The sequence below is a fragment of the Lissotriton helveticus genome, chromosome 9, assembly GCF_964261635.1.
Source record: "Lissotriton helveticus chromosome 9, aLisHel1.1, whole genome shotgun sequence".
Classification (NCBI taxonomy): Eukaryota; Metazoa; Chordata; class Amphibia; order Caudata; family Salamandridae; genus Lissotriton; species Lissotriton helveticus.
The window spans coordinates 1,109,587,323-1,109,659,411 of NC_136070.1; positions in this window are offsets into that span (position 1 = coordinate 1,109,587,323).

Below are 72,089 nucleotides of genomic sequence, written 5' to 3' on the forward strand. Positions count from 1 at the left end.
TCAACAATAATCTGTACGTTTATCCACTTTTCTGAAGTCCACCGGAGCCACGCGCTGGGTCCTGGTGGTGGGCTGGGGCCTCAATTTCTGAGCCACCGGCCTTTGGAACGGTTGTGACGCTACCAGTGATTGCAGAGAGTGGTTTCCCCCCTCCTAGACATCTTTGAGACCTGTGGGGGATGGCCCGGTAGCGGCGACCTAATGGGTATAAAGTCTGTGGCGATTTAAACAGATAAATCGCCCCCCTTTGTACCCTCACATTTGAGCCTACGCATAATACAATACGGACCCCTGACATACCTCCATGACAATCTGCCCTGCAAGGGACCAACAGGTCGGCTGAGCTGAGGCCTCAGAGACTTATACGTATTAGGGGCACGAGACACGGTCGCGCAGGGCCCTCTTTCTACACTAGAATTGGAACCACCATTAACAGCCGGGTCAGTCGCGACCCGAGGAGAACAACAGAAGACACAAAAGCGGTGATATATGTAGACCGAACACACAGGCAGGAGGAGGTGCAGCGGAATTAGCAATGTGGCGGGCCCCACCACGGTTGATCCTAATCAATTGGAGCTTAGAGGGAAAAGCGTGGGATCCAGGTTGCCCTCCACTCACAGTGTACTCAACAAAAATAACCTGGTCCTAATCATAATAGGCAATAGTTTTATCATCAACTGTGTTAGTCACTAGTGGAGATAAGCTTAAATCCAATAGTGATATTCTTTCTATCAACAGAGTGTGCCTTCTTCATATCTTCTAAAACCCACTATGTGTCAATGCGCGCCTGCTTGACTATCATTCAGGCAATCTACTAGGTGTAGAAAAAATGTGTGTGAGGAAGGAAGGAACCTCGCGGGAGCAACCACCAGGAAACTACTGACTGGTACTCGTCAGTCTTTTCCTCTTATCACCATTGGCTCCTTCCAACCATAAATGAGAAAAATTGCAAAGAATGATGTAAAAGGAAAATAATAATAAACAACTCAAACGGTGATGATACCTAGTTACATACATGTGCACCTCAACCCCCAAGGGTGTAAGAGCCGCTAGCCGCCGCTCTACAAATGCTAAAAACTGGGTTAGATATCCCTAGCTATGTGATACTATTTATTCTGTGCTGGGTATCTACTCCTATTAAAACCAACACTCTACAGTTGTGCTTCGTTTTAATATATGGGAAGCCAACATGTTTCGTTGCCTATCAATCGTGGTCGGCAACTTCATCACGGTTGAACCAGACTCTCTTGACACGGTTTGAAACAAAGTGAGGCCTAATGTTCTCAACGCAGCCGGGGACTGGATTTTCGAGGTCCCGGCTACCGGAGCTGCTCCTACGACACTGAGATTCTGCACAGCGCTGCCCACAGGCTCCTACACCTAAGCACAGTCAGGCAATACCCTGTGATACCCCACAACGGGAAGGGATAACTCGTTGAATCAGATGATTTGGGGACCTGCATATAATTGGACCACAGGACACGGCCACATGTGCACAACTTCTACTGGCCCTGGCAATAACCGTGACGGGCAGACCCCCACGGGCGCAGGCCGCCCAGGCCAGGCTCTGGACAAGACTTTCCACCACTTCCTGAAAGCAAGAACCCTCCTGGGAAACCTGCTAATGGCAATGGCACAAAAAAGTGACTTTAGACGATATACTGGCGGCCCTCACGCAAGTACAAGCTACAGTAGGCACTATATCCACGGATGTCTCATTATTGCGAGCCGACTTTCAGAAAATGACAGCCAGAGTTGCAGACGTCGAACAGGTCACCAAAACAAGTGGCGGATACAGCAGCACTACAGAAGGCAGTGTCAAGGCTCAAAACCGAAAATAAATCACTGATAGACAAGCTGGAGGACCAGGAAGGACACTCCCGAAGAAACAACGTCCGCATTCTCGGAATTCCGGAGAGCGAGGGTGCGTCAGCCATGGATCTGTACATGGAAGAACTTGTACAGACCAGGCTACAACCAAAAGGCTTTTCCAATTTTTTCTCCGTAGAGCGAGCGCACAGAGTCCCGGGAGGGAGGCCGAAGGCAGAGGCACCTCTTAGACCGGTGCTGGCGCGTCTGTTCAACTTCAGAAATCGGGATGCAATACTACAGGCTGCCAGGGTATCTCCCCCGATACGCATCCAGAACTCAACAATCTCCTTCTTTCCTGATTACACGGTGGCTGTCTCACAGAAACGCCGAACTTTCCTGGATGTTAAAAAAGAACTGAGGAACATAGGTTTGCCCTATTCAATGCTATTTCCGGCGAAGCTCTGAGTTGTGGCAAGCGGAAAAACATGGTTTTTCGACTCTCCAGATGAGGCCCGTGACTGGCTCGACGGTTGGAGGAAAACAGAAGGAACGCGACGGGGGCGCAGGGGTCGTGAACATCACAACGGCAGTGGATCCGAAAGTGGCCGAGAGCATCCGCGCGATGAGGGAGAAGATGATCGACGACCTGAAACAGAAGACCCTGGGCCATTCTGAAACTAAGATTCAGGGACGCTGGCTCATAGTATGCTTCACCTCGACAATGGCTGGGGCGGCGGCTTCGGCCTGGGACGCTGGGCCACAGCAGGCTCTGGATAGAGAGGGGGTCTACCTTCCTCTTTGGACTTCATACCCCCTGCACGCAAGTACCATGGTTGGGAAGGGTTTCAAGCACTCTGCTAAGTTGGGGTGGTGGGCAGTTCGGAGTCCGTCAGGCAGGGAGGCAGGGTGGGTGGAGGGGAGGGGAAGTTGGGTTTTTTGGATATTGCATTGTTTAGCTTTCATTTGTAATAGCAGTAGAGGCACGATAGGCAGCACTCTCATTGACAGCCCCGCATACAACACAACCAAACTGTGGCACACTCCCGTTACGTACCTCGACACCGAAGACACACACCATGACAGACTCTACCCGTGGTGTAGCCCCTGAGGCCACTGTGACCCCTCTCACACTGCTCACCTGGAATGTACATGGCCTAGGCGACAAAATTAAGAGAGGGTTGGTGTTACGGGCGTTGAAACGTCAGGCACCCACGGTGGCACTTCTGCAGGAAACACATCGCGTGTAAAGCTTTAGACAGATGGGGATACAAGATGGTGGTCCACTCTGAGTTTTCGACGGGCTCCAGAGGAACGGGAATCCTGCTGCGTAAAAACTCCTTCTTTATTGTGCTTCAGAGTCGTACAAATGATCAGGTAAGATTCGCAGCACTGTAGGGGCAGTGGGAAGGTAAACTTATCAATGTGGTATCGGTGTACATTCAACCGGCACTTCACATGGTGGCACTCCCAGCACTGGGGGAATTTTTGCTTCGACTGCCGGAGGGAGATCTCATACTGGGGGCAGACTTTAATGCCACAATGGACGCCACTATAGACAGACATCCAGTGAGGGGACAGACGACGGGGGTCTCTCGCTTGCGCGGTTTTGCAGAAGCGCTGGGCCTGGTAGATGTCTGGAGACACTTTCACAGTGTAGATAGGCGATATACGTTTCATTCCAGCGTACATAACAGTCTCTCACGCATAGACTACTTCATGCCGCCAGAATCTAACCTCCAAAACATCACTGAGGTAGCCATCAAGCCAAGGGGCATATCGGACCACTCACCCGTTTTAATAACCTTCTCCTGCAATCAAAGGTCCCATAAAAGGATCTACCCAATATACCCCGGTTATTTGCAAGTCCCAGCAATTCGGAAAAACATCCACAAGGCCACTAAAAACTTTTTTGAAGAAAACATGGCATCAGTAGACTCCCCAACAACCCTATGGGAGGCTTATGAGGCAGTAATTAGGGGTCAAGCTATACACTCCATCATGGGACACAAACGAGAGACTCAGAGGGAACTTGCAGAGTTGGAATTTGAAGTGCACTCGGCAGAACTCAAACACTCTGACGACCCCACCCTTGCTTCGGCACATACATTACACCTTAAACAGCAAACATATAGGGACTTTTTGACACAGGAGGCGATGTTCCACATTACAGCGACTAGGGAAAAATATATGACGTTGGGGATAAACCAGGACGGCTTCTGGCATGGCTAGATAGATGAGAGAGGGGCACTAGAGGAATAGTACAGCTGAAAACGGCAGATGGACTACTAACGACAGACCCACAGGCCACAGTACATGAGCTGGCGGGCTATTTCCGAAAGGTCTACACAGCGGAAGTAGATACCTCAGCAGCAGAGATTGCGGCCTCTCTACATGACACAGACATGCCCAAACTCACACAGGAGGCAGCATTAGAACTAGAGGCAGATATAACAGTGGAAGAGATACGAACAGCGATTTGTTCGCTGCGTCCTGGCAAGGCGTTGGGGCCCAACGGAATCCCGATAGAATTGTACAAACTAATGGCGGACACTGTAAGTCCGCATCTTCTGAGAATGTTCACAGATAGCCTGGAGAGAGGTGAACTCCCTCCTGATCAGCGCCTGGCCACAATAGTGGCAATCCCAAAACCCGGTAAGCCTCCGTCTGACTGTACCTCATACCGCCCTATCTCCCTCCTTAACGCCGAGACGAAGATTCTCGCCAAGGCTCTGCTAACCCGATTATTGACACACCTACCGCAATTGATCCATCTAGACCAGTCGGGCTTCATGCCCCATAGGAACACCGCTTTAAATCTCTGACGACTGCACGGCGCAGTAGCAAGGGCATCAACACTGTCTGAACCAGCGGTGGTCCTCTCTTGAGACGCAAGGATGGCCTTCGATATGGTGGACTGGAATGACTTATTTGCGGTTTGGGCCAAAATTTTGCTCCTGGATACGTCTCCTCTACACGGGACCGATGGCGCGTATAACTGCAAATGGCCATATCTCTGAGATGATTCCACTGGAGAGAGGAACGAGACAGGGATGCCCCCTGTCCCCGCTTCTATTCGCACTAGCCCTAGAACCCCTCGCAGCGCGCATAAGAAGGCATCCATTGCTCCATGGAATTCAATGGGCAGAGGGCTGGGAAGACCGAGTTTCCCTATATGCCGATGATATTTTGGTGTATATGACGAAACCGGACATATCAATTCCAACACTACTTGAGGTGTGCAATCACTTTGGTTCACTGTCGGGTTATACGATCAACTGGAATAAGTCTATGTTGTATGTCCTACAAGGTCCTCCACCACGCATCCCAGAGACCTGCCCACTAGTCGTTGCGCAGGACTCCTTTAAATACCTTGGGATCCACGTCACGACTGATCCAGTAGCATTTTTCTCTAAAAATCTGGTACCCCCCTAGAACGATTGAAGAGGGATTCGATGCATTGGGAATCACTTCCTCTTACACTTTTGGGTAAAGCTGCCTTATACACAATGATGGCTTTGCCGCGCTTTTTATATGTCCTGGAGAATACTCCATTCACTGTGCCGCCTAAATATTCCAAACAAATAGCGGCCCAAGTATCTACATTACTGTGGGGAGGGAAGACGGCTCGAATAGCGCAGGCAAAATTAAACCGTGGATGGTACGATGGAGGCATTGCGCTCATAACATACACATGTACTACTGGGCTGCACATCTGAAGGTTATTAACGAGTGGATACATGCTTCTCAGGAGGACCCAGTCTATGCAGCTACAGCTCGGAACGGGTAATATATTGGCAGCACTATACAACAGAGGACAGACCATGAAACTATTCGGCCCAACGAAACATACAGTCCTCATTTGGCACTCGGCACATACACGATTGGGTTGGAGAGGTGTGATAACTAAAATGACCCTACTCTGGGACACAAAGCGATTAGGACACTTAAGGACTAGCAGGGGCTTTGATCGGTGGGACGCGATAGGCATTTCGACGGTTGGGGATTTGTGGGACACAGGGACCGTCATACCGTTTACACAATTACAGCAACAATATGAACTGGCCCCCACAGAGACCTTTCACTACATTCAAATACGACACGCTCTACTGACGATTCTACCGCCAGACTCGGAAGTGCCCGAGGCATCCCCGCTAGAAGACCGCATACTGACGGATTATATGCCAAAACGTGCCACGTCCCTCACCTACCGCAAACTTATAAATAACCTTCCAGACCCTCTGGGCGCACTGAAAGACAAATGGGTGACTGAAGTGGGTGACATGGACGATACTGAGTGGCAGGAGGCCCTGGCATCGCCAAGGGAGATAGGCATACCGTCAAGAATCCGGCTAGTACAAGTCAAAATCCTTCACGGCACATATTACACTAGACTAGTATTGTTCACAATCGGCAGAGCGCAACACCCGTATTGCCTTAGAGGATGCGGAGAAGAGGGATCCTTTTTTCATACACTGTGGGATTGTAGCAAGATAGCTGATTATTGGCGTAAGGTAATGCGCACTTTATCGCAAGCAATGCATGTATCGCTCACGCCAGAACCGCGCAAATGCCTCCTGAATGTGTGGGAGCCGAATGACCTCACGAGACATGGACAGACATGGGTCACATTGGGACTAATAGTGGCGAAACGTAACATTGCACAACCTTGGGGGGTGGTGGAGGTGCCGTCACTTTCAAAATGGTGTAAAGATATGGACCTCATCATGTCCACAGAAAGAACAGTATATATACACCGAAAATGCCCCCACAAATGGACTAAGATATGGACTGCGTGGAACGCATATAGAGGGGACATTTGTGAGCCGATACCGGAGGTTGAGGATGATAGCACAGATGATGACTCTGAGGGTTACTAAGGGAGTGGTGCTGTGGGAAGTAGGTAGTGTGCAAATTAGCGATGACAATGTTAAAGTGCGCCTTACACATAACTTGTTCCTACGATTCTTTACTTTGTTGCTGTTATGTACGTATATGTATTCCGAGAAATACACTGTTATATGGCTGAAAAACAATAAAACAGATTTAAAAAAAAAGAACTAGCACCCGAAAGGAGCGACCACCCATTCTGCTGAGTTTAAACCGAGGGCAGATCGCCAGATGCAGAGCCTCTGATCTTAAGGATCTCAGAGGTATGTATGGAGTGAGTAGATTAACAAGAGCCGGCGGTGAGGAAAGTTTCAAGATTTTAAAAGCCAGACAGAGTGCTTTAAACTTAATCCTCTGTCTGACCGGCAGCCAATGGAGAGCAAAAATAGTGCCGGAGACAGAGCAATGTCTGGGAAGACCAACAATGGCACCCTCTGCAAAAATTTCGTAACTGGGTTAAAACACGCCCGTAGGTGAATTTTCCAGGCAGGTGCTGCTAAGCAATACAAATGAGAGCGAAAAGGAAAAGAAACAATCTCAGTTCTCATATCTTACAAAGCTACAAAGTCCAAGGCCACTGCAGGTGGGCCCATCTTCAGACTAGTAGGTGAAGGCCCATAACTTATGAGAAAGTTATGCGCTAATAAGAACTGCACATTCATTAGTGCAGCTGAACTCAACTCAGAAGAAGCATAACTCAGAGACGGTCGTTTCTCAGAAGTAGCAAAAGATATTTTTTGATTATGATACAAAATGACAGCCAGACACAAAATTGTGCTGCAAATGCTAACTTACACAAAGCAATGTGAATATATGATTTTTAGTTCAACAGCAGACAGAGTCCAGGTGCTGTTTGCATGTTGAAGAGAAAAGTATTTGATATCCCTGAGAATTAAGAAAACAGTAGGCAAGTCAACAAACCCTTGGAGATACTTAGGTTCTTGGATGTAGAGATGCAAGTCCAGTCTTTCTCACTCCCAAACACGAGGGCAGCAGACCAACACAACAAAGCCAATTAGCAGAGTGGCTTACCTTCCTTCAGCACTCCAGTCCTTTTTCCTGGTAGATTGTCTTCAGTTCCATAAGTGTTCTGAGTTGGTGGTGTCAGAGGTCCAGTACTTATACCCAGTGGTAGAGACATCAAAGATATACCTTTGAAGTGCAGAGTGAGGCTGCTCCTGGTGGGGCTCTCTGTGCAACATTTTGCATGAATAAAGAAACATGAAGATACTACCTGGAATGGACATTACTTTATTAAACAGATGTGGCTCGCCCATCAGTCACCTCTATTCTCCCTTGGTATATGACTGTCAAGTGGGAGAAGCCAACGGCCACCCACCCCAGACGTGTATTCAGAGAAATGCAGAAGGCCCCAAATGGTGACAGAAAGAAAATGCAGGCTTTCTAAGAGTGGCATCTTCAAAATTTAAATTTCAAATGCAACTTTACCACAAGTTGTGTTTTTCAGAGAATGATGCCTAACAGTTAGGGCGGTTAATCTCAAATCTGGGGAACCGTGTTCGAGTCTCTGCAACGACGCTCAACATTCTGTGATTCTGGGCAAATCACTTATTGTCCCTGTGTCTAACAAAAATTAACGTGTCCATCTATACCTCAACGGGTGCTCATGTGGAGCTCTCTGATACTTGATACCTCCAGCTGATGATTGTCACTAATGGCCATGCTATTGAAATTATTCTGGTCACAGAGTTTTGAATCAAGCATGAATTGGGTTTATCAGCAATATGATATATTGGTTGAATCAAGCATTTTCTATACTGGTGGAACACATGTTTGGGGCAAGATGAGTCAAAACTCTGTTGTATTTTGTTTGAGTTGGAAATTCAGTGCAGACATCAAAAATTAAACCTGCTCAAAAATCAATGAAACCAGAGTGATATGGGTAGGAGAGAAAAGAGCTTTAGACCAATGCCAGGTGGCAAACCCCGCTCTGCCAGCAGAACTCTGACTTCGTGGTGAAGCGGAGTTAGCCCATGCGCCATGCTCACCCCCCCAAAGTCCCACTCCAATAAAACAAAAAAACACTTACCTGCTCTCAGGAGTTCCTGAGATGCCCTCCTCTTCACCTTGGTTTCTCCTCCTTGCCGCCGTCTTTGCAGCAAAACCCTACATTGTATGTCTTGCATGGCCTGCGCATGCACAGACAAAGCAAGATGTAAAACGTAGAGGTTTGTGAGCGGCGACGAGGATGGAGACCACAGCAAGGAGGAGGGCAGACTGGACACCCCAGAGAGCAGGTAAGTGTTTTTTTTATTGGAAGTGGGACTTGGGAGGGCAGAGCAGAGTTTTTTTTTTACTCCGTGAAACTCCGCAAAGTGCCACTCTGTGTACTCTGTCCTCCCTGGGTGTTGGTAGCGTATTAATGATAAGAGAGCCCAGAGTCTCTGCTGATGTCACCCAATCTAGATTCAAAAGCACAGGGACCCACCCAGGACCTTGCAGAACCTATTCTGTTATGGGATCGAATACAAAGGGGTGACCAATCATGATTTGTTGTATATGGTTAGTTGAGTAAGAACATAAATGTTGCCTCAAAGTCGATGCTTTTCTTAAGAATACATATATGTATATAACGAATAATGGTGTTGAAAGCTACACAAATTTCTAGCAGAATCATCTGCAATTAACCAGAATGCTCAGGACATCATCAATAATTTTCAGGATAGCAGTTTCAGTGCTACTGCCACCTCAAAAATCAGATTTTAGTTAATCAAGTCATTATTAATGTTGCAGGTTCATTCAATAGGTTATTCACAAAAATGCACACAATTGTAGCTAGAATGGGAATCCCTGTGACTTGAAATTGGTCATTTCTTTCAATCCAGCTTGATTTTCATTGGATGTGGTGGCTTTACCCATTTGTCAACAGTCAGGAAAAACTCCTTTACAGAGTAATAGATTATTAGGTTTCAACTGCTGAGGCATAAGGGGCAGTGCTCATCTCTTTAGCAAGATTGAATGGTAAAATCTTGACATGATTATAAACATTGTATTTAAAGATAGTGCTTTGGAACTCTCTACTGGAGATCATTCTTAAGAGAAGCCAATATTCTGAAGATTGTCTGTGTTTACTACCAGATAGGTACTGGAATGTGATTGTGGGGGTACTTTGATTACCCTGATTTAATTTTTTTAAACATCTAAATTCTTCAAATGTTTATTCTTGAGATTTTGATGAGTGGCAAATGTTTGGGGAAAGATTTAACAATTTTGAAGAGCTTCCTGGGCAGATTTTTAGCTGAATCCATTTATGACTTAATATATACAGTTTTGGATTGTAACACATGTTGTTGTATCTTTTTCTTGCAGTGATGGTAAAGTCAATTTTTCATTACAATTTTGCAAAAAGCCACTTATCAAAAGTTGTTATTTTCCTGCCCATAGCTCTTTGTGCCTACAGCCTGTATTGGGTCACATGGCCGAGTGTAGCTGACAGTCCCTCTTACAACTGAATAGCCTGTGCTCTGCCTTCACTCAAAAGGGCAAAACACCTCTATAATGTCAATGCAGCCAGCCTGAAGCAAGGGCAGGGGAGTCAGTAAATGTAATGCACTTTAAAAACCTTTCCAGAAATGTCGCCCAGAAGAAGGTAACAGGGTATAAGATTAGCATCTTCAGATGCACTCTTCAGTTCATTATTGGACCTGCAGTAGGACTCTCGGAGGATTGCCTGCTAATGTGACCTGCTGTGCACTCTGCCAGCCTGATGCTGTGCCTGGAGCCTGCCTTGAACCCTTGGATGCCAGCCCCCTCTGTTGTTGAGCTATTCATCTTCAGCCTCTTATTCAGAGCCACAGGGACATAAAAGGCTCCCACCATCTTGCACACACACTTCGATCCAGTCTGAGTGAGTTCTGAACCTCCGATGGGGGTCCCACCAGTATTGGTTCCTTGGTTGTGGTGCTAAATGTGCCCAGATGGCCAATCGGCAAAACTGAGGACAGATTCCGACCAAAAACCCCACGTAGAATCTGGAGGCGAGCGGGACCAACCTGTTAATTTATCTGCCTGAGGTGCCTCCCCGTTCAGACTGACTTCACAGTTTCTGCCACTGTGTTCATCTCTACAGCAGATCCTTTTTGGCAATCCTTCTTCAAAAGGGGATTCCGACCTTGTGAAAATGTCTTCAGGGACATCTCTTTGCCTCACCCTGCTGGAGATTTTTTACTTCCATTTCGGTGACTCAGTTCCAGCATATACATCCTCACCACAGCTTCCACTCAAGGCTATCCGATGATGACTCTCCCTCCTTGGACACCTCCTACAACCTTCCCCTGCTGAACTTTACCTTCACAGACACTTTGCAAAGGATTGTGGCTATTGCCCGACCATGGCTCACACCCCAATCAACCTACAACAGGATTTCTAACATTGGGTTTTTTAAGAATGCAGATTGTATTTGCTAAAATGCCCTTATCTTCAGTGAGAAAGTCCATTATCAAAACCAATGTAGAGAGGTCCTCAGCTAGGTAGAAAAGAGCGTGGAATTCATACACTGGCTGTAGCTTCAGCTGTTTTACTTACCTTGAGATTACGGAGGATCAGTGTTCTTAAAGGATTTGGTGTAGCATGTGGCAGGAAGCGTCTGGAGGTGTGCATGCCAAAGAATGGATATAGTTTGGAGAGTGTTAAAAGTATTGCAAGATTGTGACATTTGTTATCATCATTGTCTGAGTGCTCAAGTAGAAGCGCAGAGAACAATGAGACTTTGCTTGCAAAAGTGTTGAATGGGAAATGTCTAGGTTGAAGAAAACTATCAGAAAATGTTGCAGAAGTAGCGGAAGGAAAATTCAGGTCATGAAATGTATCATTGAGTAGGACACTAAAAGGGCAGGGAGTAATTTGCTTGAAGAAGCTAGGCAAGATATATTGGAAGAAAAAGGGAAATTTGTGGGTGGCGAGTCAAGTAATGGATCCTCTACAACACTGAAAGGTGTCAACAAAACGGTGAAGGAAGCTCTATTAAGTGAAGATATTACACAAATTGAGCCTACTACCCACTGCTAAGATGTGGGCTGAACCCTACAAACCTTCCCCAGGTGTTTGGGAGCCATTGGAGAGATGGGAAATAATGTATTCAGAATCATCATGAAAATTGGAACACTTGGCTATAGCAGGAAACTGAGATAGTGATACCTGTCTCTCAGATGTGGATTATGTCTCCTTATGACTACCAGCCAGGGAGGCAGCTGATAATGCCTATGTCTTGGGCTCCTGTAAGTTGTGTTCAGAGTCAACTTAAGAATTTTTGGGGCCCTGGGCAATACATGTTTTGGAGACCACTTGTTTAGAACAAATGTGGATTTTATTACACATTTGCTCTGCTAATGCAAGACTGCATGATGCCAAACGGTATTGAATTATACATTAAACTTTCATAAATGGGGTCATGCAAAAACAATTGAAATGTGTTTTGGCTAAAGCCCCAAAAATCCTTAAGGTGATACTTGGCAGGGAGAGAAAGACAAAGAGGTAGTCAGAGAGAGAGAGTGCAAGAGAGAAAGGAGTAAGACGAGAAATAGACAGCGGTGAAGAAAATACACTCTCAGGGGGAGGGGAAACCCTGCTCGGTTCAATGCAATGAACTAACGTTCATGTTAGACTGTATTGTTTCTTGGGTAATTATTTGTTTACATTTTCTTTAATAATTAATATTCAATTCTGTCCGTTTGGGATTTTTTTCAATCATATTTTCATTCTTTTCACTACATAGGTGATACAATTCTACAGTTTTTTCCAACTTAAACATAGTTTTCATGGCTTATAAATAGTTACACCTACTATTCAAAGACATTGCTATCAGAAGAAAGCCCAGGTTTTTCTCCTTTGCTTTGTCTACAATGGCACTGTCTTGCTAAGTTTGTGATAACCCTTACCTCAACTATAAATCCACAGTCTCACAGTGACCTGCAGTAAGATAGGAGTTGGCTAATGTTTTAAATGAATGATCCATATGTTATACACTAAGCCAACCATAAAGATTGGCATGGGGGACTCAAAACAGATGATACATTTTTTCCTCCAGCTAAATTATTGTAAAAACAACACTGATCTTGGGAATTCAGCAGGGTTGAATATACAATGGTGTTTATTTTATGCCAATGACTGTCAAAGTTTAACCAACAATATGGAGGATTCCTTTACATACATTCAAGAAGTGGCTGATGGGTGACTCGCAGGACTCAGTGTAGATGAAAAATGTACTGTCTCTTTTATATCCTGTAAATAATGCAAAATCATTCATCTGCCTAAATAATCATGAACGAATCAGAAGACATTAAGCAACAATGATAACAAATGTTGCTTTGGCGACCTCAGAAGATATTGTTAATTTAGGATGATATTTAAATAATGATTCCCGAGAGCAATGATGGGTTGACAAAAAATGCAGCTGTTTTTGACTTTATGAAATTCAGCTTAAACCACTTACTATCTTAAGGCAGTTGTAGTATTTATCTACTTTAGAAGGTTTTCCTGTCAATCGAGGCGTCAGGCAGGAGTAGACCATGGCCCCCTTTTTATTCACAATATATATTTATGGTCTAGAGAAGTTATTGTTGGGAAAACAATGTGACACCACTCACACAGGTGCTTGCTCTCTCCCAGCTCTTTATACGTAGATGATGCCATCCTTATGTTAAGGCAAAGGGCTACAACTGCTACTTGATTCTTTTAGCTGACTTCATGGACAGCCTAGATCTTTTGTATTGGTCACTGGTACTAAACCCACTAAGTTGGAAGCCCTCTTTTGCAATAACACAAAGATTACCCAAGTCCATACTTTCAACCACTTGGGCATTCTTTTTGATGGCAGGAACACTAGGGGCCTTTACTTCTGTCAAAAAGACTCATGTTACCCTGTTTTTGTGGGTCGGTTTTATAGCTTAGTGCGAGTGTGGGCAAGAAATCATTAAAGACTCTGCTTCACATTTACTAAACAAAATGTATATCCAATACAGGAATACAGGAAAAGCCATTAAGACCTTGCTCTTCGACTGAGCCGGAGCTGCACACACCCCTCCACATCCCCCCAGCACCTTGGGACCCTCATGGGTGAGTAGCCTGCTTCATAAAACCCCTGATTGATTGATCGATTGAATACATGGTCTGGTAGTGATATTTGGGGGTATCAGAACTGCACTACTGTCCAGGTTGAAGAGAAAAAGTTCATCAGGCACTTTTTGGTTGTCCCGAAAGCATTTCAACTCATTTTGTCCATGAAGATCTAGGCCTCAAATATATCTTAAACACTATTAAACATAGGCCATAGCTATGGTGGATTTCTATTTGGCATAAGAGTGAGCCACTCTTGAATAGATGATCATCAGGTACTGGCCAGCTTTCAACCAGATTTAGAATTAATAATTGTTTGCCACTGATTAGCTTTCCCAAGGACTGAGTCCGAATGTGATAAAACCTCGGCCTAGACGTTCTTCGTTTTGTTTTGGTTTGTGTTACACTGTTTATAATTTACCTAGGAGAAAATGTTTAATATCCATCCTAAAGGCCTTGAAATTTACCTAAGTAAGGGTTGCCATGCTGTTTCATTGTATGGTTAGAGACATTCAAACGTGTTAATGTAGGGTTTTTTCTAAGCAGCATTGTTAAATCATTGTTTTATGCCAGGGTGGATTACCTGAGGCTGTTATCTAAAATTTATATTTCTGGGCAATCATGAAAGGAAACATGTATTTGTTCTCTAGGTTGACTGACAGTGTTTTGACGTTCATTGCACCGTTGTTATGCACATTGTCCTTTTTCTTTTTGGTGTGGCATTTTATTTTACCCCATGGATAACTGTCCGTAACCCGTACCGGAAAGATTATTATGTTCCTCAGGTTGAACGGCTGTATGCTTAAATTATTGTGGTCATTCACTTTGTACATCTTTCTCGCTGAACACTTCAAAATATTGATGTTATGCAATGCTTGTTTTATTTTATTGTATGTAACTTTTATGGTAGTACCTATTTTAAACAAATAAAGAATTCTGCTACTACTTTTGCATCAAGTGTTCCTAAAGAACACTGTCCTGGCAGCTCTCTGTATTAGTGTATTAGTATGCATATCAATCCTAAGTTCCCTTTAATGCAACAGGATTCAACCAGAGTTGTTAACCTCAGAAACCCAATAAACTTTATAACCAGCTTAAACAGCGTCCTCTTCTTTTGTAGGTTCAGATACATCTCTTGTACCTTGAGTTCAGAATCTAACAATAGTGTCTGCTATGTAATGCTCGTACATCTTATTAACCTCCAAAAACAAAATATCCTACCATTGTAGAGTGGTTCCTCAAATCTGTAACCAACTACTTGATATGTCCTTGGGTTAAAAAAAACCTTTCTAGTTATTCCTGGCATTCGCTACTCCTCAAAATAACATGTGGCACGGAATGGATATGGCATAGTTTTACAGTTCAGTCCCTCAAAATGGCTATAGAAAAAATGACTCTCTGATCTATTGTAAGAGTTCAGTCAAACAGTCATGCGATCTACTATATCAGACTCACACTTGCACTCAGCTTGCACCTAGGACAGCCAAATGCCCTCTCATACTCCTCTTCCACTATAAGGCACAATTATGAAAGTGTCCAGAGGCACCTTGCAACTCCCCAACTTACAGTATAGAAGGAGGTAACCAAACGGTAGGTAAGTAATATTTATTTTTGCAGGTGAATTAAAATCATTGCAATTTACATAAAGGGGTCAATTCCGATTTGCAAAAAAAACGTCCGTACCATTTGTATCCGGAGCCCTCTCCGTACGAACCGTACCCGTCCGTCCGAGTCGCGAAGTACGATCCGTATTCCGTGAATCCGTCCGAATCGTCGCGATCCGTACGTATTGCAAGGCTGAAACCGTGAGCCGTACGACTCGTACACATACTGTATGACTCGTACACATGCCATACGACCCGACGAGTATGATCCAGACCGGGGTATGAGGATGCGATTCGTACGGTCCACGTCAGGTAAGGGCGAGTGGTACGGAAAAGCACACAAACACATACACACCGTACGGTCCGTAGCCCCATGATCGCAGGGGTACGCACCATACCCCTGCGATCATAGGGTCTACGAGCTGTACCCCATGTACGATGGGTGTACGAGCCGTACCCCCATTGTACAATCGGTGTACGAGCCGTACCCCCATTGTACGATCGGTGTACGAGCCGAACCCCATGTACGATGGGTGTACGAGCCGTACCCCCATCGTACAATGGGGGTACGGCTCGTACACCGATCGTACAATGGGGGTACGGCTTGTACTCCCATCGTACATGGGCTACGGCTCGTACACCGAGCATACAATGGGGGTACGGCTCGTACACCTCATGATCGCAGGGGTATGCACCGTACCCGGGGGGGGGCGTTCCATACCTATTTCGGCGTGAACTCTGATTTTACGGCTGTTTTCATCTCCTGTAGAAAAAGGGTCGTACGGTGCATACCCGACACGTATCGTACTTGCTGGGTCGTAAAAACCAGCCGCGAACCGTACAGATGTCACGTACAGCGGGTTCCGAGGGAGAATCGTACGGAGATTATAGTCGTACGGTTTCTTGTACGACTCGCACGGAGTACGGCTCCTGGTACGAATCGTACTTTGTCATACGTATGGGGGACGTTGCAGGGTATGATTCGAACGGGAAAAACGCTCCGAACGGCTATTCGGAGCGGTTTTTCCCGAATCGGAATCAACCCCAAAATGTCTAAATAAGAAAGCATTTGCCGGTTAAAATAATTAATTCATAAAGAAAATGTCATTACTTTGTAAAAATAAGGTAATCTAAAAGCAGCAATTGTCCATCAAGTGCTCTGTGAATTTTGACGAGGAGGTATTTTTATTTTATTTAACAATAAAAGGAAATTGACGCTCAGTACAACTGGCAGATTTCAAGATCCACATTTCAAGTTTTCCTGCACTGGGACTGGTAATGTCTTTCTGGGGGGCCCATTTGATGGAAGTGAAGCATTCACTCGTAGAAGGAACTTGGAGGCCCTGAAGTAAAACTAAATTGATTTGCTGTTTAGTAATGTCAGCACTGCAAAACGGCATGATCGTATATTGACTGCCCGAAGAACACGGCAGAGTAAATTATACCTTAAAGAGATAACGGCCGGGCAGATGCACATGAAATGTAACAGGCGTTTGTCAAATCTATCGCAAAGTCGGCAGAGAGAATTCGACCGGGAGACAACGTTTACAACGCAGTCATCACATTACAGTTCCTTTACAACGCTGTTGTTACAACGACCACTTTGTTAGATCGTGATGCCTTTACAACGCAAGTCATTAGATTGACTTGCTGTAGGGGGTGCTCTAACATAAGGAATAGTATCATTTTCTATTCCAACACCTTCCTTACTGTTGCGCAGGCTAGAGTTGGAATAGTAAATGACACTATTCCTAAGTTCAGCGCGCCCCCTTTATCAAATCGATCTTATGACTTGCTTTGTAAAGGTAGCGTGTACTGACAACACGGTTGTTGTAATAACCGCGTTGTAAAGGAACGTGATGAGATAGCATGCGTAGTAACATGCTAAATTCATTCATCCTTGTTCCCAGGGTGGCACCTGGTCTTTTGAAGGAACGGATCCCATTTCCAATTATAAATAAAGGTGCTGGATGGTTTGAGAAATGTGGCAGATAAGCTATGGTTGGGGCCCCAGGCTGCTGTAACATTGTAAGACTGACCAGCAGTGTTTTTTTCCCTGCCTGTTCACCTTTATCCATCGACCATGATTTTAAACTGGCGGCTTTGTTGGCGTTTTCTTTGAATGCTGCGTGGCTAATATTGTGCTCCCAGGCCTCATGTAAATTGAGGGGTTACAAAGCTTGGCGGAGCGCAGTTGGCCAACTGTGTTTGATCTTATACTGGTTTTCCATTTCAGACCAACATACAGCGGCCAGGGACTCCAGAGGGGCGGTTCTCAACTTCCAGCACAATCTAATTAGAAAAGCCATTGTTTGCTGGGAACTGGTGCTTAAGTCCGAATTCCAAGCACACTTGAGCTTGGCAGGTGTGTTGTGGTATGCTGTAAATGCTTTTGAACAGACCAGAGTGTAGAGTGTTAAGGATCGTTGCGTCTTTGCCCTTGAGAAGTTCCGAACCATAAGGCAAAGACAGCAAACATTTTGCACTGATAATTTGCAATAAGTATGAGTGAGACAAGCTAACCATTTTTTTGTTTATTAGATTGAGTGTAAAAAAACATTTTGTTGCGCTAAATAATTTTAAACGTTGAGTCTGGAGTCGACTTCCACCTCTAGATATTTGTAGGTGTTAAACTGTTTGATCTTATTCCCAGCGACATTCCATTTGAATTTGAAGTCTTGCTGTCTGTTTTTTGGCAAGAAGCAGTTGACTTTGGGTTTTACTGTAGTTTATCCCCAGGCCTAAAGATTTGATTATACTATGTAGAGTGGTGATTTGGTGCTGCAAGCCGATGGAAGTCAGCCTACATATCCAAATGGTGTTGCAGCAAATGCGATGTGCACATTATTACTGCTATGGGTGTCCAAAACATTCCTTGAGCGGTGGCATAGGACCACTTATCTCCTACATACATTGGACTTTCCTTTCCAATTCCACTGCTTGCAGATTGAGACCTTTGTCCTTATTAGCACATCCTCATGAATACATTTTTTAGACCATGTCCTGTCATTAGGTTCCATCCCAGTACACAGTGCTTTTGATTTTTCCAAGTCTAGTTTGGCCTGCCAGTTGCTTTCTCGTTTATACCACAGATTTATAAATTTAGAAAATAGAACTTACATTTTTTTAAACAATTCAGCTATTTTCGTTTGGTCAACATCTCTCTTTCACTATTGCACCTTGATAGAGAAAGCCCATTTGTAGCAATTCCGGAATTCCGAATGGCCGTCAAGACCAGGCCATTTGAATAAGCCTCCGGAGCCTGCCAGCACCTGGATTCCCTATTGGGTGATTAGCTGTGCTTCACAAATTCTGATTGATTGATAGACTACAGCCCTCCTGTTCTTTCTTCAGCACCATTCATAGACTTATGATGTATATCTTGCCTTCACACTCTGAGGACCCAATACATTATTACATTTTAGCCCACAAACTTGGATATTTCCTGCATGTCTATCTTCTCAATGCCACTTTAGGGAACACAGCCACTGCTCTGTGATGTATGTTGCCCTGTTTTGCATTCAGTTTGTTTACCTCTTTGTGTACTCTTCTGTATAGCCAAATAAGGCTTGGCAATTTATCAAAGCATGTTAGAGTTAGATGTGCTCCTGTAAATCCATGAAATACTTCTATCCCATTGATAAACAGCTCTCCATTCAACACCAAGAACAGAACACACACTAGCAATTTATAAGTGCAGTGCTGCACATATCTCATTAAGAACATCATTTTCCTTCATTACATGATGAGGCTCATTTACTAAAGTTTACGTGGTTACTCAAGTGGCGTTATAAGACGCTAAGCATTGTATACATTTACTTATCGTTATAAAAACATGTGTCTCTAAGCATATCTGTGCAGTGCTACATAATTGTGCATTCAATCATTTGTAAATTTGGGTGTGATTGTGAGTGAAGGGCTAAAATGACAAAACCTAAATGTCAATTACACAAACACTCTCAAAAGTGTAAATCTGAGATGATGTTACTCAGGGCCTCTTTTCCACACTATGGGGTCTATTACGGCACCGCATTGGCAAAACGGACCGCCCGGCATAGGTGCGGCGGTCCCGCCATTCAAATTAGGCGGGCGTATCTCTCATTTTTTACATTGTGGCGGGCGATGCTGTAAGCAGCACCCACTGCAATGTAAAAAATGCATGTAGTGCATTTGCATGCACACCGTGCCAGGCACCGTGCAGTGCCTGCCACCTTGTGCCTGCAAATGCAGGGGGGTATCATAGGTACACCCCATGTGCACCCTCCAACCCCTTAAAAGCAAAAACTGCATGCCTTTCCATGTTGGCAACACCGCCATGGAAAGGCTGCTCTCCGCAGGCATCCTGATTTGGTTGGCGGTGTCTTACAGACACCGCCACCGTATTGTGGCAGTTTTCCGCCCGGTCGACCAGCGAAAAATTGGCAGACGGCCTTCCCGTCTGCAGCGGACCCCCAGCCATTCTAATGTGGTGGGGGGTCAATCATGGACGGATGGCGGGCGGATAGCCACCGCCGGGCCGGCGGTGGCTACCACGAAGGTTGTGACTGAATAAATAACACGCAGATTAACACAACTATGACAAACATCCAAATAAGTTCTGACATTGAAATGTTATTCAATAATAGCAGAGCTCCACAAACGAGGCTTTATCAGCATAGTCCTAAGGCCTTTATACTGCAGGCACAAAGGTAGATGTGCTAGGACGTGATGTTCCTGTTTAAGCAATAATTACATCACAAAGTAGATTTTATATGCTGATGCAATATGTCCTGCAGCTGAAAAACTCTACATGGCCCAACCTGACTGCCATGAACGTCTTGCATCTGGACAAAGCTAATCTTCTCTTTTAACCTCTAATCAAATTAAAACACATATTTAAAGGCTGTTTTCCCAATTTCACGTTGCCTTGGAGTTTATTTTACCAAAACCTAAGCTATAATACTGTACCAGGAATTGGTTATTGTTCAGTTTGTCATGAATACAACCACCTCATTCTACGCTTAAAGTCTTTGCTGCAAAATGATAAAAGGATTTGTCACTGTTCTAGCTTAACTGAGATAGCAGAATACTATTCTCTCACTTACAAATTTCAGTTTGAAAAACAATCACTTGAGGTGGTGTTGTATAAATACTCCATGCAAAAAGCAAAATAACATCTCTCCACATTAAGACAGTGGGGCATATTCACAATGAAATGCCGCTGTGCGGTGCTGTAAGCAATTTAGCAGCATCACGATGCGTCATTTAAAAAATTCAGGGATGTGTTGTGTTAAACATAATGTGGTGCACCCTTGTGTTTTCCCTTGCACCGGTCCTGATAAAGCTTCCTAGCGCTAACACAGACACCCTTGCATCATGCTGCAAGGGTGCCTACCTGCATTTCAGGGATGGTTGTTTATGTGCAGGAAGGGACTACTCCCTGCACATAAACCATAATTTAAGATGATTAGCTTCTTCTATGTGTGCTGACGAATGTAGCACACATAGAAAGTGGAAAACGAGGAGGAATAAAAGTATTTCTCCTTGTTGCACCACTCTAAAGCCTTCTTTTCAGTGGTTTTGGGTTTGGGTGCAGCTTCAAATGTACCGATCTTAGTAAATCTGGGTGGCTTCAAAAAGCATTGCGTGTTGCGGTAGAATGCCCACAGCAACACCCATTGCACTCACCTATCATGCAGATACATATGTCAAAGGGTACTATATTTATATATTTACAAAGCAAAATTAACCCCTTCCCTGTGGACCAGCTCGTCATGAGTCACGGTAGAGCTATGCTCATGACGAGCTGGTCTCGTCACGACTCTGCCCACTGATTAATTCACCCGCCCAGGAGGAGAATCAATCCCGCGTGGGAGGCGCAGAGCCATTATAAACACCCCAGCTCGTCATGAGCACAGCATCATTGTAACTCATGAAGAGCCAGGCTCATTGGGCTCGTAATTAGTTGTTAATAAATATTAATTAATTAATTAATTGAAAATTAAATATGGAAATTGTGTAATTAATTTTAGGTGCCGGTTGTGAGGTTTATAGTGGTAAAGGATGGGAAGTAATTTAGGTTTAACTAGCTGTACCCTGCCATGCATTGCTGTGGCTCAGTCTGGTTAAATGGAAGAGAAAGAAAAGAATAATCGCACATTTCTAATATGTTTATTTCACAATGTGTTTGGGCACTCAATATGTTTTTATGACTATTGTCACGTTGTGTATATATAAACATGGGCTAATGTTGCAAAGTGAACAAACTCCTCCCCGCTCACTCCACCCACTACCCGGTATGACATCCTGACACCAACTGTCCATCCTAATATATGTAGACTATTGTCTCTATGCGTCCCTTGTAGTTGTTGCGCAGCAACCAACTCGATAGGGTCTGTTCGGCCTTTCGATAAAAAACATGCGTGTATTTGACACACGAGTATTCAAATCCAACGTGGTGTATATATAAACATGCGCTAATGTTACAAAGTGAACCAACTCCTCCCCCCTCCCTCCACCCACTTCCCGGTCCGCCATCCAGACACCGACTGTCCATCCTAATATATGTAGACTATTGTCTCTATTAGTCCTTTCTTATTGTTGCAAAGTGAACCAACTCCTCCCCCCTCCCTCCACCCTTTTCCCGGTCTGCCATCCTGACACCAACTGTCCATCCTAATATATGTAGACTATTGTCTCTATGCGTCCCTTGTAGTTTTTGCGCAGCACCCAAATCGATAGGGGCTGTTCGGCCTTTTGACTAAAAACATGCGCGTATTGGACACGCGTGTATTCTAATCCCACGTTGTGTGTATATAAACACGCGCCTAATCGAATCCAATGTTGTGTCAAAATTTCAAATCAATGGGTGAAGAACTTTCGGAGATTCAAGATTTTGAGCAAACGAACATTGACATTTTTATGTGTCTGTTAAGGCTTTCGATAAAAAACACTCATATATTCGACACACGCGTATTGGAATCCAACGTTGTGTATATAAAAACACTCCCGTATTCGAATTCAACGTTGTGTCAAAACTTCAAAGCAATCGGTGAAGAACTTTCGGAGATTTGCGATTTTTAACAAACAAACATTTACATTTTTATTTATATAGATTAAATAATAATTTGTTGTTAATTAATATTAAATAATTAATTGAAAATTAAATATGGAAATTGTGTAAATAATTGTAGGTGTGGGTTTTGCTATTAATAGGGGCAAAGAGTTGGAAGTAATTGATGTTTAATTAATTAATGATTAGTTGATCATTAATATTAATTAATGAATTGGTAATTAAGTAGGGTCATTGTTTATTTTTTGTGTGGGTTTTGCTTTTATAGTGGTGAAGTGTGGGGAGTAAATTAATTTGACTAACTTTATAATTAGTTGTTAAATACTATTAGTTTTTTTAATTGAAAATACATTTTAATTTTGTAATTTATTTTTTTACAGTTTAATTTTGGCTGTGACCTGTGGGGATTATAAGGGTAAAGGGTGTAAAGTTAGTTAGGTTTTATGGGTTTTTAATTTATCTTTTAATTAATAATATTTCTTTAATTGATAATTAGTTATGTTAATTGTGCAACTACATATTTTTAAAATTTAGATGTGGGTTGTGAATTGTGTGGTGCTATAGGGTAGGAAATAAAAAACTAAATGTGTATAATATTTAATGTTTTTGTTTCTAAATAATTTCTAATTAAAAATATGTATTTGTTGGTAAATTATTTTTATGTAATATAATATTTGTAGGCATTTCTCTTATGTATTTAACATTAAAATATGTTTTAATTTTTTTATTTTTTTATATTATATATATTTGTATTTTGTTTTTCAATATATTTATATATGTATTTAGTTGAATATTTTCAGTGTTATAATTTTTGCTTGTTTTTAATTTTGAACTGACTGTAATGAGAATACTAATATTTACTCCTCTGCAATCCAACAGGTTCCCTACTGTAGCACTGACTGGAGTGGGAATGGTCAATTGTATCCCTCCATTATCCAACCCTTTCTTTACTGTTGCACTCATTGGAGTGGGAATAGTTATTTTTACCCATCCTCTATTCAACACTTTCCCCATTGTTGCACTAACTGGAATGGGAATAGTAATTTCTACCCCTCTGCTATCCCAAATGTTCCCCACTGTTGCACTCATTGGAGTAGAAAAAGTCATTTTTACCCATCTGCTATCCAGCACTTTCCCTACAATTGCATTGACTGGAGTGGGAATATAACATTTTGTCCCTCCCCTATACAACACTTTTCCTACTGTTGCAGTGACTGGAGGGGGGAATTTAAGTTTAAAGATTTTTAAATAGTTTTATGATTTAATTTATAATAACATGTTTTTAATAGATGTTATGTTATTGTTATATTTATATATAAGTATATAATTTCTTTTAAATAGTTATATAATTAAAAAATTATTAAACATATTAAAATGTATAGTTTATTAATTGTTTTAAAGTAAGTGTATATATATGTATATATTAATTGTTACATGTGTGTTTTTAACTTTTATAAATTACGTTTATTTGTTATATTTGTTAAGATTTATTTTAAAAGTAATACATTTTTTAACTTTATTTTATTATAAACTATATTAAAACTCGATATTGTAGTATGGGGCTATTTTAGGTGTCGATATTCTGTCAGTGATCCAGTAGTACTACATGAACATTTTAAATATCAACTTAGGTCCTCATTAATATGCACATAATACTGAATTTAAGCTGCACTGCTGTATTTTTTGTTTAATTTTGAAGATTCACAAATCCTTCCCATATCTTGATGCTACCAAAAAAGCGATAATAAATCAATACACTTATGTGCATTCATTTTTACAGCAGCTATAACCATGATTGTTAATGACTTTTATGCAAACATGTGGAAAAAGGCGCATCCTTTGCGGTCCTGTGGTGGCTTTTCCCAAAAAAATGTATGGAATCGTTTTAAGCACTGCAAAAGCTAAATCAAGTTGCATATGAATTCGTATAAAACATTATTTAGTATTCATGTTAGCAAATGCATATAGTATTCAAATGACAAACGGAGGTTTTATGTGTAAAATGTGTGTTCCTAGTGAATGTATAGACTTTCCAACTCCCAATATGGTATCACAAAAACAGTGTCATGTTGTAAGCACCACAAAAGTTTGCAGTTTGCATTGATTAAAAAAAAAAAAAATTTGAGGATTGAAAAATCCAATACACATCAAAAAATTTAAATTCAGCTAATAAAACTATATGTAGCAATACTTTAACCGTAGAAAGATCTTTGGTTTCTGAGGTATTTTTGTTTGCTTAAATACTAGATATATTATTCAATGTAGTTAAAAAATATTCTATGTCCTCTAGCAACAATATTTCTGACATGTCCTAATATATGTTGTTATTGCATATAGTTCCTATGCCATGATGCTAAAGGTATGCCTAATTTGACTTTGTCATGGGATTTGTTAATCTGAGTGCAGGGCTGGCATTACAGTCTCTACACTTGCCTTTGATAGATGTTGGAAAGACAGGATTAAGTCTATCATCAAGCATGTACAAATTCAATCAATACTTTGCTAATGGAAGCTGTTACTAAAGGTACTCTATCTAGCTGGAGCTTTTAAATTCAGTTTTACAGGTTCACATAATCGAACTGTTCTGTAAACAATCTGAGTTAAGCACAGAGAGTGGTAAAAGAGAACTCCTGCTGAATGTTCTTACTAAGCTTTTTGTAACTACTTTCTACAAAGTTAAATAAACTAAGCATGGATTCGACCTAGTTATCTTGCATATATAAACTAGGCACTTACTGATTGAAAAGGTTGTCCTTTTAAAACAATGCTATCAAATCTTTGTGCCTCTTTCCGGATAGACACATATTGTGCCACTCTTTTCTGCTCTTACACTGCCTACGTGCTTGTAGTCCTGTAATGACATTCTTATTGTGGGTGCGGTCTGTCAACTTTTAGTGAAGGTACATGTGCATACAAAGCTGACACTAAGGTCCAGATTTACTAGACGTCATGATGAAATGCAATGTATGAAAACATTTAATATGTTGATTGACTTATTTTCTACATGTACTACAGTGGTGCAAAGTTCTTCATGGTAGTGCAATGCGGTGTAATGCAACTTGTAGCAGAACTCGTACTTTCTTGACGTAAGATGCCCTTGTGTTGTACCTTATGTTAAAAAGCAATGCAAATACAATGCAAACTTTCTGGTATCCTATCAACAAGATGGCAAACCTGGAACGTTCTATCAGCCAGGTAAAGCAGCCACAGAAGGAGGGGGAAACCAGGCATACTACAAAAAAAATTGCTTAACTTTTCTCAGTAGGAGACTACAGTTTTGAATTCTGATGTACCAAAACAAGTGAAATATCTATTTTATACCTAACAGTTTCCACTGATCAAAAAGGTCACATTATAGAGAGTTTTTGTTGACAGTCAATGCAGTGACACCAACATGCAGAACTGCTGAAGAAAGCAAGAAACAGTGGCATGCATACAGGCTCAGGACTAAGGAAAAGTTGGCAGAGAATTGAGGGCAGCAGTAGGAACTGCTGGAAGTTTCAGAAATCCGTGAGGACTTTACTTTTAACGGAGTAGTGGCAAGAGGCAGCAGTTGGCTGACTTGGCTGGTAGAATTGAGGCCACTGACACCGCCGACCTTGAGGAAACAACCACATGTCAGGGAAAGATATGCTATGCATCAAATGTTGAATCGTATAGTGCTCTGGAAAAGGGCATTCCTAACTGAATTACCAGGGATGGCATTAAACAAACACAAGTCCGCCATTGGGCTGGCTCTGAAGACAGGTTTTTTTCAGAGTGGTAAGAACTCACAATAACTGAACAAATGCTGTCTCATGCCACAACACACAGAGGCATCTTTAGGTTACACTAAGCTATCCCCTGAGAAAAAGGCAAAGTTAGACATGACTAAATGGCAAAATGTGAGAATGGATTGATAGTGAATTGAGCTTTGATTCATCTGAAAACGTTTGGCCCATGTTCTGGCACCGGGCCACTAAAACCTCAATATTCAATCAGTACAAAGAAAATGCCTTTAAAATTCACACACACTGGTATCAGCCTCTGGTCACACTTCATGCCATGTTCAGGAGCTCAGATATATGCTGGAAAAAGTACCGCCAATGAGGCAACATGGCTCTTATTTGATGATTCTGTTGCTCATAAAATCTTACAGTACCACAACTAAAAACCATATAAGAGAGATCATAGTTGTGACACTTCATTTACTCCCTGCACTAATCATCCTGAGACATCCAGAGGAATCCTGTGTAAGAGAATATATACTCTCAGCACAGGGTAAATTCATTTCATGTCTGTTAACAGCCGATGGGCTGGAGCCATCCCAACATTGGAAGCAAGACACTCTGCTGCTAATTGGAATATGGTGGACCAAAGTCAGGCACACATACTTCATGGAAAAGCGTACTCTTCTCTTCAAAGACAAAGAGCCTGATGATGACCTTGACATGGTGGCGCTGGGTATACTCCACCACTGCACCACCAAAACTGTGGTCACGCCACCTGCCAGATTAGGAGTAACCTCCTGTCTGGTGGGCTTTGTTTTTGACGTTCCCACAGTGGTGCCCTGAAAGATGACACTGCAATGGGAATGCCAAAAAGAGTTCCTACATGAGTCCATGCTGTGCACAAACTGGTGTGTATGCACACAGGGGGGCATGTGTTGTGACTCCATGTGCATCCACATGGCACAGAGGCACAAGGGGGCCGTGTAGGGCCTTCTTTGTTTCCTCTCTACCACAGTTTTCATGGTGGTGGAACCGGCATAAAAACCATTGTGGAGAGGAAACTTGTAATGTGCTTGGTAGGACTAAAACAGTCCCACCAAGCATATTACTGCCTCCTGACCACTGCACCACCACCAGGGAACGGTGGCTGCAGCAGGGCAATGGCAGTCCAACTGCTCTTACTGTAATAGGGCAATTAGGAGATCGCCACCACTGCCCCTCCACAAGACTTGTGATGAAGCTCTTAATGTTTAAATGCCAGCTTATATGGAAACCACTGAAATCTTTCATCAAGGGCAGACGAGTGGTTATCAGAAGTCACATCACAGACCTGACTTGAATGAAAAATTTAATTTTCCCAGGATATAGTGTTCATCAGAAGATGTTAAGTAGGAATTGGCAGAGGATAGGGATGATGATTACGCATAACCCATAAACAACCTCCCCTTTCAGCAATTTGATTGTGGCACAAGGACCAATCTTGCAACGGCAAAAGGGAGACTAACACACTTTGGGAATGCATTCAAAGGGAAAGATCAGTTCTTGTGTGTGACCCAATCTTAGTTTTACATATTGTGTGTATGGAGGAACCACTCTACTAAGGCCTGCTTACCTACCCCGGTCCACACCTTTACTATCCCAGCTTCAACTTTTCCCGATCCTTTTTTCTTTTGCTACCTCCAACAGACCTTTTTCATTCATTGGGTTTCAATATCAAAGCAAATATACTTAACCCTATTGTAAGGAACTGCATAATTAATTGGGGGAAATGGCTGCCCACTTCAAGGGAGAACCCTCCAAATTACTAAGTTAACCAGAGATCATCTATGACACAGAACAGACAAGCTAAAATCAGGGTGATGTGTAAAGTATTTATGCAGTGCTAAAGCAGTAAGAAAGTCAAAGTGCCTAACAAAAGAAATTTCAGACTGAGGTAGAGAAATTAGTAACATATATTGAAGAAAAGAATACCAAAATATCAACAATCCAAAAGGGACAATCAGAGATATGAATTTTTTAAGATTTAAGGGGAAAACTACTAAAAAGAACAAAGAACCAGTGGTCATAAATGATAGCTGTAGAACAACCTAGGCATAATTTCAGGTCGACCGTGATGGAGGACTGGTTGTATACACCAACCAGATTTGACTTATTTGAAGATGTTTTCCCTTTGACCTAATATTGTAAGACTCAATTTACCATAAGAGTACACTTCTAAGGCCCTGGGACCTCAGAGGATGGCACTTAAATACTCCCAGTCTAAGTCCAGTGGACACTAATTTGCTGGGTGCTTCCAGGAAAAGGTATCTTACAGCTTCTTGTCTCCCTTTAGCCACACAAGAGGCTAGTCAACTCTCTTGGAGTCCACTTATTTGACCTGGGTATATGAGGGGGCAGATCCAGTCCTTGAGGGCTCCTTTCAGGACACAGACAGTAGGTTCAGTCCTCTTCTGATTTTCCACAGGCCCAGAAAGTGTTCTGGAGAGGGTATTTGGGGGATCCACATTTATGCCAGGCACCATCTATTGAGTGAGAGTGACTATTGGTTCCTCCCTAATGGTGTAAATGTTCCTGTGTGGTACAGGCCAAACATGTTATGTGTATGTTGAGGGCACTATGGTAATTCCACTGTCATCCTTCAACTGAGACTACAATACAGTTGGAAGCAGGCAATGTACCCACAACAAACCCAGGAAGAGAAGTCTGATAGGACAAAAGCAGGTCCTTCAGCATCTTGACAGGAGATCCTCAAGAATTGTCTTAACATCCTCTTCTCTCCTTTTCAAGTGATCCCCAAGTGTTACATTTGGAGCAGCAGATCTGTCAAGCAGGATATGACAGCCTAGTCTCACAGGATGCCCATGGACCCCACTCTGAATATTATATGGAGCTCAGAGGAGTCAACTCTGCCCATTCAGGTCTGCCTATTTTATGCTCCTGTGAGACATTTTACACTTTGCTCTCACCTATTCGAGTCTGAGCTCAGGCTGAGTTCTGGCAGAGGAATATGCTAATTAACCTTCTAGCACTTCAGGCAGGTAACCAATAACTTTCTATAAGTTACTTCTCCATTGTATTTAATAAACATATGACTTCACCATGGAATTTAATTGGTAATAACTATTAAAAAAAAGTGGATTCATTATTTTTGTAGTTGGTCCCATTCAAAGATACAATATTAGTATATTATTCTGTACTTTGATTTTCTTCATAGGACAGCTACGCCTCCAGCATTAAAAACAGCTTTCAGGTCCTTGTCACTGAAGGCACATGGAGCCTGTGTCCTGACCAACAACACAAGTTCTCATTGAGGAAAGGGGTTGTTGTTGAAAACCTTGTACCCTGTGGTTGGCTCCCTATGGTGTCTGTCACACTGTGTATGGTTGCATAGAGGGGTCCCATAGGTACCCCAACAGGCCTCAACCAGAGGGATCTGTTTGAAGGGGGGCCTACTACAGGCTCCCAATGTCTGTTTCTGACAGCCTTTTTATTTCGGTCAAACAGATTCAGAAAGGCTGTCCGAATCTGACATCGTAATACGCCAGTCAGAAATGCAGTCCATAGAACTGTTTGGTTTGGCTCCAACTGACTAGGAGTCTCCGAATGCCAGTCAGAACCGAGTCGACAGACCAAACAGTAACCTTCCATTGTAATCGGTCCGAAATGTTCTGAGTCTGTCAGAAACATGGCTTCTGACTCGAATTAGGAAAATCCAAATGCCGTTCAGAGCCTTTCCAACCTACATCGTAATGAGGCCCTATATGTTTAAACCACAGCAGTCAGGCTACAATGGAAAGCCTAAAGCCTTGTATTCCCATGTTGGGATGATATGTGCTACAGTCCACAGGTGAAATTTACCTGTTTGTGCCAAGGGCACAGTTTCTACACCATATACTTTGGCCTTTTCAAAACCTTTAATACGCCAATAAAGGATTAACCAATTTTGACATGTTTTACAGGTTATAGAACACCCTCTGACCTATACAGCAGTGCCCCAGAGTGCAGAGAAAAAAATCCAGTAATAAAAGTCAGCAAGAAAATATATAAGCATGGGCGTAAAATCCGCTCCGCTCGCGGATTTTTCGGATTTTCGGCAAATCCGCAATCCGCGAACGCTCGCGAATTTGTCGAAAATCCGTGAATCCGCTCGCGGCGGATTTTTTGCTTGGTTGCGGCGCGCGGCGTGGTGCACGGCGTTCACTTTCCGTCATTTTAGCGTTTGCCGAGTTGTTTTTCTTTGCGAGTGACGCGCCATTTTAGATCTTGCTGCGTGTTCCCGCGGGAGTTTGTCGCCCGCGAATACGTACTCGCGGCTTGCCACCTTGCACAGCACACCTCGCGAGAGTTCGCAATTGCGAACATGTAGTTGCGGCGGAAAGGAACAATCTCGCACTTGCGAAATAGAGATTTTGCAATTTCGCACAAGAAAATCACCAGCAAACAGGATAAACCTTCAGAAAATTATGATTTTTATCAGAATCACTCCTCAGGTTGACATTTGCATGGCCTTTTTTTTTGCAAGGAGTCCATTTTGGGGGGGGGGGAGGAAGGAAGTGCCCCACAGTCTCCAACTTCCTGTTCCTGTCCAGCAGGCTCCTCCCAGTGCTTTGTCCATCTCCTGGTCACTTTCATTTGGATCTGGAGCTGGAAGGATTACTTTTTGTGGGTGCTGCTGGATATTTGGATTTGAGGCCTTTTTGACTGTCTTTGGATCACTTTTGGATTAGAAATCAACTTTCACAAGTAAGTTTGTTTGGGGCATTACAGTTGCTGCAAGTACAATTTTGGAACTTTTTCAGAAAATTAAATAAATTATATTGTGGGTAGCCACAGTATCCAGTAGGACCAGGGTTGGTTATGGGTGCATGATACAACTGTTTTGTTGAATTTAAACACCATTGAGGCCATGGATGGGCTGGGATTGTGCAGATTTTATTGTTTTTTGTCGTTTTTTTGGGCCTGCTGGTGTGGCCCTTTGCCCAGGGGTGGTGAGTGTTGCATGGGCCTAGTCTTTCTGTGGGGTGTCTTCTTGAATTTAAACATAATTGAGGCCATGGATGGGCTGGGATTGTGCTTATTTTATTGTTTTTTGTCGTTTTTGGGGGGCTGCTGGTGTGGCCTTTTGCTTGCCCAGGGGTGGTGGTGGTGCATGGACTGAGTGTGCCTGTGGTGTTGTCTCACTCTCTTTGATGTAAACATCATGGATGGCATTGGATTGTGGTGATTTCTGGCTGTTTTTCTGTTTTTTGGGGGTGTACTGTTGATGTGGTCTGGCCATGTGGGTGGTGGTGGTGGCCATCTTGAGTGCTGGCTGGTACAGGCAACATGTGCTTGGGGTGTAAGGGGGCCATTTTGAGGAGAGGCAGTGTCTGAGGCCTGCACTTATTTTGCCTACTTTTCATCCCTTATGCCCAGGGGTAGTGAGTGTTGCATGGGCCTAGTGTTTCTGTGGGGTGTCTTCTTGAATTTAAACATAATTGAGGCCATGGATGGGCTGGGATTGTGCTTATTTTATTGTTTTTTGTCGTTTTTGGGGGGCTGCTGGTGTGGCCTTTTGCTTGCCCAGGGGTGGTGGTGGTGCATGGACTGAGTGTGCCTGTGGTGTTGTCTCACTCTCTTTGATGTAAACATCATGGATGGCATTGGATTGTGGTGATTTCTGGCTGTTTTTCTGTTTTTTGGGGGTGTACTGTTGATGTGGTCTGGCCATGTGGGTGGTGGTGGTGGCCATCTTGAGTGCTGGCTGGTACAGGCAACATGTGCTTGGGGTGTAAGGGGGCCATTTTGAGGAGAGGCAGTGTCTGAGGCCTGCACTTATTTTGCCTACTTTTCATCCCTTATGCCCAGGGGTAGTGAGTGTTGCATGGGCCTAGTGTTTCTGTGGGGTGTCTTCTTGAATTTAAACATAATTGAGGCCATGGATGGGCTGGGATTGTGCTTATTTTATTGTTTTTTGTCGTTTTTGGGGGGCTGCTGGTGTGGCCTTTTGCTTGCCCAGGGGTGGTGGTGGTGCATGGACTGAGTGTGCCTGTGGTGTTGTCTCACTCTCTTTGATGTAAACATCATGGATGGCATTGGATTGTGGTGATTTCTGGCTGTTTTTCTGTTTTTTGGGGGTGTACTGTTGATGTGGTCTGGCCATGTGGGTGGTGGTGGTGGCCATCTTGAGTGCTGGCTGGTACAGGCAACATGTGCTTGGGGTGTAAGGGGGCCATTTTGAGGAGAGGCAGTGTCTGAGGCCTGCACTTATTTTGCCTACTTTTCATCCCTTATGCCCAGGGGTAGTGAGTGTTGCATGGGCCTAGTGTTTCTGAGGGGTGTCTTCTTGAATTTAAACACCATTGAGGCCATGGATGGGCTGGGATTGTGCAGATTTTATTGTTTTTTGTCGTTTTTTTGGGCCTGCTGGTGTGGCCCTTTGCCCAGGGGTGGTGAGTGTTGCATGGGCCTAGTCTTTCTGTGGGGTGTCTTCTTGAATTTAAACACCATTGAGGCCATGGATGGGCTGGGATTGTGCAGATTTTATTGTTTTTTGTCGTTTTTTTGGGCCTGCTGGTGTGGCCCTTTGCCCAGGGGTGGTGAGTGTTGCATGGGCCTAGTCTTTCTGTGGGGTGTCTTCTTGAATTTAAACATAATTGAGGCCATGGATGGGCTGGGATTGTGCTTATTTTATTGTTTTTTGTCGTTTTTGGGGGGCTGCTGGTGTGGCCTTTTGCTTGCCCAGGGGTGGTGGTGGTGCATGGACTGAGTGTGCCTGTGGTGTTGTCTCACTCTCTTTGATGTAAACATCATGGATGGCATTGGATTGTGGTGATTTCTGGCTGTTTTTCTGTTTTTTGGGGGTGTACTGTTGATGTGGACTGGCCATGTGGGTGGTGGTGGTGGCCATCTTGAGTGCTGGCTGGTACAGGCAACATGTGCTTGGGGTGTAAGGGGGCCATTTTGAGGAGAGGCAGTGTCTGAGGCCTGCACTTATTTTGCCTACTTTTCATCCCTTATGCCCAGGGGTAGTGAGTGTTGCATGGGCCTAGTGTTTCTGAGGGGTGTCTTCTTGAATTTAAACACCATTGAGGTCATGGATGGACTGGGAATGTGCAGATTTTATTGGTTTTTGTCGTTTTTTTGGGCCTGCTGGTGTGGCCCTTTGCCCAGGGGTGGTGAGTGTTGCATGGGCCTAGTCTTTCTGTGGGGTGTCTTCTTGAATTTAAACACCATTGAGGCCATGGATGGGCTGGGATTGTGCAGATTTTATTGTTTTTTGTCGTTTTTTTGGGCCTGCTGGTGTGGCCCTTTGCCCAGGGGTGGTGAGTGTTGCATGGGCCTAGTCTTTCTGTGGGGTGTCTTCTTGAATTTAAACATAATTGAGGCCATGGATGGGCTGGGATTGTGCTTATTTTATTGTTTTTGGTCGTTTTTGGGGGGCTGCTGGTGTGGCCTTTTGCTTGCCCAGGGGTGGTGGTGGTGCATGGACTGAGTGTGCCTGTGGTGTTGTCTCACTCTCTTTGATGTAAACATCATGGATGGCATTGGATTGTGGTGATTTCTGGCTGTTTTTCTGTTTTTTGGGGGTGTACTGTTGATGTGGACTGGCCATGTGGGTGGTGGTGGTGGCCATCTTGAGTGCTGGCTGGTACAGGCAGCAACATGTGCTTGGGGTGTAAGGGGGCCATTTTGAGGAGAGGCAGTGTCTGAGGCCTGCACTTATTTTGCCTACTTTTCATCCCTTATGCCCAGGGGTAGTGAGTGTTGCATACTTGCATGTCCCTAGTCTTTCTGTGGGGTGTCTTCAATGTAAACATCATGGATGGCATGGGATTGTGCTCATTTTTCTGTGTTTTGTCGATTTTTTGGGGTGTATAACTGAACTGATGTTCCTCTGTCTTCCATTGCTTTTAGGTGCACAAGAAGACTCAATAGAACCACCAGTGCCAGGAAGAAGTCCTGCAGCGGTGTGTGCAGCATAACGTCACGCGACGTCACGTCTGGACACAGAACCCTCTGCAACTCGTGCAACTGCTGCCTGCTGACCTGCTCTGAAGAAGATGGCCCCAAAAAAAGTAACCCGTAGCTCCTCTAGCAAGAAAGGTGCCAGTAAGGAGCAGAAGAAGCAAGTTACCAAGGACACTGGTGTGCCGCCCGCCCCTTTTTTTGTGAGTAAAAAAAAAAGTATGCCTGCAGCAGCTGCAGCGGGATCTGCTGGGGACCAAGCTGGCAGCAGCACCCCCGCTCCATTGGGCTCAGTGCCACCACCACCACCACGCCAACTTAAGTCCAAGCCCTTGAGTGCTGCAGAGGCAGCCAGTATACTTCTTCAATCACCATCGACCAGTGATGTTGGCTCATCGCAAGAAAGCAGCAGCAATGTCCCTCAATCAACACAGGTTGTTGTAGCTCATCTGACGAGTGTTGAACAACCACAGCGGCAACAACAATCACATGTGCAAGTACAAGCCCAAGTACATGTGGAAGGAGAGGCAGCGCAAGGAGATGCGCATGCAGAGGTGCATGGAGGGTCACAACAAGTGCCCACAATAGTTGTTCCTCCCGAAGTAGGGGCACATCAGGAAATCGACAATCAAGGCGAGGTATCATTTGAGGAAGCCACTCCTCCTGATGATCCTTCATTGTCTTCCACAACCCTAGCAAGGAAGAGATCAAGGGTGGTGTCTACATCCTCTTCAAGCACACCTCCTTCTGATGATACGGATCAAACTTGGGAACCAGCACCACAGCCGTCTGAGAGTGAGGCACACCATGATCCAACAAAGGTACTTAAGCGTAAAAGGAAGCTCGTCCAAAGTCTCAGACTTATGGAGTGTGATGAGGCTCAACAAGAAGTGGCGGATACTGCTGCTGATGAAGACTCTGCCAACGACGACCCAGTCATCATAAAGGTCACTGCAGCCCCAGCGGGCATGCAGCAAACAGACATTTTGACCCTAGCCCGAAGAGCTGCTGAGCGTGATGATGATGATGATGTTGTCGATGAGGAGGCAGTGGAAACACCACAATCATTGGAGTTAAGTAGTACACCAACTCGTCCCGCTTCCATATTTCTTTCTGGCAAGAAGAGACCTCCGTCAACCTCGACCTTAATTAGTGGCGGTGAAAGTGCAAAACGTACAAAAGTTGGGCAATCCAGATCCTCCACTTCATCTGGCATTAGCTTCATGACCACCACCACCAGTATCGCCGCCTCCTCCATGTCCCACAGACACTTCAAGTCCCCCGTTTGGGACTTCTTTACTGTTTGTCCAAAAAATCCAAAGTTTGCCATTTGTACCATTTGTAAGCAAGCAGTTAGTCGTGGTAAGCCAGGTACCAACTATGGTACCGGAGGCCAGAGAGGTCATCTTAGGAGACAGCACACTGTCAAATGGTTTGCGCACCTAGATGCGATCAAGAAAGGCCAAATTCAAGGAAACGTTGATGTTTCATCTGATGATGACGAGCAGGAAGAAGACGTGTCAAACACTTCCCTTACACCCAGTACCCCTGTCAGCAGCACACCCAATGTGAGGCACACTAAGAGTGTTGGAGCGAGTGAGACACCAACGCACAAAAGTTCACCAGCGAGCAAAATTGGGTCAACGAAGTCATTATCAGCCCGTAAATGCTTGGTCCAGGGCAACATTAGAACAATGCTTACTTCAGACGTGCCATATGAACGCAACCACCCACTGACGCGTCTGTATAACACTAAGCTGGCTAAAATGCTAGCTGTGGACCTTCTACCTTTTTCTTTTGTAGAAGCGGTAGGTTTTCTTGAATTAGTTGCAACGCTCTGCCCTAAATGGAAGGTTCCGAGCCGGTTCTATTTTGCCAGAGTTGCGGTTCCAGCACTACATGAAGATGTGCTGCAGGCGATTGGGGCAGCTTTGCAGAAGAGTGCTGTTCACACAATACATCTGACAACAGACATGTGGACCAGTGGCCCAGGCGATGATTACATGTGCATCACTGCACACTGGGTCTCTTTTTCAGGTGTTATAGCAAAGCTAAACGCAGGTGTTGACCCGGACCAAGTTTTCAAAGCTGCTCGGAAACATGCAACACTAGCCATGTTTGCCTTGGAGAAAAGTCACACAGCAGAAAACCTTTTGGAAGAGTTTGACAAAAAGGTGTTGTCAATGCTATCCCCCCTAAAACGCAAGATTGGTTATGTTTCCACGGATAATGGCGCCAATGTAGTTAAGGCCATGTCACAGGGTCACCATGTTAGAGTGCCGTGTTTGGCGCACTGTATCAACCTGGTAGTTCAAAAATTCTTGAGTGATAAAGAGAGTCCAGCGTTCGAGGTAATGGCCACCTGCCGCAAAATGTGCAACCATTTCAGCCATTCTTTTAAGGCCCGGAAGCATCTGCGGAGACTGCTACTTCAACGTGGAATGCCAGTGAAAGCACTCATCCAGGAGGTGGCAACACGTTGGAACTCAACCTTCTACATGCTTGAGCGTCTGCATGAGCAGTATACGGTACTCGATCACTATTTCTTGACAGAGGCTACATCTCAGAAGGAGGACCTGCGGATGAGTAAGGCGCAATGGGCCATAGTTAAAAGCCTGACAGACATGCTTCGTCCTTTTGAGTTCTTCACGCGTGCAGTCAGCCAGGAGGACTGTAATTTGGGAAAAGCTATCCCATTGTTGTGCATACTGGAGCACCAACTGATGGCGGTTTCTTCTGAGTTTGAAAAAGATGAAAAAAAAAAAAACCATTTCATTTTGTCTGAGAAATTATTACATCGCCTACGTGGTGATGAACGTCTTAAAAACATCAACTCAGATCAGCATTACATTTGTGCTACTATTCTGGATCCACGCTACAAAAAGGCGCTGGCAGACAACGCATTCTTTCCTTTCGCTGATGCAGATGTTCAAAAGTACAAACATTGGTTAGCCTGGTCAGCCAAGAGGTTTGAAAAAGAACGGCAGGTTATTGAAGGAGAAGCCAGTACATCAGCATCAGCATCAGCAGGCCATCCGCAGTCACAAGAATCCACTTCTGCACCTGTGGCTGGGGCACAAGTGACCTCTCAGCCGTTAAAGACACCGGCAACTGGATCATCTGCACCACACACAATGACAACACTAACAGTGGCTGGGGAGGAGGATTGGCTAAGTTTGATGGGGTATGGTTCTCTAAAAAATGTCACAGGCACAGCAAAAAGTAAGCAAAGTGGAGGAACAGTTGATGACCTTGAGTCGATGGTGCAGGACTATCTGAATGACTCAACAGTGGTCTTTCTTAATGAGGAGCCATTGCAGTATTGGCATGGCAAAAAACAATTGTGGCCACAGCTCTACAACCTGGCTATAAACTATTTGTCTTGCCCACTCGCAAGTGTGTCTTCTGAACGTGTTTTCAGTGCTGCTGGTGGCATTGTAACTGCCAAACGGAGCCGCCTATCGCCCAAAAATGTGGAGCGGCTGACAATGATCAAGATGAATCAGCACCTCATACCACCAGATTACAAAGTGCGAGAAAGCACGCCACATGAAGACGATGAGGACAGCAACGTAGATGAGGGGATTTTTTCTCTGTTCGGTGCCACTGACCTCATCCAGCCTGAATTCGCAGAGTATGATGACGAAATCTTGTTCTTATTCCCTGACACCGAGCCCTGAAAATGAGACAATCAATCAAGAACTTTCTTTTTCGTCCTTATTCACTTTTATTCCTGTGTGCTTTGTGTCTCTCTTTCTTTGTTTTGCACAGTTAATTTAATTCAAACTTTAATCACCTAATCCCAAAAAGAAGACCATCATCAGAACTGTCTTCACTTGTTTGCTTATTGATTTGAAGGTGCCGCAGTCTACATTCCTCAGGTTCACAAGTTCTGAAGAACATGCTCCTCTATCCTCCTCCTCCAGACTGCGATTTCCCTCCAAGCAGAGTGCTGGATTACGCACAATGAAGAAAGACTCAGCACTTGTGGGGGTGTTGTACTTCTTTGCGGGTGAGTTGACGGTTTTGGGCCCATTGCTGTGAAGCTCTAATAATGGACAAAAGTGTTTTGGACCAAATATGAGGTGAAAATTTCTTGCCGTTTTTGCTGACTTGCTTGCCTTTGAGGTGCTCTTTGGCGGGGTTCCGGGGGTTTGTGTGTAATTTTTGGTGTCTGTCGAAGCACTGCTGCGACAGTCTAATCTTGATTGCATTTGCTTTTCAGGAAATCCGTGGTGGAAAACAGGAGTTATGATGATTGATGATGACCTAGCTGCACAGCGCGTTACTTTGGACCGAAGGCCGAGAGATATTGTAAGTATGAGATTTAGCTTTTTCGCTGTTTGGGGGTGTTGTCGGGTGTTTTTTTGCGGGTGGGTTGGCGCCGGCGGGTCTTGCCTGGGGCATTCCTGGGAAGGTCTAATACCGGATACAAGTGTTTTGGACAAAATCCATAAGGAACAGCCTTTTTTTTGCCATTTCTTCAGACATCTTGCTCAATGTAGCATTTTGGGGGGCTTCCTGCTGTTCGTGGGTGGGTTGCGGCCGGGGTCTCTGTCGAAGCACTGCTGCGACAGTCTAATCTTGATTGCATTTGCTTTTCAGGAAATCCGTGGTGGAAAACAGGAGTTATGATGATTGATGATGATGACGACCTAGCTGCACAGCGCCGCGTTTGGACCGAAGGCCGAGAGACATTGTAAGTATGAGATTTAGCTTTTTCGCTGTTTGGTGGTGTTGTGTCGCGTGTTTTTTTGCGGGTGGGTTGGCGCCGGCGGGTCTTGCCTGGGGCTTTCCTGGGAAGGTCTAATACCGGATACAAGTGTTTTGGACAAAATCCATAAGGAACAGCCTTTTTTTTGCCATTTCTTCAGACATCTTGCTCAATGTAGCGTTTTGGGGGGCTTCCTGCTGTTCGTGGGTGGGTTGCGGCCGGGGTCTCTGTCGAAGCACTGCTGCGACAGTCTAATCTTGATTGCATTTGCTTTTCAGGAAATCCGTGGTGGAAAACAGGAGTTATGATGATTGATGATGATGATGACGACCTAGCTGCACAGCGCCGCGTTTGGACCGAAGGCCGAGAGACATTGTAAGTATGAGATTTAGCTTTTTCGCTGTTTGGTGGTGTTGTGTCGGGTGTTTTTTTGCGGGTGGGTTGGCGGGTCTTGCCTGGGGCATTCCTGGGAAGGTCTAATACCGGCTAGAAGTTAGTTGGACAAAATCCATAAGGAAACACCAGTTTTGGCACTTTGTAAGTTAGGGTTCGTTAGGGTTAGCCCTAGCAGCAGGATTGCATGTGTTTAGGGGGGTTCTATTGCAACGCGGTTCTGTTGTTGTAGAGCACTGTTGGAGCGATGCTGGCTATGGATACTTTTGCTTGCAGGCAAGTGGTTTGAATACAATCCACGGTCTGTATTTGGGTCTACTGTTACTTTCAAAGTACGTTTTGTAACCATTTTTCTGCTAGGCATCATCAAAGTGTGACTTTTTGAACCACACAGCGTACATACCTTTTATTTATTTATCAGTGGTATTGTAATAGCACTTCCTGTTTTCCGTTCAATAATTACAGGCCGGGTTTCAGTCAACATCCGCCAGGCAGGCAGTGGACAGGGTGTCTCTTCTGTCAGTGGTCACCACCACATTGATGGACGAAGCGTCAGCTGGAATGGAGGAGTGCCGCCAATAAGAGGAATTGTTTGCTGCATGCAACTTACTTACCAATTTCAACAGGACAACTCCAACAACATACGCAATACAGATACAGTATCCATTGTTGTCTTTTATTCTATGAGTGTGACTGCATGTGCTTACCTTTACTTTGTAACCAAAGATTGTCTGTAAACTCTGTATCTTCAATTATTGTTTGTCCATGCTCTGCTTTTTTTTTCTTCTCTCAACAAAACCTACCCAAAAAGAAACCCCCATTCCCATCCATTTTACAAACCCTAACCCTCTTCCCCCGGGCTGTGTTGTTTTGCTTGATGTCTGACTAAAATGACATCAATAATTCCACACACTTGCTGGGGAGGATAAGGTGATAGCAGCAACAGGCTGGTGAAGGAATACGAGGATATCTTCTAGACTTACTCAGCTTCAGTACTATATCTTCTAGTAGTAGTAGCCAATGTCAAATAAATTCAACGCAAGTACTAGTTATACTTGCAATACTTTACCATTTGTTAGGCTACATTATGGCACTGTTCTAGTGTACTGTCACCTGCTATTTTCTCGATCGTACCGTAACCGTTGTAATGCTACAGTAAGGAGTACAAACAAGGTTTCGTTTTCTTTTTTTCCATAGGCATGCAACTGCCACTGTGTCACACCACTAGTAACACCGCAATGAGGAAATGTCACCCGCCCAGGAATGACAACGTTAATCCCCATTTCACCTGGAGCCAGCCCTGGGCCTAGCCCTAATTTCTAACACAAATTACAGGTAAGATAAGCGTTTGGTGGGAGGTAGTATAATGGAGTATTATTTCGGAGTAGACAAGAGTTTGACGGTTGTACTACTAAAGTCCTACGACTGTTCAGGAAAACAAAGTTACTGTTACACCCCCGCCCCCCACCCACCAGACTGAAAAGCAGTAAGAAACAGGTATGGTCAGATAAAGTAGTTGAAAAATATATTTATTTATCCCTAACAAAATAATCTCCCTCACCCACCCTAACCCCAACGATTGTCTCTGAAACGTCCCAAAACGATCCCAACTCCCAAATCCCACCCCCCAAAAGTCTATAAAAAAAGGGCAAGGGACACTCCACTACTGGAGGGTGCTGGTGCTGGTGCATGATGCGGCATGGGCATCATACTCCTTGCGGAGGGTGGCAAGCTCGGAGCGGAGGCCCTTAACCAAGGTCTTATACCTCAGGACCTCCTGCTCCAGGTTGGACATGCGGACTCGTAGGCGGTGTTGGCGTTCCTTGCAGCTCCTGTGGGGGGCAGCTGGTGTTTCGGGTGCTTGGCGGTGGCGGTCGGCTTTCTTAGCCCGGCTCGGTCCCGCTGGTTTAGTCACGGAGGAGGATGCAGTCGAAGATGTTGCCCCGCTCGACTGCGTGTCCTCCTCCTCCTCCAGGGCCACCAGCCGCCGATACTCGGCGACTGTGGCCTCCAGCCTCCGTTGCCGGGCCAATCTAGCCTGCTCCCTCCTTGTTGTTGATTTGGAAGAAGGAGCAACTATATGAAGAAAGAAAGACATAGTCTGTAACCAATGCTCCTTATTAATAACACAAAGTGATTGAGCCGAAAGTTGGGTCACAGAGTACAAGTAGCAAATTGAAAGCACAGTACATAACTATTGAGGACAGTATCTATGTAACCCTCCCACTTCTGCATCCTTGCTCTAACAGTAGTGGTAGTTTAATGAACTAATTCTACGACCACTATGGACTTCCATTACAGTCGACTATGACAGTACACCAGTCTTATTCTTCTTCTTCTCTCTTGTTTAGGGAAATGGGTACGTTATCTTATGCAAGCCGGCAGAATGACATGGACACAGCACAGTGAAGTTGCACCCGAGAAAAAAAGTTGCACACCATGATGATGGAGACAGACTTGCGTTACTGTACCGGTCCAGTACATGCAGGTGGTGAAGCTATTACTTTTCTATTACGGGTGGCACTGAGAATACTCTGTTACAAGGGCTACTGCTTAATTAATTTACCTTTCACCCTACAGTGCAAATGAGTACTGGAAAAGGAAACTGAAGAAGCTAACTAATTTGATTATCTATCACTTCACATGGGACGTATTTAATGACAGATGAGATGACTTTAGGTGCTTTGCTTAATATTGAGTGAACACAGTGATACACCCACACATGAATGACGTACTACAAGTAAACTAAAGTTATTAAGAGAGGTACGGAGTGTCCACCGTAATAACCAGATATATGCTGTGAATGCAAACGCAATACAAAGTACTGCTACTATTCATGGAAGTATTGGACACATTTACAATTTCTTTTCCTTGCCTTCCCTGCACTGGGACGGACGTGCGGGTGCGGTGGTACATGCTCTTCAAGGTAACACTTACTTCACCTGGCGACCATCTACTCTCTCTAGATACACATTTGCTATGTAAGAGTCAGAGAATACCATGCTCCAGGCATCCATTCATTCAAAGTATACGCACACATACAGTTTCTGTTTCACCCACCCAGGCTGCTGTCCTTCCACCCATCCTTGCTTCATCATTGACCCAGCCATGCACCATACCATATTCTTTCCTTCCCAGCCACCTCTGGGTCCAAGCAAACACATATCGTTCTTCTTTGCCAGCCATCATACAAGTTCGCGTCCCACTTACTTACACCCTTCTTTCGCTTTTCGTTCATCCCATCCATCACGTTCGTCTAAGAACTTATTGGGATTCTTCTCACCAAAAACTTCACAGCTAAGTCGAAGTACATTTCGAGGAGGCTACTACCTGGTTGATTTGTAATTGTAATACACCCGTGCAGAAAGCACACTATGCAGTCTTCAATCTCAATAAGTAAGGAATATATAGCTTACCTGTTTCCGCCACCACCGTTTGATCCCCCACAGGAACGGCCACCAGCTCTTCTACCGCCGCATCCTCCCCAGAGGCCTCCGAGTCCAAGTCCAACACATCAGCCACCTCCGCGCTGGCCCCGTCACCAGATGTTACACCTACAAAGTACATTTAAGAAAGTTAGAATACACCACTCACTACTATATAATATTTGGTCTAGGAGAAATGTTAAAAAAACAGAATACAATGTAATAATTTGTGACTGTCTACTCCATAGTAAAAATGTCCCATTTTCCAGGGAAGGCTGTTGTCTTGCTGCACTTTTATGCACAACTGATGAATGCTTGCTTTTGATTTTTAACACGCACCACTTTTTCTCCTAACAGACAGAAGCTTGACTCCTGAGTCCTAAGAACACGACCAGGATCAAGTTCAAAGTAGGTGAGAGTTCGGCTCGACCACAAGAAATGTGTCCAATTAATCGTCAGCACTAACCACTTTTCCGTTTACAGTTAAATAGTTTTATGACAAAGTAGATTTCAATAAATGTGTTTACTTTTAATAAAGCTTTTACACTTAAATAGACTCTGTGGTTTTTGTTCCTCTAGACTAGAGTGGATGAGCTAAAGGTTTTGGAATTTTTGCAAGCATGAGTGCCTCTGACACTTCTTGACTGTGCTGTGACTCCGTACTACTCTCTTGTCCTGCGTACGATAATCTAGAGATCATTGGGGATCTATAATCGGTGACTTCGGGAGCTGAATGACTCTGCCACACTATCTAGTCAGTAAGGAGACAGTGCATAGAGGTATTGCTGAATATAATGGGAGTCCAATGGAATTGCCAAATGTCCAATCTTAGTTAGCTACACAGACAGACTAATAAAAATAGTCTAGTAATACCACAGGGAGTCATCATATTCGAGGCAGGATAAGAATTTATATTCAGTCTACAAGAAGATCAAAGACGATTTAGAAAAAATCGAATGAGGAACGCTAGGAAAAAATAGGTACTGTTTAGTAAAATGTAAACTTACTGGGGCCAGCAAAGGAGCCCTCGCCTGCCCGATCCTGGCCTGCATCCTCAGCACCCTCCTCCTGTGTCCTCTTGCCCTTGGGGGGAGCTGATGTACAACATGAAAGAAAGAAAAACCATAAAACATGGATGAGATTTTTCAACCAAATCAAACATTTCAAAAGAACAATAACAACATATTTTGGAAAAATAGCAAATAGATAGACAACTATTCCACGGGATCTATCTCATGTGGTATACTACGTTATTCGTATTGCCTGATTTGCGGAACGTTGACTTAGAAAGTTCCTATGTAACTCAATAAACAGACTACTAAAGAGGTTTGCCTAGGCCTGGCACTGCAGGCAGTAGTGCACAACACGTGACAGACAAAGTCCATCCTGCTTGCAGATCAGTGAATACTCAAACTATCAATCCACCCGCCACCACCGCCACTATTTCTTCTGATAGCCATGTGACTGTCTAAAGGAAGGACACTGGACTTCAGTCTGTTGGGGCTGATTTATAAGTCCCTTGCGGAAGTTGCAGCTGATTTTCCTCCATTGTTGCGTGCCTTTTCTGACGCAGCGGCAGAACAAAAGACTCGCCATGGTGTTGGTGCGGCGTATATATTAAAAAAAAAACACATATGGGCATATGGGCGATGCATCACGTTGTAAAGCCCTGCGCCATCAGGGGGCGTTCCGGCGCAAGGGAGGGCGTACCTGCGCAGGAACGAATCCTAAAAGTGGCTGAGGGAAATCTACAAGATGTCAATCAGTCATTTTTATGACAATGATGCATGACTCAAACCCTGCGCGCTTGAAGCCGACGTACGGCTTGATGCAGCATTGGGGAGATAGGGTACCCCAGAGCATTGCTGGAGCTGCGCCATCGTTGGCACGCAACTCCAGCAATGCGCTGCCTTTACGGCACAGATGCGTAAGGCTTCTGTGACGTTTTGGGCCAATGGGTGGTGGTGGCATGGCACACAATTACTGCCGCATCCCTGCTACTTTGCAGGGATGCGCCGGTAATTGAAAATATGACCCTTACTGTCTAGCATTACGCAGTTCTTTTCTTTACAGTACACTGATACATAATTTCTCAGGCCAATGAAATGCTTCTGAACACAACATACAAAACAAAGAAGCATAGTAGCAAGCAAGGCTACTGAGAAGGAGAGCAGTGCACCTGAAAATGAAATGCATAGAAGATTTTGAAATATAATTTACCTCAATGTAATCGGCAGCATTATTGCTCTTGGTAAAGAACAAAGATTTGCAAATAACAGAGCAGGATAAAACAGAGTAGTAAATGTACTACTACTACTACTCACCAAGCCCGGGGACCTCTACGCCGAGCGCGTCCAGCAAGTCCCGCTCCCGGTCCATGACATCGGTCCAGCGGTGGGTGGCCTGGTTATATGTGCGCCGGACCCCAGAGATCTTGTACATGGCCCGGCACACCTTCTCCCACCGCTGGCGGCGCTCCCGGATGCCATAGCCGGTCGCGATCTTGCCGCCTCCCAGGATCGTCTTGGGGAGGCGGCGCTGGACATGGAAGATCAGTGCCGCCACTTCCTCCGCGCTAAAGATCTCCCTCGGGACCACTTGCTCCCCCCTTAAACGCCCGCACGGGAGCCGGGCACGGGGTGCGGGACCCTTCCCCTTCTCAGGGTGCTTCCCGGCTCCCTTTACCATGGTCTGGGCAGAAATAAACTTAAATGATAAAGAAGAAATAGAATAGTGAAGAAGAAAATAAAAGAGTTTAAAAAAGTAGTTTAAAAGTAACTAAAAGCTGCAGAAAACACAAAAATATAGAGCTAGAAAAATAGAGGGTTAGATAATAAGTAAAATTAGATCAAAAAAACTTCAAACAAGCAAAGGATGGCAGAGATTGAGAGAGGATAGAGAAAGCATGCCCAGAACCATAGCAATGAATGAGAAACAAGATGGCCGCGCCCGTTCACGACCGCGTGGGTAAGTTCGCGCGAGATTTTCCTTGCGAGTACGCGCGAACTTGTACTCGCGAGCAGCACACTTTGCGAGATTACACATAGCGGGCGGAAACGGAATTACGTCACGCCAACAAGATGGCCGCGCCCGTGTACGACCGATAGGGTAACTTGGCAAACGAATAGCTAGAAGCGCCTCGCGAACACGCGCAAGATCACGCGAACATACACGTCGCAACAAAAACAATTTTGTATTCGCACGTATTCGCGGCTTCCGAAATCGATCTCGCACGGATTCGCGCCCCAAATAACGCGCGAAATTGCAAAAAAAACGATTTTAGCTAAAATGAAAGCAATGAGCAGGTGCAAAAGTTCAAACTTAACATTAGTAACATTCAAGGTAGTGCTTCCTGATGGGCCCCTCCAGAGTTTGCAACAATTCTATGACCCTGCTATGACCCAAACAGCAGGCTCATAGAATAGCACCATAAAGGTCCTGTAAAAAAAAAATTTCACTGCAACAAAAAGCAAATTACAGATAAGGAAGGAAGCAGGTGCCAGCCAGACTGGAACTTTCAAAATTACTGACACATTAATGAAACACAAATTAATTGATGGCAGTTGAAGAAGGGCAGGTGTGCTAGCTTTTTTCAACCACCATAATCTACAGTAATAAATAAACCTAATAGGTGCCTGTGAGGATGTACTAGAGGGTGGCATGGGTGTCCCAGAGGGTGGCAGTGGTGAAACAGAGGGTGCTGTGAACCTGTGATGATAAACCAGACGTAGAAACAACATAGTCGCGGCCGTTGCAAGCCGAAAAGTAAGTTCGCAATTGCGAACTTGTCCCAAAATCGGCGCGAACACGCGCCAACACAAAAAACGGAAAAATCCGCAAGTCCGCTAGAGTTCGCGGATCTTCGCGGATTGCGAATCCGTAAATACGCAAGTTCGCGGATTGCCAATCCGCAAAATCCGCCCATGCTTAAAAATATAGGCTACTTCGCAAAAAGGGGGATTTACCCACAAGCATATATCACACAATGGCATTTACCACTATATAGTTGTAGTTTGGACAGAATTTCCATAGAAAGAGTGTTTTTGTCTGTTTTGCTAATAATTTTGTTGTCGTTTAAAGAATCTTCATGAAACTTTTCAAAAAAGTTTCAACCAGCTACATCTGCTCTCAGGAAAGTTTCGGGGGCATCTTTAAAGTGAGGTTGAGAAAAAGGGGAGGTCCCAAAACAAAATTTGCCCATGCATTTAACATTAAAAACATTGTGACAAGAGATACAGAGTAAACTGTTAAACAGAATTACACCAAATTTCGCAGAAAGCAAGATTGTTAGCCAGAAAACATGAAATTTGTGATTTAGTATAAATCAGTTCAGCAGTTGTAGAAACATTAATTTTACAAAATAGAGATATCTGGACAGTTGGTCCCCCAGGAGTCCCACAAATTAAAAAAGTAGAGCCTTTTGATGGTTGCGAAGGTTTTCATCAGTCCGGTACCACTGGACCCAGCAGCCCTGTTGGAGAAAGCAGTCTCATTAGCTGGCTGCAACATGAAATAAAGTGTTGCAACCACTACTGGAGGACATAGGGAATTGGACCCAATGCCCTGAAAACGTGACACTTTAATTGGTAGTGAGCTTGGTAGAGGTATCCTGACCCCCTGGCCTTCATTGGGAGGTCCCAGCAGGACCCACAGGGCTAAAATATATAAAAAACAAATCAACGCACTGGTCCTGCACTACTCTATCAGGAAATCTTGACTGCTCCTGCTGGAGTCCATCTTTTACCCAGCGCAGCCACCTCTGTGGTCCCAGGGGACCTAGCACCATCCATATGCCACCACTTGAGTCCCACTTGATAGAAAAAAATAATTTAAAAAGGAAGATTGTGGGGTGGGAGGCTTATTTGAAGTTGGCCACTCAAATTAGCATTTTTTCCTGTGGGGGTAGGGCACAGGGTCTGATGCCAAGTTCACGCTTTGCATTGACAGAGGCCCTGGGTGATAAAGGGTTGAGCACCCATGGCGAAGTGGGTGCAAAGTGCAAAGCCTGGCCGGTCCTTGTGGCTAACCACATGCCTGGCATGGCCTTTGGCATATTCTGTGGGGGTATTCGATATGATAATAATATCTTACTTTATGTTAAAAAAACTGAAATGTACTGAATAAAACAAAGGCTAAAGTGATGTCATAGTTAAATATGGTGATAATATCTAAAAAAATCCACTATAAAAACAAGTTTGAAGTGAAGTTATCTTTTGGTGACAATGTGAGTTATAACTAGGTCTGAGCAGTATTTCAATTACACCATACTAATCAGAGTAAATTTGGTGATTCACCATTACTATTTGATGTGGACCAATATTAGCAAGATTACACCCACTCCTGTAATTTTGAGGGAAAAATACTTCTACAAGAGCAAATTTAGCAATCACAAGCAGCTGCTCACACACGTTTGTGTCCTGTTGCATTTAAACAATTTCTTAGTGCAAAATGCATCCTTGCATCTATTTTGGAAGTGAGGAGTCATTTTGCACTAATAAAATAGTGCTAAATGCCAGGAGTAAGATGGGGCTATTGCAACTCCAAGTGCACATTTAGAGAGCATGAATCATTGCTTGTGCATGCTGTTCATGTTCAGTTGCATTTATCACTATTTCCTGGTACAAAATGTGTTTTCCTGTCCACTTTGGCTGCATGTGGCATTTTTATGCTAAGAAAAGGGGGCTAATGCAGAATTTATTCTTCCAATATAATTCCAAGTATCGCATCGACTTCTTCGTGATTATGCTACACGGAATTACGCAATTTATGCCCATTCCTAGATATTAGGTCCTGTGTTAAACTTTAAAAAATGCTCCAATTCATGTTATAGTTTACTGACCTAACTATAACTTGCACCCCATGGCGCACTGCTTATGACCTTGCATATTGCATCACTCTTGACATTGTAAATGGCATCATTGATTGCATCACTGATTCGGGTGAGGAAACATGTCATGTTCAAAAAGGAAAATGGAAGTTATCAAATAAGCCAAACTTGATCAAATTGAACTGGTGAAGGAAAATGAGGAAACAGAGAATGAATTCAAAATAATGGAACAACAAAATTAAGTTAAAGACCTCCTAAAACTTATGTAGAGAAATAGGACAAACAAGAACAGAAGATGTTCCAAGGTATAAAAAAAAAGAAAAATTTGTGGGAGAAAAAAACATAAAAATGTGACAAATATATTCTTGTGCATAATGCTAATATTGATGTTGATGTGCACAATAATATGTGTATGTACAGAAACAAAATGAAATCACTGTTGTCGGACTCTCCCGATATGACCTCTCAATCAACCATGAATAAGAAATATGTGGTCAGGCAGACCCTGCAGCGTAGGCCTGTGGCTACTGATTGACAGATTACAGGTGGGGAGACACGTATGAAGCAGGACAAACATGTGAAAAGGAAAAACTCAGATTAGTCCCACAGAAATTCAGCCACTCCACAATGGTCCTGGGAGAATGGCCCAATAAAACGCACATGGCTGGGCGCACATGCTTTCCCACAACATCATAAAGTTAGATGCCACATGAAGTTAGAAACACTCAGCCAATGAGGGCTTGGCAAAACACATACTCTGATTACACGCTCCTCATGCAGGACATCTGGACACGTTACCCTCAGTCCCTCATTGTGTCCGCACAAGGTCTGGACTCACCTGCATTTGTTATTAGGTTGGAGGAATGTATGACTTCATGACTAGGCCTGCATTCCACTCCTGAAACAGGATCCATGAATTGTTTAATGCTGATTCAAGAAATGTATAAAAAGACGTTCAAAAGAATTGTACTCTGAGTCAGTCATCAGACCTGCTTCTGGAGGCTGCACTCCCCACCAAAGTGTTAAATTAAACTAACTATCAGACACCTATTGTCTTTATTTTTTCAAGTTAAATTCTTATTCGAGCAACACTTTGACCCGATGAAACAAAGAGACCCATTTGTATAATTGCAGGAAGGAGGCCTGGAAGAAATGATGTTGGTGGTTAAATGGGATGTTAACCCTGATTAGGCAACAGTCACAATCCCTGTCAGTGTGAACCACTAACATCCCTAAATTAATCTGTGCTTAACCCTCGGGTGGCTTGGCACAAAAGCAGTCAGGCTCACCTTAGAGGCAATGTGTAAAATATATATGCTACAAACACACAGCAATAAAGTGAAAACACCACACTAGAAAGCTTCCACACCAATTTAGAAAAATAGAGTAGATCTCAATGAATTAATTGTCACAAATCTAATCCGTAGAATCGAGGTATACATTTGTAAAGTTAAATTTAGAATCTAGCACCTATAAGATCAGAGAGACAACCTCAGTCGTCTAGTTAGGCGAGACCAGGTCCAAGTTGAAAAACATGGGCGACCGCTATGAAGCCCAAGTGAGTAACAAAAAGTGGATAAGAACTGCTCAGCACTGACCTTCGGACTACAAAGAAATTTGAAGACAAGTTTCTTATGAAGTAGATGTTCAGTGAGGCAACCTTGCAAGCTGTGCCTGAGGAGCAGCTGTCAATGTTGAGGAGCCTCTCTAGATGCAGATGTGGTGAAGATTACCAAAAGTTTCTTTTTTGGAAGTAGAAAATCTTCAGAGGGACAAAGCTGGAGGCTGTAACTTAAGGGAGTTCCACAAGATCATATAGCCGTTTGGTGAAGGACCACTAAACAGGAATTGCTGCTGCAGAGAAGACTGTAGTGAGTGCTGTCACAAAGTCAGGTTGACAGATGAAGCACCTGGGACAGATAGATGCGCAGGATAATTCTGGTCGTCTCTTAGTTCTCAGAGCAGTTTTTAGTTAAATATTTTCAAACTCACAAGTTTGGGCTTTTGTGTATCTGGGCACCTTTTTCACCACCACTGGAGGGGCACCACTTGGGGAGTTAGGACTCACTGAGCATATGTCCAACTGCAGGTTCAAAATGGTTGGAACCATTTGTGTTTATGATGCTCTGATTAGGAGGCCAGCCAACTAACCCTTGGAGTCACTCTGGTAGTCCTGTGTTCACGTCATGAAACAAGGCTCAAGGAAGGTCAGTCAACTAGCAATAGCATTCACTCTGGTAGTCCTGTGTTCACATCATGGTACAGGGCTCAAGAAAGGTCATTCAACTAGCAATAGCATTCACTCTGGTAATCCTGTGTTCAAGCAGTATAACAAGGCTCAAGCAGCAGGGCAGGTTTCTGAGGGTTCAAATCAGGCTCTGGGCAGCAATGCAGTCATTCCGGGTACAGACAAGCTGTTTTGTGGAATACTCAGTAGGCCACAGCAGCAGGTTGTCCTCTAAAAAGTCCTACTGCTGGTCCAGAATGTGAACTGAAATTTGGGTCCTTTTTTATATCTGTGCCTTCATTGAAGTAGGGGATGTTTCTAGAGAACTACATTTCAAGTACATGGAGTTTCCTGATTTCCCCACCCTGGATTTAAGCTGGCTGCATGAACAATGTAGGGGGGACAAGTCCTATTGGTGAAGGTTGAGCACAGCCTATTGAATTGCAAGTAGGGCTGTGCCCAGCTCTGCCTTCCACCCTGCTAGTTGATGGCCCATTCAGACACCCCTAATCTCTCAATTGTGTCGAATAAACAAAGTCCAACTGCCAACTACACCCAGTCATGTGGCCCAGGAAAAGGCTGCAGTCACCAAATAGGAAGACAGAAAATTACAACTTTCTAAAAGTGCTATTTTCAAAATTGTAACTTAAAATATGACTTTACCATTCAAAAGGATTTTTTTAAAGAAATTCCACACATGAAATGTTCACCTGTTCCCAATCAAAGTTTAGCACTCACTAAATGTAATAAAACAACACAAAGGTTATCCTATGGGAAAGGTAGGCCTCACAGTAGTGAAAAACATATTTAGGAAATTTTCACCACCAGGACATGAAAAACTTTGAAGAACATGTCCAGCCTTTTAATTAGAATGCACCTTGCCAATTGGGCTATCTAGGGCACATATTAGGGTTGAGTTATATGCAATAAAAGGGGAATTTAAGGCTTCCCAAGGGTGTTTTATTGCTAAGTCGAGCTTAAAACTGAATTCAGCCTGCAATGGCAGAACTGGGACATGTTTTAAGGTGCTACTTAAATGGGTGGCAAATAGGAGTGCAGGCCCACTAGCAGCATTTCATTTACAGGCCCTCGTTATATGATATGCCACTCTATAAGGTACTTACTCGTACATTAAATATGCAAATCAGGTTTAAGCTAATTTTATCACGTTTAAGGGAGACAACACAATCAATTTAGCACTGGTTAGTAGTGGTAAAATGCTGAGAACTGCAGCCAAAAAAAAACGAATTTAGCAAACTAGGACGGTAAAGGCAACATGTTTGGAGGGTGACCCTGGAGAGAGGCCAGACTTCAGAAAGATGGATCTCAATCTGGTGAAGGTTTGAGATGAATCTTACCTGAATATCTTAGATGACTGAAGCTTTTCTAACCTTATGACAGACTAACAGAGAATGTCAGGAGCTATCACAATCCTTAGTTCATCGAGCATTGTGGACGTTCTTCTATACAGGTAAAAAATATTTATATGAGGGAACATTATCTTTCTTGTGTATCTGATTGTAACCATCATTTTTTGTTACCATGGTTCATGTTGAATCAACTCCACTGGCTGTTCGCAACCCCTAAGGGTTAGAATGAGGATACCAAATTAGGAGCTTATAGCTGCGACCTGGTGTATCCACAAGACATGCTTCATTTCATAATGTTCAGTGGCTAATATGTCCTCCCCAAACAACTTGTGTGTCCTTTTTTGATGTTTTTACAATTGTCTAATGATGTTTTTATATATCACACAGTCATAATTAGATACTCATTTTGATAAATGAATTTTTGTAGTGATATTTTATCCTGAAGATCTTTTATGATTTTTTTTCATAAATTCCAAAATAAAGATTATTGTTTGATTGAATAATGTCAGCAAATATAATGTTCGTTATGTATTGCGCATTTTATTATATCACTAAGTATGAAAACCAAGGTTTAAAATATATATTATACATTTATATTAATGTTATTTTTTTAAGTAATCTTAATTGCTATATTTAAAATGTTAAAATGTATTATTATATATTTGAATACTATTTTTATGTATATGTTTTTATTAATATGTTGATTCATTTATTTAAGTTTGGGTGTGCATTATTTGTTGAGTCTAATATTTGAGAAAACTTTGTGTCCATTCTAGTTTGTTTCCAGTATATACATATGTTTTATTTATTTTTGGGTGGTATATTAAATATTAATATTAAAATAAGTTAACATTTTTACAGAATGGTTTATATATTAGGAGAAATCTTTTTTTTTTTAAATGTGTAATACCTTTCCCAAAATACTTTACTTTGGAGTAGGAGTAGTAGTTTTGAACCCTTTATTATCCAACATATTACCCAAGGTGGTTTAGTTTAGAGTGGAACTATTAAGAATGACCTTTTCAGTGTCTAACACCTTCTCCAACTTGATTTTGATAGGTGTGGAAATAGTAATTTGGATCCTTTTAGTGTCAAACACATTCCCCAAAGCGGTTTATAATGGAGTTGGAATAGAAAATGTGATCCCTTCCAAGTCAAAATGCCTAGCCCAAAATGATTTAGATTGGTATGGGAACAGTAATTTCTCCAGTGTCCACTCCATTCCCCAAAATGGTTTAGATTCGAGTTGGAGTTAGTGACATAGACCACTTCAGTGTCCAGCTCCACCCTAAAATCATTTGGAATTCGCGCTAATAGTAATCTTGACCCCATTATTGTCCAACATATTCTCCGAAGTGATTAGGGTTGGAGTGGGAAAATTAAATCTGATCCCTTCAGTGTTCAACACTTACCCAAAATATTTTAAATTGGAGTGGGAACAGTCATTTGGACACCTTCAGTGTCCAACCCATTACCCAAAATCATTTGGATTTCAGTGCAAATAGTAATTGTGACCCCATTGTTGTCCAACAAATTCAGAAAAATGGTTTAGATTGGAGTCGGAGTGGTAATCTAACCCATTCAGTGTCCAACACATTTCCCAAAGTATTTTAAATTGGAGTGGGAATTCTATATTTGAACCTGTCAGTCTCCTACTTTTTTCCTAATATGCTGTACAAAGGAGTGGTGTTGGTTTTGGCCCTATCTGCAGTTTCACCCACAAACCTTTTGGCTTCATCCCTCCTATTTTATGAACCTGCTTTTTTGATTTTTACTACTGCTAAACAGTGCTAAAGTGCTTATGCTCACTCCCTGAAACACGAAAAATGTGGCTTACACCTGACTTGTATATCTAATTTAATATGTGTTCCTTGAAAAGTCGTATTGCATATATCCAAGGGTGGTAAATGAAATGCTACTAAGGGGCCTGCAGCACGTATTGTGCCATCCACTTAGGCAGCCCTTTAAAACATGTCTCAGGCCTACCATTACAGCCCGAGTGCATTTTGAAATTGCCAGTTAAATTTGACAAGATAAACCTTTTGCCAAGACTAAAAATCCCTTTTTAAACACTTCTAAGGTAGGCCCTAAACAGCCCATATGGAAGGGTGCACTGTAGTTAAAAGGATGGACATGTACTTTTATGTCTTACATATCCTGTAGTGATACAAAACACACACATTTTTTTCTGCTAATGTGACACCTACATCGCCTATAGGATTACATTGAGATAATTTTTGTTTGGGCAGGTAGAATTGTCATGTTTGCTGTCTAAAGAATTGTAATTTGAAATCCTCTTTAATGGTAAACTTTGATTCTATGTCACAATTCTAAAAATGCCACTTTTAGAAATAGACACATTTTTGTGATAACCATTTGGTGCCAGCAGCCTGCTTACAGAGTCATATGATTAGGTGTTTGTTTGCCTCTGTGTATTCCTCAACAGACAGTCACACAAAGGCGGATTACATGTTGACAAGATGGGAAATTCTGTTTTTTTTTGGGGGGGGGGAATTCTGACAGGATGGTAGGAGTGAAACTGTGCACAGCCCTACTTACATTTCAAACAACATGTCTCAACACACACACAAAGGGCTTCACACTAGCCTTTTGTGACCCTAGTCCTCTTGGAGTCTGGCAGGTGGCAGAACATTTCAGAATGGTTTGTGGGCATAAACGTCCAGGTAGGACACTCAGACACACTCTTGAGTACCCTCTTGGACTTGTGCATACTAGAAAAAAAGGATTTCACTGCTGTTTGAGGTCTGCCCTGTTCTGTCCTTGAAGGAAGACTGGATAAGCTCCATTCATCCCAGGCAGAGTGACTCTAAGAATCAGTTGGCTGACATTCTGTTCTGAGCTTAAGGCACCCAACAAGCTCAAGAGGCCTCCCTGCAAATGCCCAGAGGACCTGCTGCAACAGGAATTGCCTGGACCTGCAACAGATCCTGCCCAAGGACATCTGGCATTTGATAGAGTGAGTCCTTGATCTTTCAGAGGTGCATTGCAGGTCCTAGGACCTTAGTTGGAATCAGAATGCACTCACATGATGATAAAGGAGATATCCTGAAGTTTTGTGTGGTTCACAACCAGGTATGGCCACTTTCATGCCAAGATCTTGCCAACTGTGATGCCTACCAACATGCAGCTCTGATGAGCATGACTCTTTGTGCTACAGGGACTACTAACGATGATCAGAAACAAGAGTTCTGCACTTCGTTTTACAGTGATGACAACCTATGAAGACCACTAGAGTGAAGCTCCAACAATGACTGTCCACATCACCTGGCAGGATCTTCATGGTAAGCGGTGATCATCTGCAATGCATCCCTGCTCTTCACGCTACCGCAATGACCATCTGCGTCACACTCCTCAGAGCCTCCTCCACCCCTAGCTGGATTCTTCGATCCGGTCTTTGAGAAGGACATTTTTACAGCGGGGCTAGCCTGGTGCCTATATCTGAACTGTGCTCAATTGTGGTTGACCTGAACTTGTGACTTTCCACCTCTCTGGTATGACTAGATAACCACAAGCCATGCTTGGTGCTTTTGGGCACTATCTTTACCTAAACCGGTTCTACTGATTGGATTTTTGTCATTGTGGTCTCAATTTATTTATCAAATTTCACTCTATTTTTCTAAATTGTTTTTGGATTTTTCTTATGTTTTATTTTTCACTGTATTACTTTTTGTGTGCTGTATAAAAACGTTACACTTTACTGGATGTGTTATATTTTCAAATATTCAATATGTAATTTAATGAATAACATGCTGTAGAGAGGGTAGAAATAGTTACTGTGCATGTTGTAGTTTTGAGTGATTTGTATTGGTGTGTGGTTTCACATTATAAATGGTTTAACACACATACATATTTGTTTTTTATTTTTTGAATCGAACTAAATTTTAAAATCCTAGGAAAAAGTGTCTTTCAGACATGTACATTTTTTGTACAACACATTTACAATAATCATTTTGTAATGCTAATATATGTTGGAATGTAATTTGTAATGTTGCATATACATACATACGTTACATTGTAAAACGTTGCTTCATACGATATATCATTTTTTAACATATAATTTTTTTAATGTAGGAGTAAACATTTTGGGAAATAATTTATATTTTTGTAAAATATTTATTAGTTCTACTAGTGTATGTCCTTAATTTCATCATACTAAGTAATGTATATTTATCAAACTATTGTTTACATGTTTATTGCATTCTTATACTCTTTTACATATTATAACAATACATGTTTAGCACATATAATGTAGATTTGCATTAATTTTTATAAAGTTATCTTTTATTTGATTATAGCATATTCTATAATTTTGAGTTCATTAACATAATTTGAAGTCAATTTCTGTTCCTGTTGGTGGTGATTTCCTGTTGCTGGTCTATGAATAAGGTTAGAGTACTTTTAAGTACGTTTTTAAAAGGGGGGAGTTTAAGTAGGAGTAGTTAATAAAGAATATGTTATTGATTTGTTGTGGTTGTGTCATTCTCTGTTAGGTTGTGTTTTATGACTTCTTAGTTAAGTATGGTTGGTCTTAGTGCATTATGTGCAGTGTAGTTAATTTGTTGATTTTTTTGTGATATTACAATCATTGATGAATGTATTTTGTATTGTTTATTATGCTTTTGTTATATGTTATGTACAGGCAGGATATTGGTAAAGGTGGGTATGTTGTTTTTTGTACAGTGGTTTTGGTTGCAGTGGAAGACTTTCCTTCTTTTTGTAAGCTATTTTCTAAAATAATTTCTTCTGGTTAGAGTTTAACCAAGATTAATATTTAGTATCCTTTTATTTTTCATTTCTTTCCAGGAGCATTTTATTTTTTGTTTTTATAGTTTCTTAAGGCTCTGGAATAATTCTGTGGATTTAATTTTCAAACATTTATTTTTTGGATTTTTTTGGGTCACTTTATTCTAATTTTTGTACATTTGTTTTTAGTGTATTTGAAATGTATCATAGACATCAGCTCTGCAAGAAGCTTGACTGTGCCCGGCAGAAAACCTATAACTCAGAGGATAAGTGCGCTTATAGAGCAGCACTATAAAACAATTCATGAGCTAAAGCGCAGTACTATTAGGGACTATGTTGCTTATCAAATGAAATCTTCCTGACAACTCAGATAAAGACATTTTAAGATTTCAGGGTTTTATTAAGCCAGTACCCTTAAAGATTAACTACATCCGCTTCAGTTACCCTGTGCGAAGATCTTTCTATCTTCTTCCAGGAGAAAGTACAGGCCATCTACTCTTCATTCACCTTGACAGGGTCGTTAGCTACGCCACCACCTATCTCCAACCGACCGGGCGTGTGGTCGGAATTTCGCCTTTTTTGCCCTAAAGCCTCCCTCATTGAATTTATTAAAATCATATCCGGAACTCCGGTTGGCCCCTGCCCAGCCAGGATTTTTAAACTGCTGGCCCCCTTACTGAATCCCTCACTAAACTTGAATAGGAACTCATCTCTGAAATCGGGCACCTATCCTACCATTTGGAAAACGGCATTGGTGCAGTCAATCCTCAAGAATGAGGATGCGGATCCGGCAGAGCTTAAAAACTTTAGGCCTATCTCCCTCCTGCCAGCACCGGCAAAAATCCTTGAGAGGGAAGTTCAGAGACAACTGTTTGAGTTCCTGGAGTCTAACAACTATATTCATGAATCCCAGTTGGGTTTTAGATCTGGCTACAGCACAGAGACAGCTCTGCTTGAAGTGGCGGAAACAATACGGTGAACTCTAGACCAGGGTAGCATTGCAATGCTAGTGCAGCTGGATTTGTCCGCAGCTTTTAACACAGTGTCACATCAGATCCTTCTAGAAAGGCTCGAGCTGATGGAAGTGTCGGGAACCACTCTATACTGGTTCCGCTCTTTCCTTCAGGGCCGGTCTCAGCAAGTCTTCTCCACCCCATGTCTCCTCCGCTGGCCCTCTTGTGTGTGGAGTTCCCCAGGGCTCGGCCATTAGCCCGACTCTTTTTAAAGTCTACCTTGACCCCCTCGCTTCGCTAGTCGAGCAATGTGGTGCAAGGGTTGTTTCATATGGTGATGATACTCAGCCTGTGATCTCTTTTAAGGATCACACTGAGACAGCATTTGCCAACTTCAAGCAGTGTTTGATTATCATCTCAACTTGGATGACCTCCAGCTGTTTGAAGCTGAATACCGATAAAACAGAGGTTCTGTTCTTTAATCAGCCCTCTCCTCCACAGTCTGATTTTTCGTGGCCGTCGGAGCTCAATCCTCCTTCTCTTCCAGTTACTTAAGCTAGTATTCTGGGGTTAAAATTTGACTCTAACCTCTAATGCAAAGCCCAGATCTACCAAGTCTCCTCGTCATGCTTTTGGAAATTGAAAACCCTGCGGAGATTCCTTCATCTCCTGCCGATGGATTGTAGGAAAACGTTGGTCCACGCATTGATCAGGTCTCAGGTGGACTATGCTAACAGCCTGTACATGGGTCTCCCTGCCTACCTGATCAGGAAATTACAAATTATTCATAATGCGGCAGATAGGTTTATTAGAGTTTAATGCGCTGACCCTTGCCTATAGAGCAGCTAGATACATTGGCCCTCAATACCTGAAGCAGAGACTCCAGAAATACCACCAGACAATGGCTAGTTTGAGGTCAAATCAACAGGAACTTCTTGTGGTTTCCAGCTTCGCAAAAGCCAGGTTTGGCGGCCGAGCTTTCACCATGAAAACTGCCTCTCTTTGAAACTCCATGCCTGAGTACATACAGAAGACCAAGTCAGAACCCATGTTTAGGAAGGTTCTAAAGACTTGGCTTTTTGGCCTACCTGAGAGCTTTCCCACCAGATTTTTCTTTTCCTACTGCATCCGCTTCTAGCGCGGGGACACTTCCGTTGGAGGTAGCTGTGGGCTCTACAAGCTGCAATAATAATAATAGTAATCAGCTACAGAACTGTAAGTTGATTTGAATTTTTGGGGGGATGGAAAATGTTTGCTATGGTTGTTCTTTTATATAATTCTTCAATTTTGTAAAACTGTTGTGTACTGCTCATATTTGTAAATTTGTTGTTTGGAGTTTTAAAATAATGTGTTGTGGTGATTGTTTTAGGAATTTATTTATTAATTCATTTTATTCTGACATAGTTCTATTTAACAGCATTATTAGATATGATTTAATTATATATTTTTATTCATGTGATTAATAAAAATAATTTATAACACATTTATAAATAAATGTATTCGATTTCTTTCTATATATTTATTTTGGATGTCAATTTGCTTTGAATTATTAGCTGGTTAATACTAGTATTCTAGCTTTTTAGGTAGTGTAAGCCTTCTTTATTTATAAGGACTTTTACTTTGCATTGTAGCATTTCTAACATTTTAGGTTTCATTTTGGTTAAAGATTTCTCTTGTCTAAGTTCTTAGTAACGTTGTTGGTTTTTTAACATATCTAGGAATTGGTATAGGGTAGTGTTGGAAATGGCCGTCTCTGCAGGGCCATTCCTAAACTTTGTTCCTGTCTTCTACTTTTTGCTGATTTTTTTTTTGTTGGCCTTAGTGCTCTCCACACTTTACCAATGTTAACAATGCTAAATTGCATGTGCTCTCTCCTTAAAACATGTTAGTTTGGCTTATACCCAATTGGCATATTTAATTTGCTTGTAAGTCCCTCGTGAAGTAGCACTACCTGTGCCTAGGACCTGTTAAATAAATGCTCCTAGTGAGCACTGATAATACCACCCACTTTAGCACTTTAAACATTCCTCAGGCCTGCCATTGCAGCCTTTGTGTGTGCAGTTCTAAACAGCCATTTCAGCCTGGAAAATGTGTGCCGGGCCCAAACTGTCCTTTTTACACACATATGTTACACCCAGTGTAGGCTCTGAACAGCCCAGAGGGCAGGGTGCAATACATGTAAGAGGTGTGAGATGTTTGTTTACGTTCTACATATCATGGCAGTGAAAAACTCTTCAACTTGTTTTTCATTGCTGCAAGGCCTACCTCTCCCATAGGATAATATTTTAGTTACCTTATTACATTTTATAAGTGTAATTTCCGAACAGGGACTGGTGACCAATTCATGTTTGGTGTCTCTGGAATTGCATTTTAAAATCCTAACTTATGGTGCAGTCAGATTTTAAATAACAATTTTGACAACGCCCCTTTTAGAAAGTTGGCATTTTCTTGCCTTAGCCATGTGATATCTGCAGCGAGTCTCTAGGTCACATGACTGAGTGTAGCTGACACGCTTTGTGTATTCCTCCTAGACAGCCACACACAATGAGGAGCTTAGGTGTGACTGGATGGCCTTCACAGGCAAATGGGAAGGAGGGGTAGGGCCCAGCCCCACTTACACTTGAATAGTTTGAGTCCTGACTCCACACAAATTTAGTCTAGAGCAAGAGCCAGGAAGTCAATGCATAAGTGCACTTTAAAGACATGCCTTATTCATGTGCATTTGTGTATTCTCAATATGAAATGCCACCTGTGCAGAAATAAAATCAATAGTTATATAGACTATTAAGATGGCTTTCAGGACACACATTCAGCATCAAGAACGTCACCTCATGGTCTTTCTATTGGTAATGCACTCCCTTGCAGCATTCTACCCATTGAATAGAGTTGTTCTGGTTGGAGACCGGTGGGGGTCCTCCGTTTATTACCTGTGATCCTGGAGAAATGGCTTATTGCCATTCACACTGTTAAAAAATATATGTGTGCACATGTATATATATATATTGTATTTCAATATCCCTAACCTAGCCAAACAGAGGCAGAAGACTGTACATGTTAAAAGACATGCATAATGCCAATAGGAGATGAAGCTGACATGTGGGCAGTTATTGCATTGTAATGTAGAGCTCTTTAAAGAGTCGAGCCAGCTCTTTCAAAAATTACAGCAGCTTTGGAGTGGTCCAGACGGATTTGGTGGATGTCGTTCCAGGTACTGAGTGCATAGATGGAAAAGGCATGTTGTCTTGATTTAATTTTTTTACATTTCTTAATCTGCTGTCTGATAGTGTTCTGGCTGCAGTTGTGGTAAGATTCACCAGAGCTGGTGAATGCACCCACAAGATATGCTGCGGTACCGATTATGATTCCTTTGTAATGATGCAGCTGATTGTGATGTTGGCGTGGGCCGGCAAGGGGAACCAAAGGAGTCCCATCAGGACAGGGATAATCTGATCATATTTCTTAAGATCCTGGATGAGAAAAGCATCGGTGTGTCGGGGGTCCTACTGGAGCTATTGTGGAGTCTTGGAGGCCATTGAATAGGACATTACCATGATCCAGATGTGAGGGTACAAGGGCTTGAGCAGAATATCTGAAGTTGTTTCTACATAAAATTGTTTGACTTTCTTTAGAGAGAGCTGGTACCAGGCTGTCTTTGTACCTTGTGATGACGTTTTTTTTAATTTATTTTTATTTTTAGAGTTTTATAGAGCGCAAACTTGACCCGTGAGGGTATCAGAGCGCTTTACAAGAATTATCAGTGAGCAAACAAAGTCAATGTGCAGAAGTATACAGAAACTGTACAAAGGGGTGTGGAGAGGCAGGGGTGTGGGGAACATGGGATAATGGGGATACCAAAGAAATATTGTAATCAGAAAATGGATTTAGTAAAGAGATGAAAAGCTCCGTAGATTCTCTGTGGGGAGGGATTGTTGATCTGAGGAGAAACAATAGTCTTAGAAACATCAGATCTGTGGTCAGGCATGGTGGTTATTAGGCAAGTAACTTTCCCATGAGGAAGGTTTTGGCCTCCTTCTTGAAGCGTGCTAAAGAAGGGATTCTTCGGATGGCGGGTGGGAAAGAGTTCCAGATTCTGGGTGCTGCCCCGGTGAATGCCCTATTGTAGGTTCTTTTTTTCTGAAAAAAGGCAGGTTGGAGTACAAGGTTGCTGGCAGACCGGGAGTTTCTGCTTCCTCCAGATACCACTAGTTTTTGTGCCAGATAAGCAGGGGAGTTTGAATGAAGAGCCTTGTGTGTGATGCATGCCAGTTTCAGTTGAATTCTGGCCTCTAGGGGGAGCCAATTTAGTGCTTTCAGATGTGGAGTGATGTGGTCAAATTTCTTTGATGTTTAGAGCTAGTTCAAGTAACTTGGTATTGAGTGACAGTTGGGATTTAAAGCCCCCAAGGTTCATCTCATTGAGGCAAGTTTGCACTGAATCCTTTGTGTTGCTTCTACATAATAACTGGATTTCTGTCTTGTTTGGGTTGAGCTTCAGGAAGCCTCTGGAAATCCATGTTAGGGTGATATGCAGGTTGAATTGTGTATCATCAGTATACTGATGAATCTTCATGCTGTTATCTGTGAGTAGAGTAACAAGCAGCTCCATTCAAAGGTTGAAGTTGATTGGAGACAGTATATGGAAACCTGGGGAACTCCACAGATGATAGGGACGTTTTGAAGGTCATTGCTGATGGATCCCTTTCAAGACTCTGGGGTGCCTATTGAGGTGGGATGTTCATACACAGCTATGAGAGTGAGCGATATCAGGAGGCAGAAATCATCTTTATCTGTGGTCAAGAGGTCATGGTCTATGATGTATAAGATAGAGGTCTCCATGCTGTAGCTTGAGCTGCAGCCAGACTGGTAGTCATGAAGGAGATGGTTAGTATTAATCAGTTCTTGCTGATGACTCGTAGGTGAGTGATGGTATGAAGGTTGGTTAGGTCATTGGGGTCTAATGTAGGTTTCTTTAGGAGTGTGAGGATCTGGCTTATTTAGAGAGCTTCTGGAACATGTCTTTAGTGAGGGAAGCATTGCCTATGGTAAGTAGGGGTAAGAGAGCATCCCCAGAGAGCGCTTTATGAAGAGCAATGGTAAGTCATCGACCTTCTTAGGAAATGGCTTTTGAGAGTTGAGTACACCAGAGAGGTCTGGGAGAGGTAGGTCTTTGAAGGCTAGCCATTCCAGGATTCTACAGAAACTGGTTGGTGTTAGAGAGGAAGTAGGCTTAATGTCACCGGTGTGCTGTCATGTCATCTGTATTTTTTCACTGAAGACGTTTCTGGCATTTCACTTTTATGTGAAGTGAGGAATAAGTGGGTCCAGCAAAGGGTTTGATGCAGTGCCTTATTGTCTTAATGTTCTGCTTTTGTTGGTGACTTTATTGACGGTGCTGGCATAGTATTTGCTTCGGCTGATGTGATGAGCTGTTTCTTGTTTCCATGGAGCAACCTATCTGCACATGGATTGTTTATTGTCAGCAAGTTCTTTAGAGTACCAAGGTGCTGAAAGCTTTGTCTTGCATTTGTGTTTTGTAATTAAGGCATGGATGTTCACATAGCTTTCCAAAATATTGTTGAAGTTATTTAGAAGGGAGATAGCATCAGACATGGAGTTGGCAAAGATATGAATCTGGAAAATGTCACATACTATGACTGACAAACCCTACTTCTAACGGCGGGGTAGATTATCCAAAGAGTGAAGGAGATTTTCAACAATGACTGAATATGACACAAACCCAAATCTTGAGTATTTTTTTCTTCTGCACAAGAGTTTCATCTAGCTGCTGAGCAAACTCTCACAGAAATGGACATCAGACATAAAAATGCTTCAAATCACATAAGCAGTTGTAGGGTTGTGTAGTACAGAATAGAGTCCAGAAAGATACAACAGTCTATCATTATAAAAAATGATCTAACAGAAAGCTCTCCTCACTGTTTTTATAGACTCTGGGGCATATTTACGAGGGCTTTGCATCATGCTTGTACCACAAAACATGGTAAATTCACAAGGCAAAGCTCCATGTCATATTTATGAAGTCACACAAAGGCACTTTGCATGATTTTGAATTGCTTCATAAATATGAAGTTGTGCAATGCAGCGCTAATCACTGAGTTGCATCACGCTGTGCAAGGGAGGTGTTCTATGAGTGATAAAGTGGGTGTTCCCACGCAAATCCCATGGTTTTTGACGCATTCCCAGATTTACCAAACCTGGTTAAACAGGGAATGCACAAGAATTATACGCCTCTCCAGGTGAGACTTAACAAGGAGAAATATATTCATTTATTTTCCTCCTTCTACACGTGCTCCATTCCTAGCACCAAAATCTAGCAAACCTGCCCATTTTTTTAAGCAAGACACGTAATGGATTCATTCTGCTTCCGGAAGAAGGCACCAAAGAAATGTATGAAGAAAGTGTGATTTTAGGCACATTTTGAGGTTTGCTGGGCATTGTGGATAAGAAAATTTTGTGGGATCCCTGAGAAGCACACCACCCTGTACTCCCCAGGGTGACTAGTATTTATATATGTCTGGGTTTGGTAGATTTGTCAAGGTGGCAGCCAAGCCCAGGCCAAAAAACTGCAGCTACCCCTTTTGCTGATGTTGCCACATTTTTTCTTGGACCATGCCTTTTTGTATGTTGTAGGCCTACCCACTCAGGTGAAGTGTAATAATTATCTGCAGACAAGTGTGGAGTTTTGGTGGCAGGAAATTTGCATCTCTCCACAGTACTTTGAGTCACAGAAAGAAGAAAAGGCATGTTTTATAGCCTATGTTTGAGGATTGCAAGGGCTTCTGGGTAAGAAAACCTTATGGGAGCCAGGCAAGACACACCACCCTGGAGTCCCCCTGACGTCTAGTTTATGATAGTATCTGGGGTTACTATATTTTCCCTGTAAACATTATACACCCAAGCAGAGAAAGACAGAAAAGACTAATATCTCTGCACCAGCATCTACTACTCAAGTACACACACAGGCTAGGTGAAGTTGGCACAAGGGTGAGTACAAAGTTAAAAATGCCAATTTTAGGAGCAACATATTTCACAAAAAATAGAATGTGAAAATCACTGTTAATCGGATAATTATTTAATACTGAACCAGTGATTCACAATTTCTGAGCAGTAAAGCCTTGATAAGGCCTCCTACGGCTTTACAGGCCCTTTAGTCACCTTTATAACATTACACACACAAAACCATTAACACTGCCAGCCATGGTCCCACCACATTACAACACTTGCATCAACAAACAGTGCCATTCCAGGGCCTATCACTTTCACACACCCACAGAACTGAGTCAGCAATCACATTGCCTGGGAGCTAGCAGAGTATGTGGGCTGGTATTTGGCTAGCAGAGTGTGTAGTGACCAGCATCAAGTTGCCAGCCAAACACACTGCCAGCCAGAAGCCAGTTCAGACACATCAATCACACTGCCTGGCAGCTGGCGGAATGTGTAGACTGACATTTTCGTGATGGTGTGTGTGCAGGGATTTGCTGCTGGTCACTACACACACACACACGCTGGCAGCCATATGCCAGCCACACACACTCCCAGCCAAACACTACTTAGACATAACCATACAGCACATATGAAGCTTTCATTTCTAAAACCCTCCACCAATCAGCAGATTAAACACACAGAGCACAGACGGGGAGAAATAAAACATCCACCTAAAAAAATTCACTTTTTTTAAACAGAAAGAACAAGCCTATTGGTAAAATCTGAAATATTAGCTATGCCTGCATACACATGAGGTGCAACTTAGTACATCAAACTACTGCCAACCAACCATCTATACAGAAAACATATAGCAATACAGACCGCAGCCAGTTCCCTTTAATTGTCATGGTTGCTTCCAATCTTTGAGTTAATTTTTTAAGAATTTGTTTAGTTTATTGCGTGATTCCGTATAAAACCATTACAATAATGTGTACAGTAAAACTTTGATAACATTCTTAAAGTGTGAACAATAGCCTATAAAAATGAGATCAAATCCATTACTAAAATTCATAAAAGTGCATCATGATTTGTAAAAATCTAAACAGTTCCATCCTCACAGCGAAACATCCATGTAATTAAGGGGCCTCATTTATGAGGCCGTGCGTCAGTTTTGCGCTTCCGATGCGTCACTTTTTGTGACGCATTGGCGGCGTAAAACATGCCTCCTGTTGCGCACTATTTACAAAGTGACGCATCTAAGCAGATGCGTCACTTTGTAAACCCCTGCGCTACATTATACCTGCGTCAGGTATAATGTATGCAGAGGGGGGCGTTCCCCCGTAAAAAGCCTCGTAGAAGTGACGCAGTGAAATCTATGATATTTCACTGCGTCACTTCTAGGACGCTGTTGCGTCAAAATCTTGCGCCTGCCTCACAGCAGGCGTAAGACTGACGCAGGCCCTTTCACATGGGGCTTGCCCCATGTGAAAGGAAGCATTGCTGGAGTTGCGTCACTTTTGTGACACACTCCAGCAATGCGTCACTTTTGCGCTTACAGATACGTCAGAAATACTGACGTATCTGTAACTCCTTGCGACATGATGCGTCATACATTAAATATGACGCATCAGGTATGTCGCAAGAAGGGCGCACTGAGAAGTGACGCATCGCTGCTTTCACGCAGCGATGCGTCATTTCTCATAAATGAGGCCGCAGGTATTTAGAAATTTGTGAACAAGGAGAGGGGCACGCCTTTATTGCGCCACAGCTTAGGATCGAAATTTACATTACGAGGAAACCTGTGCTGCAGTCAGTGTAGCCAGAAAGTGCTGGTGCGATTATATAGCAGCAATAATGTGCATATGCTGCAGCAAAGGCATCACATCCATCAGGTTTCCATAAATAACCCAAAGACAAATATATAATAAGTCACATTAGGGGTGGGAATAGAATGTTGTGATGGAAATTATCGACATTTAAAGTGCAGGTTCAGCTGGTTCCTGAATAAGGTGTTTCATAAGGCTGCTTGTGCACATCCCCGATATCGACTAAGGACTAATAATAGGGAAGGTGCAGTGAGAATATTGATACAGGATAGTCGCTTTACGCAGTAAAAAATTATACCGTGGCGCATTTCAGCCTAACATCTGTTTGCGTAACGGAAGCCAGCACAGCCTCTCTGCATGTCTTTATTCCTTGCTCCTTCCATGGTCTTCGCAATAGCTCACGCTGGTCCCACATTATTGTGGTGAACAAGCAGAGGATGTGAATAATTTCTTTCTGGCCTTGGTCCCATAGCTGGCACTTATCTTGCACTTCCCTTATAATCCATTCAGGATAGCGACTTGAGATCAGTAGTGCACCCAGCCTGTATTTCAAGAAGTGAACCTTGGTCCACTCATTATAGGGTAGCCATGGGGTTTCAGCCTTATATAGTTTGCAACATCATCTAGCAGTGTTCCTGTCGTGGCAGGGCGTCCTTGTCCTCAAGCAGTGACTGCAACTGTGCTCGATTTGACCAGCATTTTGAACTCCAGATGGCTAATGGGTAAGTCTGAGGTTCTGGTTAGGCCAAGAGTACTCAGCGCCTGTAGGAGATAGACCCTAGCAGGGGAACAAGGCCTTGATTCTCGGTTGGGCCAGAAATTGTGTTCCAGGGAGAAATCTTTTATCAATTTAAGTATCTAACAGACCACTGTGAAGGCAGCCTTCCATGCTTTCGTTTGTTTGATGATCCTGAACTCCAATCTGATCTTGGCGGATAAGGAATGAGAGGGTAACTGAAAGGTTGATCTGTACTCCTTGAGAAGCATCTTATCCAGAATTGCACTATGCCACCCCTTAAGAGGGTTGGAAGTACCTTTGCCCGAGCCACCTGCAAGATATGGGTTAGCGATGGGGCTTTCAGCTTTCTATGAAAGCCAGAGCATTGCCCTTTCTTCTGATTTCTTTATGCTGTTTACTATACTTCCCATTCTCATTGAAGTGAACTCCAAGGTACTTGAATCTTTTTGCCAGGCCTAGTTTGTCTTTGTCCAGGAACCACAATGACTTTTGAGTTCTAGGACCATGGACTGCTTTGATTTTAGTTTTTTATTATTGATAGTGAGTCAGTTCCAGGAGGAGTAAGAATGGGTGGTGTCCAGAAGACTCTGCAGGGAAACGTTTATTCTACTGATCAAGACAAGATCACCTGCATATAGCAGGTTCAGGAGTTGAAAGCCCCCTCTAGCTTAGGCTGATGGGCATTCACTGCATTAAGAGTTGGAGTAAGGTCTGAAAAGAACCGGTTGAATAATGTAGAGGCAAGGACGCAGCCCTACTTGAGTTGTGTATGATACAATTTAAAACATGCGGGCACACATAGGACAGGATCAGAAGGACACTCAAGGCAATACATGTTTTTTTTAATTTCATATTTCTCTTCAGACATAGACTCTACATCTCTGACAAGGAAAGTGTGTTTGAGTGTTTGGAGGAATGTGTTCAGGAAAGTGTTGCTTTATCAATCTAGCCACATCCTCCAACACTCCTACTCTAGGAACACTTGCCTGTTCAAATGCAACACGACTGCCTATTACAGATTGCTGAAGCTCTACGAAATGCATCTTCCAAATCTTTGAAATAATCTTTGAAAACAACATAAGCATTGAAAGGTGCTAAATGATATAGGTGAACAGCCAACTTCTTGTACCAGATATAGGACTTTCTAGCAGCATTGAAAGGCTCCAAATTTGATCTACTCTATCCACACCCCCAATACTCTTGTTGTAGTTTAGAATGCACATTGGTTTGTTCACTTCTGAAACCTGACCCCAACCAGTCAAAGGTGCAATACGTTCATCATGAATAGTTGTCAGCATCAGGACATCTCTTGTGTCTGAAAATTTCCCAGCAAGAGGTTCTTTCCACTCAAAGAACTGCTCTGTCCCCTTTCATTTCAAGTTTTTCACCCACAAGCTCTTTAAGGTAACCTTTACAGTTAAAGGAGATTGTGCCACAAGTCACAGTGCCCATTCTGAACAATTGTTTAAATAATGTCATACCTGTGAAGAAATTATCCATGTATAAATGGTGACCTTTGTGAAAAGTGCTCTGGCATGTTCCTGCAAACATTTCTTAGCAACTCCTAAACTGGAAGGACAAACAATGGGGTCAATGGAAGAATCCCTACCAGTGTACCCCATGAATCATATACAGCTTAATACCATAGTATGCTCTCTTGCTGGGAATGTATTATCTGAAAACCAAATGCCCCTTGAACAGGACCAGAGACTTATCCCCAGATACCTTTCCTTGGAACATAGATCTCTGAAAAATGATCCACTAAATGATAAAGGACAGGCCACATCTTGAAGAGGCGGTCACAATCAGGGTGATAGTGTGGCTATGTCATAGCATTATACACAAAATGCAGCACCCGCTGTAGAAGCAAATATAAAATCTCATAGTTCCTGAAAATATAGCAGATGCCATCAAAGGGCTAGTAGGCCAATATAAGGATAGCGATGGCTTAATAATTTTACCTGAAAAGTTAAACCCTATAACTGCCTAAACTCCTAGGGATTTGTGGGAGTCCACCGGGTAGCTCTGGAGTGGTTCTCAAGTGTGGCACTGTTGCCCCTCTAAAACTATTCTGTATACAAAGTAGCCTGTTCAACAATACCATCCAAAAACACATCATCAATAAACACCCTTTAACAACACTAAAGACAGGCAAAACAGGCTGCACCATGTTAGGGGCTCCAGTGTTGAACATTTCCAACGGGAAGCTGTCCAGCCCCTGGCTGCAGTCCAGCTTGCTTTTGCTGCACTACCGTATTATTGTCGTCCTCCTCTATAAGAGGCACTTTATCAGCAGTATCCGCGAAATCATCATCAGATGATTCCCCTCAAACAGAAAATTTAATGCCAGTACTTGGTCCTGTGCCTCAGTTGCAGACAGTTTCAGTATAAGAGCCATGTTCAGAGGCGGATTCAAAAAGCTAACCTACAGCCTGCTGAGCAGTCAGCTTGTGGGCAGCCATAATGCTTACTTATGAAACTAACACAGCAAACAAAAGAGCACTAAAGAACAATGTGCCAAATTAGAACTCAACAAACAACTGTAAGAAAGAGACCTCTCACTTACCACAGACAGCCATCCTGCGGATCAACTGTTTCAAATCTGCAGAGAAACAGCAAGTACCAATGATATCGCACTAGAAAGGAAAAATAAAAAATATATAATACACACAAGGGAACACACTATAGATTTTGCACAATTCCAAATGTAAATTTGAAAAATATTATTCATAAGCTAAATATGCTACAGTGATTAAAACTGTTAAAAAAAATCAACCATGGCAATGATGCTCATTTGAAGTAAATGATACTAAAACGTTTTATTACCAAACACATACAACTACACAGCATGCAGAAATACTAGTGCCAAAACCACAAACAGGAGGCACCACCAAGGAAATCATAAACTTTGCACTAGAATAAAGAGAAGGAATAAAACATTAAGATCACAGATGCAAATGATGAAAAGAAATAAAACAGTAAACATTATAACATTTTTTAAATCCCCATCACAAATGTCTGATCTGTACCCAAGTGGAACACAAAGGAAAGGCAAGCAGTCGACACCCTAGTGGGGAGAGACCATTCCCCTAGCCAAACACCAGTTCACAGTCATTACCTTCTAAACACCAGCCACACACATCGCCAGCAAGAAGCCAGCCAACACACACACCTCCAGCAAAATACATAGTTCAACCGAACTATCAGCCAAATGCCAGCCACACGCCAGTTCACACACACCACCAACCAAATTCCAATACACCCACAGCCAGTCAAATGCCAGTACACATACACCAAGAACTAATCTCCAGTTCACAAATACACAAAAACGTATTCCCTGGTGTCTAGTCATTTTTCACCCTCCTTGGAGCAAGATCGGCCTGAAAAATGGCTGAGCTGACCCAGGGGGAGGAAAACAGTCAAAACATGTAATATATTTGGACAGTGACTCTTGCCCAAGGGGCCGCTCCCCAACATGTATCTATATCAATCCCTGGTGCCTAGTGTTCTTCTGTCCCCCTTGAAAATGTGGCCAATCTGCCCAATGCAGAAAATTGGCACAACATTTGCCAAATAAGAGGGAGCAACCCTTGCCCATGGGGCAGCACCTCAACATGGCAAACATACATGCATTTCCGCTGAGCGATCATGGTCCCACCCATGATCCCACAGCAGGAATGCACTACATAGAGACACAGGGCTAAAGGAAAAGTAATTTACCTTTCTGCCCTCCCGAATCCTGCATGGAGGACGAAAATGTACATTGTTACTGATAAGCTAGAAGCAAATGCCAGCACATCCCCTGCTTGTTTTGATGATGTCAGCACACTGTGTGTGCGCTGACCTCATCAGATCACCGGGGGGGGATCAGGAGTGGCAGCAGGAGCACCAATGCTCCCATCCCTGGTGTGGGGTATGACATTTCTACAGTAAAATAAAAAAAATTGCCTATAACTTTGGCACAGCTTGATGAATCTTGACAACATTTTAAAAATCAGTACAACACTCAGTTCAGCTGCTGCCTTGAAAGATTTTCAGGGTGATTCGTCAAGCAGGGGACGAGTAAAAGGGGGGTCCTACAACCCTTTTTGCTCATGCAAATACACATATGGATTTTGGACATGTCTACAGCCCGCCCCATTGGACGGAATGACAATAAATTTAGCGGAAAGCTAGCTCTTGGTCCAGAACGAGCCCTTTTTGGTATTTGGTGTAAATCTGTTCAGTAGTTTTGGTTATATTGAAGGAAAACTAAATTTGTATATCTAAAGTTGTGCAACCTCTACGATTCTTGCTGATCTTTTGCAGAGATCCTATTGGCTGCCAACACTTCAACCAGGAAGTGTTGGTAGCCATCTTGGGACTCAGACTCAGCCGAGTCTCAAACAGAAACATAAGAAAAAGAGTAGGCAGGGTAGTAGTGCACAAAGAATGCTAATCTAACTTTGTAGTACCTTAGTATATATTTTTAACACTCATACGCCATTAGAATACAAACACTCACAGTCACTGACTGATGTCATCTGTGATGTCATTTCAGATGCCATGATTGATTTCATCATGGATATCAGTAACCATTTCATGAGTGATCTAATATAGTGGTTTTGTATGAGTTAAATCTGAGCAAACTATAAGGTCCAGGCAACTGTGGTATTTTTAAGTGAATGTATATATATTAGAACAATCTCCGAAAGGCTCACCTGACAGCATGCGCCACCCCCCACTGTGACTGTATGGCTTTTGCAGCATGCTGTTCATACATATATATATACATATACACATATATATATATATATATATATATATATATATTTATACATATAT